The sequence below is a fragment of the Lolium perenne genome, chromosome 6 (genome assembly GCF_019359855.2).
Source record: "Lolium perenne isolate Kyuss_39 chromosome 6, Kyuss_2.0, whole genome shotgun sequence".
NCBI classification, from domain to species: domain Eukaryota; kingdom Viridiplantae; phylum Streptophyta; class Magnoliopsida; order Poales; family Poaceae; genus Lolium; species Lolium perenne.
The window spans coordinates 269,133,034-269,205,122 of record NC_067249.2 but is presented as its reverse complement, the minus strand read 5'-3'; the positions used below and the strand labels follow the sequence as shown (position 1 = coordinate 269,205,122).

Genomic DNA, 72,089 nt, shown 5'->3' with positions numbered 1-72,089 from the left:
TCTTCACCTCTGCGCTCCTCCCTCTGGAAATGATGTTCACCAAGAATCGTAACATAAGCTTGTGGAGACAAGAGTAAGATGCAAAAGGAAATTCTGTAAGAGTGTTCTTACGATTGCATACGAGATGAGCAGACATAGCTACGAGAGCCGATCTTTTGGCCAAATTTGACCGCAAAGACGATCGTCCTTGTTCTTGGTACATGTGTTCTGCAGAAGGGCACAATCATGATATTCAGCAATGTGCACACTATAACGATGAGCATCATGTCAACCATGCAAGCACTAATGATCGCAATCTGAAGCAAAGAACATACCTGTGTCTTGGGGTTACCCACAGAGCGCTTAGAGCTTCCCATTCTTCATCTGAGACATCCTTAACAGGGGACTTGATGCTGACTTCATTCTTTGGTACTTTGTCGAACTAGTCCCTTTTCGGGATGTAGCGCCTGTTCTTCGACACTTTCCATGATACGTCATAGCAAGCCTTACGGATGTCTTCCGACTCTGTGTCCATGTTGAAATTTGCCTACAAAGCAAACAAGGGCAAGGACGAGGTTAGTTATCATGAACTATGAACAATCAAGCAAGCACTCCTATCATCTAACAAATGAACTGGTGATGAAGAAGATTACCCCCATCTTTCCAACGAAGTCGGCCAACAAATTCTCATCCCTCTTGTACAACTTGAAATGCGGAAGGAGCGGCATCTGGCCTCTTGCAAGCATTCCACCCTCCGATGCAAACTTGGCAGCAGGCAAAGGCTTCTCAGGACGTTTCAGCCCTGGAGGAATCTCAATGGTAAGCTTGACTCCCATCCCCTTGCAAATCTGCTCCAGCCCGGTGCCCTTCCTTTTACGGCCACCTGCAGCAGTGGTTCCACCTGAATAGCATACATACAAAGACCATGTCAGAAAGCAGCACCCACAACCAAAAGAGTTTATAAAGATAAACAAAAAAGGCAGTAGATAGTGTGGACAGCTGTCCAACAAAAACTTGCCTTCATCATCCTCGGGATCAAGAAAACCATCGAGAATCAAAGTGTCGATGGACCATGACATCAGATGCGATAGGACTGTGTCCCTGCGAATGTTGCTTGCTTCATCGATCCTTTCATCAATCTGCGGTGAGCTCTGCGATTGTTGCGGGGCGGAGTATCTTCATTGTTGGTTGCAGACGCTTCACTTGATGTCCTCCTGGTGACTCTTTTGGAAGGAACTTCAGCAACAGGTTCCAGATGCCTCTTTCTCCCTCCTGGAGCATCAGCAAACACTCTAACAGGAGGCATTGAACTTTGTTCCTTTTGCAACCTCTTACTCCTCCTCCCTGGGCTTGTCTTTCTAACAGAAGCCTTTTTCTTTCTACTCTTGGGATCCTTCAATGCCTCACAAAAATAGCAAAACAAAATGGCATTACATCACAGGTTATAGCAAAACAGAAAAAAGAAAACAGATACAAATAATGCCAGCGCTCCAAAGATGATAAGCAGAATGCACCTTCTCAATGTGTTCCCCTATACTCCCTTCAACCTCCCCATCCTCCTGGTCAACCAATTGGTCATTGCTCGGATGATAATCTGAGCTCTCGCCTTGTGTTATGGCAGATGACTCATCATTTGAAAGTGTGGAACGACCTCCACCTCGACCACCATGTGACTTCCTAAAAATTGACACTACAGCGGGGATACCCAGGGATTGTAAGACACGGTTGTTCCGCATCATTGTCCTAGCCCTGTCCTTCTCTATCTCGGTGAGGGGCGCTTCTTTACATGTATGAGAAAAATATGTAACCATTAGATTGATGGTTGAAATGCATAGAAGCAAGCCAACTCGAACAACTAAGGTAAATTGTTTAATCATAGCAATTTTCAACTTTTAGTTTCATTTAATCCTAGGGTACAGAAATATTCAGACAGAGCCAAAAAACCCCAGCACCCGATTAAAAGCATCAATTAGACACAATGATGTTAGGATGAAGCCGCATACCAGCCAGCTGCTTCTTCCCAGTCTTTGCCATGCCTGATGTTGATGGGTTGGATATGTGCTGGCACGAAAAGAATAACAATTAGTGACAGCAGATACAACATATGGATGCAATTAAAGAACCAAGCAACATAGGTTCATGTGGATCAACAATCACCTGGTTCACCTTGCTCCTTGAAGTAGGTCAGACCTTGATAGTATTACCTAAGAAGATAACAGGTTATAATCATTACACATATCCCTTCATACAACAATAGACATGTACACAGAAAAAGCTGTAGGCATGTACAGATAAACAGGGCTCCCAAACTTTGTTTGGGAGAAGTTTCATCAACACAGGATAAAAGGGCAATATAAATGTTCATCGACGAAATATAAAAGGGCATGCCTTGGTAAAGATCTGTACCAAGCAAGATCCGCAGCAGGTAATCATATTATGTACTAGTTGCAGCAAGAAAGATCTGTAGCAGCTAATCATATATGGACTGCAGTAAACTAGATGTACAATCTCTGAGCCCAAGCCAAGTAAAATCCCCAACAATCATGGACTGGTTGCAGCGAGACCCACGCGAGGCAAGATCCGCATCACTAATTGATTGGTTGGATACAGCAAGCAAGATCGGCAAATTTGGTAATCATATAGGGACCGCATAAACCAGATCTAAATTCTCTGAGCACGAGCCAAGCAAGATCCGCAGCAATCATCGTTGGTTGCAGCAAGACACATGCCAATCAAGATCCGAAGCAAACATGGACTGCTTGCATATAGCAAGCAAGATCGGCACGAGGTAATCATATAGGTACTGCAGAAAACCAAATCTAAAATCTCTGAGCAGAGCCGAGGCAAGATCCGCAGCAATCATCGGCGGTTGCCGCAAGAACATGCCAAGCAAGATCCGAAGCAACCATGGACTGGTTGCAGCAAGAACCATGACAAAGCCGAGCAACCCTAACCCTGGACAAGCCAAGGAAAGAAGCCATGCCACGAAATCCCTAACCCTAACCATGCCATGCCAAGCAAACCGTAACCCTAGCCATGGCCGACGAAACCCTAAGCAGGCCAAGAAAAGGCCATAGAAGTGGGGGCGAGGGGTCGGGTTGAGGAGGGAACTCGCCTGAAGATCTTGTGGCGAGCGTCTACGCACGCGCGGCCGTCGTCGGCGGGTAGCTCTCCACTCGTCCGCTCGTCCGCTCGTCGGAGCGCCGCTCGTCGGTGGCCGTCGGCGGGTGGGGATGAGCGGAGTGGGAGGGGAATTGGGGTTCGTATCGCACCGGAGTGGGAGGGGAATTGGGGAATTGAGGGAGCTCGTACGGGGTTTGACTGAAATGTCCCTCCTTTCCAGCTTAGGTTAGTGGCGTTTCGGACATTTGCCCTCCTTTCCAGCTTAGGTTAGTGGCGGGCGGATTCAAAACATTTATTTGGAGTCATGGCGGGAGAAGCTGGGCGGGAGAGTTTTGGGGTTTTGGAGGGTTTTGGGGTTTTGGGGTTTTGGAGGGAATTTTTGGGGCTTTTTTGTGCAAAACAATAATAATTAAATGCGCAATAATGCATATAATTTGGTGTAGGTTAAAATATTTTTAAAAACAGAATATCATGTAATTAAACGTGTGTCACCTTCATTCCTTTAATGATAATAATATAGGGATATATGAAACTCCTAGAATCCTTAATAATTAAATTATATAAAAAAAATCAGAAAATGTTTGGTTAATTAGGTCAAATAATATATGTCTCTTGCACACACTAATTATATGCTTATCATAAGGCATATGCAAGCTTTATCCCATTCTATATACATCAAGATTCCGAACGTGGCAGTTCGATCGTGAAGGATTCTCCTAGCTAGAATGTCGTCTCCGCTCAATTTTTTGGCTCCGTTTAATTTGCCAACTGCGCAAAACGGGGCCGCCGGGACATGCGGTATGGCCGTACCGGGCGCGCGCATGCACCCGTCCGCCAACGCGCGAAACGGAAAACATTTAGCACATAAAATGACGCGTCCTAGACCTAAAAACATGTTTCCCTCCATTTATTGAGCCAAGGAAAGTGTGGCCCCAGTTCAAATCCTCCCGGTCGGTTTCCGGCGGATTCGGCGGGACACCGCAGAAGCGGGAGGGATTCCCAGAGATGGCTACCGCGCGCATACGGCATGTGATAGGTGGTGCGTAGGAGGTATCCTACCGCTGCGCGGAGGTCTCGCGCAATACTAAAATGTGCACCATGTAGCTCCTTCACAAAAAAAAGCCCTTAGGCACCCGAAAATGGAAAAACCGTCGCCCGTGGTTCGGATTGGAAATCCGCGACACGGGCCTTGCTTCCCATCCTAAGGTCCACGCACGTGCCAAATATGGCCTCGTTCCGACAAACTATGTGGTGAAACGGGCCGTTTCCTACTCATTTCCCCTAAAAGCCATAGAACTCCGGACGTGATAGCCCTATTCGTGAAGGGTTTTTCAAGATAATTGCCGTATCCCAATTCCGTCTTTTGAAGTGGTTACCAGGACACATAAAATGACGCCACGCGGCTCCGCTCGATTTTTTGGCTCCGTTTAATTTGCCATAGCTGCAAAACGGGGCCGTCGGGACATGCGGTATGGCCGTACCGGGAGCGCACGTGCACCCGTCCGCCAACGCGCGAAACGGAAAACATTTAGCACATAAAATGACGCGTCCTAGACCTAAAAACATTTTTCCCTCCATTTATTGAGCAAAGGAAAGTGTGGCCCCAGTTCAGATCCGGTCAGTTTCCAGCGGATTCGGTGGGACACCGCAGGAAGCGGGAGGGATTCCCAGATGGCTACCGCGCGCATACGGCATGTGATAGGTGGTGCGTAGGAGGTATCCTACCGCTGCGCGGAGGTCTCGCGCAATACTAAAATGCGCACCATGTAGCCCCTTCACAAAAAAAAGCCCTTCAGGCACCGAAAATGGAAAAACCGTCGCCGTGGTTCGGATTGGAAATCCGCGACACGGGCCTTGCTTCCCATCCTAAGGTCCACGCACGTGCCAAATATGGCCTCGTTCCGACAAACTATGTGGTGAAACGGGCCGTTTCCTACTCATTTCCCTAAAAGCCATAGAACTCCGGACGTGATAGCCCTATTCGTGAAGGGTTTTTCAAGATAATTGCCGTATCCCAATTCCGTCTTTTGAAGTGGTTACCAGGACACATAAAATGACGCCACGCGGCTCCGCTCGATTTTTTGGCTCCGTTTAATTTGCCAACCGCGCATAAAGCAGGCCGTCGGGACATGGTATGGCCGCATAGGAGCTGCGCGTGCACCCACGTCCGCCAACGCGCAAACGGAAAACAATTAGCACATAAAATGACGCGTCCTAGACCTAAAAACATTTTTCCCTCCATTTATTGAGCAAAGGAAAGTGTGGCCCCGATTCAGATCCGGTCGGTTTCAGTGATTCGGCGGGACACCGCAGGAAGCGGGAGGGATTCCCAGATGGCTACCGCACGCATACGGCATGTGATAGGTGGTGCGTAGGAGGTATCCTACTGCTGCGCGGAGGTCTCGCGCAATACTAAAATGCGCACCATGTAGCCCCTTCACAAAAAAAAGCCCTTCCGGCACCCCGAAAATGGAAAAACCGTCGCCCGTGGTTCGGATTGGAAATCCGCGACACGGGCCTTGCTTCCCATCCTAAGGTCCACGCACGTGCCAAATATGGCCTCGTTCCGACAAACTATGTGGTGAAACGGGCCATTTCCTACTCATTTCCCCTAAAAGCCATAGAACTCCGGACGTGATAGCCCTATTCGTGAAGGGTTTTTCAAGATAATTGCCGTATCCCAATTCCGTCTTTTGAAGTGGTTACCAGGACACATAAAATGACGCCGCGCGGCTCCGCTCGATTTTTTGGCTCCGTTTAATTTGCCAACTGCGCAAAACGGGGCCGTCGGGACATGCGGTATGGCCGTACCGGGAGCGCGCGTGCACCCGTCCGCCAACGCGCGAAACGGAAAACATTTAGCACATAAAATGACGCGTCCTAGACCTAAAAACATTTTTCCCTCCATTTATTGAGCAAAGGAAAGTGTGGCCCCAGTTCAGATCCGGTCAGTTTCCAGCGGATTCGGCGGGACACCGCAGGAAGCGGGAGGGATTCCCAGATGGCTACCGCACGCATACGGCATGTGATAGGTGGTGCGTAGGAGGTATCCTACCGCTGCGCGGAGGTCTCGCACAATACTAAAATGCGCACCATGTAGCCCCTTCACAAAAAAAAGCCCTTCCGGCACCCCGAAAATGGAAAAACCGTCGCCCGTGGTTCGGATTGGAAATCCGCGACACGGGCCTTGCTTCCCATCCTAAGGTCCACGCACGTGCCAAATATGGCCTCGTTCCGACAAACTATGTGGTGAAACGGGCCGTTTCCTACTCATTTCCCCTAAAAGCCATAGAACTCCGGACGTGATAGCCCTATTCGTGAAGGGTTTTTCAAGATAATTGCCGTATCCCAATTCTGTCTTTTGAAGTGGTTACCAGGACACATAAAATGACGCCACGCGGCTCCGCTCGATTTTTTGGCTCCGTTTAATTTGCCAACTGCGTAAAACGGGGCCGTCGGGACATGCGGTATGGCCGTACCGGGAGCGCGCGTGCACCCGTCCGCCAACGCGCGAAACGGAAAACATTTAGCACATAAAATGACGCGTCCTAGACCTAAAAACATTTTTCCCTCCATTTATTGAACAAAGGAAAGTGACGCCCCAGATCAGATCCGGTCAGTTTCCAGCGGATTCGGCGGCACACCGCAGGAAGCGGGAGGGATTCCCAGATGGCTACCGCGCGCATACGGCATGTGATAGGTGGTGCGTAGGAGGTATCCTACCGCTGCGCGGAGGTCTCGCACAATACTAAAATGCGCACCATGTAGCCCCTTCACAAAAAAAAGCCCTTCCGGCACCCCGAAAATGGAAAAACCGTCGCCCGTGGTTCGGATTGGAAATCCGCGACACGGGCCTTGCTTCCCATCCTAAGGTCCACGCACGTGCCAAATATGGCCTCGTTCCGACAAACTATGTGGTGAAACGGGCCGTTTCCTACTCATTTCCCCTAAAAGCCATAGAACTCCGGACGTGATAGCCCTATTCGTGAAGGGTTTTTCAAGATAATTGCCGTATCCCAATTCCGTCTTTTGAAGTGGTTACCAGGACACATAAAATGACGCCACGCGGCTCCGCTCGATTTTTTGGCTCCGTTTAATATGCCAACTGCGCAAAACGGGGCCGTCGGGACATGCGGTATGGCCGTACCGGGAGCGCGCGTGCACCCGTCCGCCAACGCGCGAAACGGAAAACATTTAGCACATAAAATGACGCGTCCTAGACCTAAAAAAAAATTTCCCTCCATTTATTGAGCAAAGGAAAGTGTGGCCCCAGTTCAGATCCGGTCAGTTTCCAGCGGATTCGGCGGGACACCGCAGGAAGCGGGAGGGATTCCCAGATGGCTACCGCGCGCATACGGCATGTGATAGGTGGTGCGTAGGAGGTATCCTACCGCTGCGCGGAGGTCTCGCGCAATACTAAAATGCGCACCATGTAGCCCCTTCACAAAAAAAAGCCCTTCCGGCACCCCGAAAATGGAAAAACCATCGCCCGTGGTTCGGATTGGAAATCCGCGACACGGGCCTTGCTTCCAATCCTAAGGTCCACGCACGTGCCAAATATGGCCTCGTTCCGACAAACTATGTGGTGAAACGGGCCGTTTCCTACTCATTTCCCCTAAAAGCCATAGAACTCCGGACGTGATAGCCCTATTTCGTGAAGGGTTTTTCAAGATAATTGCCGTATCCCAATTCCGTCTTTTGAAGTGGTTACCAGGACACATAAAATGACGCCACGCGGCTCCGCTCGATTTTTTGGCTCCGTTTAATATGCCAACTGCGCAAAACGGGGCCGTCGGGACATGCGGTATGGCCGTCACCGGGAGCGCGCGTGCACCCGTCCGATCGCGCGAAACGGAAAACATTTAGCACATAAAATGACGCGTCCTAGACCTAAAAACATTTTTCCCTCCATTTATTGAGCAAAGGAAAGTGTGGCCCCAGTTCAGATCCGGTCAGTTTCCAGCGGATTCGGCGGGACACCGCAGGAAGCGGGAGGGATTCCCAGATGGCTACCGCGCGCATACGGCATGTGATAGGTGGTGCGTAGGAGGTATCCTACCGCTGCGCGGAGGTCTCGCACAATACTAAAATGCGCACCATGTAGCCCCTTCACAAAAAAAAGCCCTTCCGACACCCCGAAAATGGAAAAACCGTCGCCCGTGGTTCGGATTGGAAATCTACGACACGGGCCTTGCTTCCCATCCTAGGGTCCACGCACGTGCCAAATATGGCCTCGTTCCGACAAACTATGTGGTGAAACGGGCCGTTTCCTACTCATTTCCCCTAAAAGCCATAGAACTCCGGACGTGACAGCCCTATTCGTGAAGGGTTTTTCAAGATAATTGCCGTATCCCAATTCCGTCTATTGAAGTGGTTACCAGGACACACAAAATGACGCCACGCGGCTCCGCTCGATTTTTTGGCTCCGTTTAATATGCCAACTGCGCAAAACGAGGCCGTCGGGACATGCGGTATGGCCGTACCGGGAGCGCGCGTGCACCCGTCCGCCAACGCGCGAAACGGAAAACATTTAGCACATAAAATGACGCGTCCTAGACCTAAAAACATTTTCCCTCCATTTATTGAGCAAAGGAAAGTGTGGCCCCAGTTCGAGATCCGGTCGGTTTCCGGCGGATTCGGCGGGACACCGCAGGAAGCGGGAGGGATTCCCAGATGGCTACCGCGCGCATACGGCATGTGATAGGTGGTGCGTAGGAGGTATCCTACCGCTGCGCGGAGGTCTCGCGCAATACTAAAATGCGCACCATGTAGCCCCTTCACACAAAAAAGCCCTTCCGGCACCCCGAAAATGGAAAAACCGTCGCCCGTGGTTCGGATTGGAAATCCGCGACACGGGCCTTGCTTCCCATCCTAAGGTCCACGCACGTGCCAAATATGGCCTCGTTCCGACAAACTATGTGGTGAAACGGGCCGTTTCCTACTCATTTCCCCTAAAAGCCATAGAACTCCGGACGTGATAGCCCTATTCGTGAAGGGTTTTTCAAGATAATTGCCGTATCCCAATTCCGTCTTTTGAAGTGGTTACCAGGACACATAAAATGACGCCACGCGGCTCCGCTCGATTTTTTGGCTCCGTTTAATATGCCAAGCTGCGCAAAACGGGGCCGTCGGGACATGCTTGGTATGGCCGCACGGGAGCGCGCGTGCACCCGTCCGCCAACGCGCGAAACGGAAAACATTTAGCACATAAAATGACGCGTCCTAGACCTAAAAAAAAATTTCCCTCCATTTATTGAGCAAAGGAAAGTGTGGCCCCAGTTCAGATCCGGTCAGTTTCCAGCGGATTCGGCGGGACACCGCAGGAAGCGGGAGGGATTCCCAGATGGCTACCGCGCGCATACGGCATGTGATAGGTGGTGCGTAGGAGGTATCCTACCGCTGCGCGGAGGTCTCGCGCAATACTAAAATGCGCACCATGTAGCCCTTCACAAAAAAAGCCCTTCGGCACCCGAAAATGGAAAAACCATCGCCGTGGTTCGGATTGGAAATCCGCGACACGGGCCTTGCTTCCAATCCTAAGGTCCACGCACGTGCCAAATATGGCCTCGTTCCGACAAACTATGTGGTGAAACGGGCCGTTTCCTACTCATTTCCCCTAAAAGCCATAGAACTCCGGACGTGATAGCCCTATTTCGTGAAGGGTTTTTCAAGATAATTGCCGTATCCCAATTCCGTCTTTTGAAGTGGTTACCAGGACACATAAAATGACGCCACGCGGCTCCGCTCGATTTTTTGGCTCCGTTTAATATGCCAACTGCGCAAAACGGGGCCGTCGGGACATGCGGTATGGCCGTACCGGGAGCGCGCGTGCACCCGTCCGCAAACGCGCGAAACGGAAAACATTTAGCACATAAAATGACGCGTCCTAGACCTAAAAACATTTTTCCCTCCATTTATTGAGCAAAGGAAAGTGTGGCCCCAGTTCAGATCCGGTCAGTTTCCAGCGGATTCGGCGGGACACCGCAGGAAGCGGGAGGGATTCCCAGATGGCTACCGCGCGCATACGGCATGTGATAGGTGGTGCGTAGGAGGTATCCTACCGCTGCGCGGAGGTCTCGCACAATACTAAAATGCGCACCATGTAGCCCCTTCACAAAAAAAAGCCCTTCCGACACCCCGAAAATGGAAAAACCGTCGCCCGTGGTTCGGATTGGAAATCTACGACACGGGCCTTGCTTCCCATCCTAGGGTCCACGCACGTGCCAAATATGGCCTCGTTCCGACAAACTATGTGGTGAAACGGGCCGTTTCCTACTCATTTCCCCTAAAAGCCATAGAACTCCGGACGTGACAGCCCTATTCGTGAAGGGTTTTTCAAGATAATTGCCGTATCCCAATTCCGTCTATTGAAGTGGTTACCAGGACACACAAAATGACGCCACGCGGCTCCGCTCGATTTTTTGGCTCCGTTTAATATGCCAACTGCGCAAAACGAGGCCGTCGGGACATGCGGTATGGCCGTACCGGGAGCGCGCGTGCACCCGTCCGCCAACGCGCGAAACGGAAAACATTTAGCACATAAAATGACGCGTCCTAGACCTAAAAACATTTTTCCCTCCATTTATTGAGCAAAGGAAAGTGTGGCCCCAGTTCAGATCCGGTCAGTTTCCAGCGGATTCGGCGGGACACCGCAGGAAGCGGGAGGGATTCCCAGATGGCTACCGCGCGCATACGGCATGTGATAGGTGGTGCGTAGGAGGTATCCTACCGCTGCGCGGAGGTCTCGCGCAATACTAAAATGCGCACCATGTAGCCCCTTCACACAAAAAGCCCTTCCTAAGGCACCCGAAAATGGAAAAACCGTCGCCCGTGGTTCGGATTGGAAATCCGCGACACGGGCCTTGCTTCCCATCCTAAGGTCCACGCACGTGCCAAATATGGCCTCGTTCCGACAAACTATGTGGTGAAACGGGCCGTTTCCTACTCATTTCCCCTAAAAGCCATAGAACTCCGGACGTGATAGCCCTATTCGTGAAGGGTTTTTCAAGATAATTGCCGTATCCCAATTCCGTCTTTTGAAGTGGTTACCAGGACACATAAAATGACGCCACGCGGCTCCGCTCGATTTTTTGGCTCCGTTTAATATGCCAACTGCGCAAAACGGGGCCGTCGGGACATGCGGTATGGCCGTACCGGGAGCGCGCGTGCACCCGTCCGCCAACGCGCGAAACGGAAAACATTTAGCACATAAAATGACGCGTCCTAGACCTAAAAACATTTTTCCCTCCATTTATTGAGCAAAGGAAAGTGTGGCCCCAGTTCAGATCCGGTCAGTTTCCAGCGGATTCGGCGGGACACCGCAGAAGCGGGAGGGATTCCCAGAGATGGCTACCGCGCGCATACGGCATGTGATAGGTGGTGCGTAGGAGGTATCCTACCGCTGCGCGGAGGTCTCGCACAATACTAAAATGCGCACCATGTAGCCCCTTCACAAAAAAAAGCCCTTCCGGCACCCCGAAAATGGAAAAACCGTCGCCCGTGGTTCGGATTGGAAATCTGCGACACGGGCCTTGCTTCCCATCCTAGGGTCCACGCACGTGCCAAATATGGCCTCGTTCCGACAAACTATGTGGTGAAACGGGCCGTTTCCTACTCATTTCCCCTAAAAGCCATAGAACTCCGGACGTGATAGCCCTATTCGTGAAGGGTTTTTCAAGATAATTGCCGTATCCCAATTCCGTCTATTGAAGTGGTTACCAGGACACACAAAATGACGCCACGCGGCTCCGCTCGATTTTTTGGCTCCGTTTAATATGCCAACTGCGCAAAACGAGGCCGTCGGGACATGCGGTATGGCCGTACCGGGAGCGCGCGTGCACCCGTCCGCCAACGCGCGAAACGGAAAACATTTAGCACATAAAATGACGCGTCCTAGACCTAAAAACATTTTTCCCTCCATTTATTGAGCAAAGGAAAGTGTGGCCCCGATTCAGATCCGGTCAGTTTCCAGCGGATTCGGCGGGACACCGCAGGAAGCGGGAGGGATTCCCAGATGGCTACCGCGCGCATACGGCATGTGATAGGTGGTGCGTAGGAGGTATCCTACCGCTGCGCGGAGGTCTCGCGCAATACTAAAATGCGCACCATGTAGCCCCTTCACACAAAAAAGCCCTTCCGGCACCCCGAAAATGGAAAAACCATCGCCCGTGGTTCGGATTGGAAATCCGCGACACGGGCCTTGCTTCCCATCCTAAGGTCCACGCACGTGCCAAATATGGCCTCGTTCCGACAAACTATGTGGTGAAACGGGCCGTTTCCTACTCATTTCCCCTAAAAGCCATAGAACTCCGGACGTGATAGCCCTATTCGTGAAGGGTTTTTCAAGATAATTGCCGTATCCCAATTCCGTCTTTTGAAGTGGTTACCAGGACACATAAAATGACGCCACGCGGCTCCGCTCGATTTTTTGGCTCCGTTTAATTTGCCAACTGCGCAAAACGGGGCCGTCGGGACATGCGGTATGGCCGTACCGGGAGCGCGCGTGCACCCGTCCACCAACGCGCGAAACGGAAAACATTTAGCACATAAAATGACGCGTCCTAGACCTAAAAACATTTTTCCCTCCATTTATTGAGCAAAGGAAAGTGTGGCCCCAGTTCAGATCCGGTCAGTTTCCAGCGGATTCGGCGGGACACCGCAGGAAGCGGGAGGGATTCCCAGATGGCTACCGCGCGCATACGGCATGTGATAGGTGGTGCGTAGGAGGTATCCTACCGCTGCGCGGAGGTCTCGCGCAATACTAAAATGCGCACCATGTAGCCCCTTCACAAAAAAAGCCCTTCCGGCACCCGAAAATGGAAAAACCGTCGCCGTGGTTCGGATTGGAAATCCGCGACACGGGCCTTGCTTCCCATCCTAAGGTCCACGCACGTGCCAAATATGGCCTCGTTCCGACAAACTATGTGGTGAAATGGGCCGTTTCCTACTCATTTCCCCTAAAAGCCATAGAACTCCGGACGTGATAGCCCTATTCGTGAAGGGTTTTTCAAGATAATTGCCGTATCCCAATTCCGTCTTTTGAAGTGGTTACCAGGACACATAAAATGACGCCACGCGGCTCCGCTCGATTTTTGGCTCCGTTTAATTTGCCAAGCTGCGCAAAACGGGGCCGTCGGGACATGCGGTATGGCCGCACGGGAGCGCGCGTGCACCCGTCCGCCAACGCGCGAAACGGAAAACATTTAGCACATAAAATGACGCGTCCTAGACCTAAAAACATTTTTCCCTCCATTTATTGAACAAAGGAAAGTGTGGCCCCGATTCAGATCCGGTCGGTTTCCGCCGGATTCGGCGGGACACCGCAGGAAGCGGGAGGGATTCCCAGGATGGCTACCGCGCGCATACGGCATGTGATAGGTGGTGCGTAGGAGGTATCCTACCGCTGCGCGGAGGTCTCGCGCAATACTAAAATGCGCACCATGTAGCCCCTTCACAAAAAAAGCCCTTCGGCACCCGAAAATGGAAAAACCGTCGCACGTGGTTCGGATTGGAAATCCGCGACACGGGCCTTGCTTCCCATCCTAAGGTCCACGCACGTGCCAAATATGGCCTCGTTCCGACAAACTATGTGGTGAAACGGGCCGTTTCCTACTCATTTCCCCTAAAAGCCATAGAACTCCGGACGTGATAGCCCTATTCGTGAAGGGTTTTTCAAGATAATTGCCGTATCCCAATTACGTCTTTTGAAGTGGTTACCAGGACACATAAAATGACACCACGCGGCTCCGCTCGATTTTTTGGCTCCGTTTAATTTGCCAACTGCGCAAAACGGGGCCATCGGGACATGCGGTATGGCCGTACCGGGAGCGCGCGTGCACCCGTCCGCCAACGCGCGAAACGGAAAACATTTAGCACATAAAATGATGCGTCCTAGACCTAAAAACATTTTTCCCTCCATTTATTGAGCAAAGGAAAGTGTGGCCCCAGTTCAGATCCGGTCAGTTTCCAGCGGATTCGACGGGACACCGCAGGAAGCGGGAGGGATTCCCAGATGGCTACCGCGCGCATACGGCATGTGATAGGTGGTGCGTAGGAGGTATCCTACCGCTGCGCGGAGGTCTCGCGCAATACTAAAATGCGCACCATGTAGCCCCTTCACAAAAAAAAGCCCTTCCGGCACCCCGAAAATGGAAAAACCGTCGCACGTGGTTCGGATTGGAAATCCGCGACACGGGCCTTGCTTCCCATCCTAAGGTCCACGCACGTGCCAAATATGGCCTCGTTCCGACAAACTATGTGGTGAAACGGGCCGTTTCCTACTCATTTCCCCTAAAAGCCATAGAACTCCGGACGTGATAGCCCTATTCGTGAAGGGTTTTTCAAGATAATTGCCGTATCCCAATTCCGTCTTTTGAAGTGGTTACCAGGACACATAAAATGACGCCACGCGGCTCCGCTCGATGTTTTGGCTCCGTTTAATTTGCCAACTGCGCAAAACGGGGCCGTCGGGACATGCGGTATGGCCGTACCGGGAGCGCGCGTGCACCCGTCCGCCAACGCGCGAAACGGAAAACATTTAGCACATAAAATGATGCGTCCTAGACCTAAAAACATTTTTCCCTCCATTTATTGAGCAAAGGAAAGTGTGGCCCCAGTTCAGATCCGGTCAGTTTCCAGCGGATTCGGCGGGACACCGCAGGAAGCGGGAGGGATTCCCAGATAGCTACCGCGCGCATACGGCATGTGATAGGTGGTGCGTAGGAGGTATCCTACCGCTGCGCGGAGGTCTCGCGCAATACTAAAATGCGCACCATGTAGCCCCTTCACAAAATAAGCCCTTAGGCACCCGAAAATGGAAAAACCGTCGCCCGTGGTTCGGATTGGAAATCCACGACACGGGCCTTGCTTCCCATCCTAAGGTCCACGCACGTGCCAAATATGGCCTCGTTCCGACAAACTATGTGGTGAAACGGGCCGTTTCCTACTCATTTCCCCTAAAAGCCATAGAACTCCGGACGTGATAGCCCTATTCGTGAAGGGTTTTTCAAGATAATTGCCGTATCCCAATTCCGTCTTTTGAAGTGGTTACCAGGACACATAAAATGACGCCACGCGGCTCCGCTCGATTTTTTGGCTACGTTTAATTTGCCAACTGCGCAAAACGGGGCCGTCGGGACATGCGGTATGGCCGTACCGGGAGCGCGCGTGCACCCGTCCGCCAACGCGCGAAACGGAAAACATTTAGCACATAAAATGATGCGTCCTAGACCTAAAAACATTTTTCCCTCCATTTATTGAGCAAAGGAAAGTGTGGCCCCAGTTCAGATCCGGTCAGTTTCCAGCGGATTCGGCGGGACACCGCAGGAAGCGGGAGGGATTCCCAGATGGCTACCGCGCGCATACGGCATGTGATAGGTGGTGCGTAGGAGGTATCCTACCGCTGCGCGGAGGTCTCGCACAATACTAAAATGCGCACCATGTAGCCCCTTCACAAAAAAAAGCCCTTCCGGCACCCCGAAAATGGAAAAACCGTCGCCCGTGGTTCGGATTGGAAATCCGCGACACGGGCCTTGCTTCCCATCCTAGGGTCCACGCACGTGCCAAATATGGCCTCGTTCCGACAAACTATGTGGTGAAACGGGCCGTTTCCTACTCATTTCCCCTAAAAGCCATAGAACTCCGGTTGTGATAGCCCTATTCGTGAAGGGTTTTTCAAGATAATTGCCGTATCCCAATTCCGTCTATTGAAGTGGTTACCAGGACACATAAAATGATGCCACGCGGCTCCGCTCGATTTTTTGGCTCCGTTTAATATGCCAACTGCGCAAAACGGGGCCGTCGGGACATGCGGTATGGCCGTACCGGGAGCGCGCGTGCACCCGTCCGCCAACGCGTGAAACAGAAAACATTTAGCACATAAAATGACGCGTCCTAGACCTAAAAACATTTTTCCCTCCATTTATTGAGCAAAGGAAAGTGTGGCCCCAGTTCAGATCCGGTCAGTTTCCAGCGGATTCGGCGGGACACCGCAGGAAGCGGGAGGGATTCCCAGATGGCTACTGCGCGCATACGGCATGTGATAGGTGGTGCGTAGGAGGTATCCTACCGCTGCGCGGAGGTCTCGCGCAATACTAAAATGCGCACCATGTAGCCCCTTCACAAAAAAAAGCCCTTAGGCACCGAAAATGGAAAAACCGTCGCCCGTGGTTGGATTGGAAATCCGCGACATGGGCCTTGCTTCCATCCTAAGGTCCACGCACGTGCCAAATATGGCCTCGTTCCGACAAACTATGTGGTGAAACGGGCCGTTTCCTACTCATTTCCCCTAAAAGCCATAGAACTCCGGACGTGATAGCCCTATTCGTGAAGGGTTTTTCAAGATAATTGCCGTATCCCAATTCCGTCTTTTGAAGTGGTTACCAGGACACATAAAATGACGCCACGCGGCTCCGCTCGATTTTTTGGCTCCGTTTAATTTGCCAACTGCGCAAAACGGGGCCGTCGGGACATGCGGTATGGCCGTACCGGGAGCGCGCGTGCACCCGTCCGCCAACGCGCGAAACGGAAAACATTTAGCACACAAAATGACGCGTCCTAGACCTAAAAACATTTTTCCCTCCATTTATTGAGCAAAGGAAAGTGTGGCCCCAGTTCAGATCCGGTCAGTTTCCAGCGGATTCGGCGGGACACCGCAGGAAGCGGGAGGGATTCCCAGATGGCTACCGCGCGCATACGGCATGTGATAGGTGGTGCGTAGGAGGTATCCCTCGCTGCGCGGAGGTCTCGCGCAATACTAAAATGCGCACCATGTAGCCCCTTCACAAAAAAAGCCCTTGCACCCCGAAAATGGAAAAACCGTCGCCCGTGGTTCGGATTGGAAATCCGCGACACGGGCCTTGCTTCCCATCCTAAGGTCCACGCACGTGCCAAATATGGCCTCGTTCCGACAAACTATGTGGTGAAACGGGCCGTTTCCTACTCATTTCCCCTAAAAGCCATAGAACTCCGGACGTGATAGCCCTATTCGTGAAGGGTTTTTCAAGATAATTGCCGTATCCCAATTCCGTCTTTTGAAGTGGTTACCAGGACACATAAAATGACGCCACGCGGCTCCGCTCGATTTTTGGCTCCGTTTAATTTGCCAAGCTGCGCAAAACGGGGCCGTCGGGACATGCGGTATGGCCGTACCGGGAGCGCGCGTGCACCCGTCCGCCAACGCGCGAAACGGAAAACATTTAGCACATAAAATGACGCGTCCTAGACCTAAAAACATTTTTCCCTCCATTTATTGAGCAAAGGAAAGTGTGGCCCCAGTTCAGATCCGGTCAGTTTCCAGCGGATTCGGCGGGACACCGCAGGAAGCGGGAGGGATTCCCAGAGATGGCTACCGCGCGCATACGGCATGTGATAGGTGGTGCGTAGGAGGTATCCTACCGCTGCGCGGAGGTCTCGCGCAATACTAAAATGCGCACCATGTAGCCCCTTCACAAAAAAAAGCCCTTCCGGCACCCCGAAAATGGAAAAACCGTCGCACGTGGTTCGGATTGGAAATCCGCGACACGGGCCTTGCTTCCCATCCTAAGGTCCACGCACGTGCCAAATATGGCCTCGTTCCGACAAACTATGTGGTGAAACGGGCCGTTTCCTACTCATTTCCCCTAAAAGCCATAGAACTCCGGACGTGATAGCCCTATTCGTGAAGGGTTTTTCAAGATAATTGCCGTATCCCAATTCCGTCTTTTGAAGTGGTTACCAGGACACATAAAATGACGCCACGCGGCTCCGCTCGATTTTTTGGCTCTGTTTAATTTGCCAACTGCGCAAAACGGGGCCGTCGGGACATGCGGTATGGCCGTACCGGGAGCGCGCGTGCACCCGTCCGCCAACGCGCGAAACGGAAAACATTTAGCACATAAAATGATGCGTCCTAGACCTAAAAACATTTTTCCCTCCATTTATTGAGCAAAGGAAAGTGTGGCCCCAGTTCAGATCCGGTCAGTTTCCAGCGGATTCGGCGGGACACCGCAGGAAGCGGGAGGGATTCCCAGATGGCTACCGCGCGCATACGGCATGTGATAGGTGGTGCGTAGGAGGTATCCTACCGCTGCGCGGAGGTCTCGCGCAATACTAAAATGCGCACCATGTAGCCCCTTCACAAAATAAGCCCTTCCGGCACCCCGAAAATGGAAAAACCGTCGCCCGTGGTTCGGATTGGAAATCCGCGACACGGGCCTTGCTTCCCATCCTAGGGTCCACGCACGTGCCAAATATGGCCTCGTTCCGACAAACTATGTGGTGAAACGGGCCGTTTCCTACTCATTTCCCCTAAAAGCCATAGAACTCCGGTTGTGATAGCCCTATTCGTGAAGGGTTTTTCAAGATAATTGCCGTATCCCAATTCCGTCTTTTGAAGTGGTTACCAGGACACATAAAACGATGCCACGCGGCTCCGCTCGATTTTTTGGCTCCGTTTAATTTGCCAACTGCGCAAAACGGGGCCGTCGGGACATGCGGTATGGCCGTACCGGGAGCGCGCGTGCACCCGTCCGCCAACGCGCGAAACGGAAAACATTTAGCACATAAAATGACGCGTCCTAGACCTAAAAACATTTTTCCCTCCATTTATTGAGCAAAGGAAAGTGTGGCCCCAGTTCAGATCTGGTCAGTTTCCAGCGGATTCGGCGGGACACCGCAGGAAGCGGGAGGATTCCCAGGATGGCTACCGAGCGCACACGGCATGTGATAGGTGGTGCGTAGGAGGTATCCTACCGCTGCGCGGAGGTCTCGCGCAATACTAAAATGCGCACCATGTAGCCCCTTCACAAAAAAAAGCCCTTCCGGCACCCCGAAAATGGAAAAACCGTCGCCCGTGGTTCGGATTGGAAATCCGCGACACGGACCTTGCTTCCCATCCTAAGGTCCACGCACGTGCCAAATATGGCCTCGTTCTGACAAACTATGTGGTGAAACGGGCCGTTTCCTACTCCTTCCCCCAAAACAGCGGAACGTGTGCCCCGGCGGGTCTGCCCCCCTAGATTTCTCCGCGCGAGGGTGCACCAATGTAACTTTTCATTCTTTTAGGTTTGTTTAGGACATATACACATGGAGAACCAAGATTGGGACCCTTTGGCACATATACCCGCAGCTAGAGCCATTATCACACGATCGAGGGTGTGCACGATCTTTTGGTTAGGGTTTGGTGTAGGGTTAGGGCTAGGGTTTAGGGGGTAGGGCTAGGGTTTAGGTTAAAGGTAAGTATTTATGGTTAGGTATATGTTTAGGGTATAGGGTTAGGGTTAGGGTTTATGATGCATGGTTCTGCAGCTCCGGTGTCGTGGTTTAGGGTTTTAGAGGGGTTTTAGTGCTCGAAGCCTCCCCAGTTTAGGGTTTAGGGTTTAGGGGAGCTACTTTTGCACCATTAGACCTTGCACCACACTTTAACACATATCATAGGTCCACATGCAAGATTTGGTGGGGTTCCGGTGCTCCGGCGGTCGTTCTCCCCCTCCTTCCCCCAAAACAATGAACGTGTGCCCCCGGCGGGTCTACCCCCCTAGATTTCTCGTGAAACTTGAGGCATACACATATATTATGGAGATGTACATGTAACTTCAAATTCAAATTCGACATACACTTAGAGAAACAAAAAAGATAAATCTGGGTGTGAATATTCAACCAGATCTGACAGTACTATTCACATCAGGAAAAGTATGATTTCTCTAAGTTGATCCTATGATCCTACCTAATGGGGAGATCCTATACAAGTCTACCCCGAGCTGTGCCTCATAAACAAAGAGACGATAGAAGCAAAGTTTCTTGACAAGCAAATACAAATAATTAACTAGGCATGGATCTTGGAGAAGTCGTCAGTAATTGCCTGGCTTCGTCAGCCACGGATTATCACTCTTCGGGCTCTGCTGATCACTCATCTCCGTCGTCCACGGATCATCACTCTTCTGATCAGCACCAGTCCACGACTTCTTCCTCAGGTTCTGCCAATAATCACTACTCTTCGGCGCATCACTACGCTCCAGCCACTGCTCATCATTCATCTTCGTCCGTTTGCCATGAGGGGGACTTGTCTGCTGGGTGTTGTCGCTGCAGGAAGCTGGTGCCTTCAAGATTGCTAGTTCAGCCAGCGCGCTTGCAAGTTCAGCATTTAACCTTGCTATTTCAGCTGCAGCATTTCTCTGTGCATGTTCAGCTTCGATCTCTGCTGCCTTGCATTTGCGACACAGACGTCCCCTCAGCTCGTCTTCCTTCTTGCAACCGGGGCAAAACACAAGGTAACGCAGGAAGAACCATATCTTAACGTAGAGTTGGTAGCTCACGTAAGCATCTTTAGCTGCATACTCCAGGTTTAAATCAGACAACGGCTGCTCTTCCCAGTAATTGTGCCTCTCTGGAGGGAATTTGCTCTTCATCTGGCTGTACGACTCGTCGATGATGCTAGTTGCAAGACTAGCCATTCCATCCCTCATTAATTTTCCTCTCTCGTTGAGACCTTTGACGTTGACAATTTCCTGGATATCGATCCAGTTCTCCCTAGGAATTATAATCTTCTCGTAATATAACTTTATAAAATCTGCTCTCTTGTCAACGCTGCAGAACACAATTCCTTGATCTTGAAGGAATGAGCGCAGCGCCGGACATTCCCCGTTGGTCCTGAAAGCAAAAATTTAGTACTTGCGAGATCAACACTTGAATAAAATTTGGGACTACGAAGCTAGTCTATATGCAATCTCATAGCTTGAATATAAAATTTGAAACTACATAAGTTTAGTAAGTTCATGATCAACAGTCTGAAAATTATCTAGTCATAATTCATTTGGTACTAATAGAATGCATGAACAACACTTTTATGAAATGTGTAAGTGCAATTGTTTAGTCATTGAAATTTCATTTTGCATCATATAATTTTGAAACTAACAAAATTCTATTAAATGCAAGATCAAGACTCCGGAAATTTGCTTGTCATAATTAATTTGGTATAATGAAATCCAGTACATGCTAGATGAGCATATGGATAGATTCAATTTGATGCAAAAATTTAGTACTTGCGAGATCAACACTTGAATAAAATTTGGGAATACGAATGTTTAGTCTATGCAATCTCATAACTTGAATAAAATTTTCATAAGTTTAGTAAGTGCATGATCAAGAGTCTGAAAATTATCTAGTCATAATCCATTTGGTACTAAAAGAATGCATGACCAACACTTTTATGAAATGTGCAAGTGCAAATTTTTTAGTCATTGAAATATCATTTTGCATCATATAATTTTGAAACTAACAAAAGTCTATTAAATGCAAGATCAGGACTCCGGAAATTTGCTTTGTGATAATTAATTTGGTATAATGAAATCCAGTACATGCTAGATGAGCATATGGATAGATTCAATCTGCAAGATCAGCACACCATGCTTTGTGGCTTTTGTTACACAAAACACAGAAACAAAACTAGTTTTGCAGCTAGCACGGTTTGTAGTTTAATTTGTTGCACTCGAGATTAACTAAAACAGATCAAGATTAACTAAAACAGAGCACTCGAGGGTGACTTGGTTCATCATGCACTAGCGATTAACTAAAATCTGAGCAAGATTAACAAAATCAGAGCAAGATTAAGTAAATCAGAGCAAGATTAAGGTCTACAAACCAGGAAAAGTGGCAGACGAGGACGTGGTTCCTCATGCACAGTTGAGCGACGGCGAGGTAGTTGTCTTCTTCGTGGTTGGGGTCCTCCCGAGTGTACTCGAGATCCAATCCTACAAACTTGTTCTCTTCTTCTTCCGCATACCACTGCGCGTACATCTTCAGGTACTTGCTCATTGTCTCCTCCTCGTTTGTGTAGACAACATCAATCTCCTTGCCGCCATGGACGGTGAAGGTCCTGATCTGAGTAATGGCCTGCATTGCTGACGGCGGAGGAGGCAGAAGCGGTTGCGGAACAGAGGAAGAGGAAGAAGAAGCAGCGTCCATGGCGCGGAGGAGGCAGAAGCGGCGGAGGAGGAAGCGGCGGAGGTGGCAGAAGCGGCGAGGCAGAAGCGTCTTGGCGCGGAGGAGGGTTTTCCGTCTAGTGGGAGTGGAACCGGCAAGAAGCGGAGTGGAACCGTCAAGAAGCGGAGAGGCGGAGGAGGGAATTTCTGATTTATTATAATTAGTAAAAACAGAGAATGAGGGTTCCATTTTACCTGCTGGCCCCTAATCCACATAAAATTACCGGAAATGGCCCAACCCAGTGGTATCTACTGCTAGATGGCCCCACACGTCAGTGGGTGCCATTTTGCCCCACCCACCCCAAAATGTCCTATACCAAAAGCAACTTTCTCCCCTGTCTCACTCTCTCTCACCCAGCCGCCACTGCCGCCTCTTCCTCTCCCAACTCCGTCGGCCGAAGCTCCGTCAAGCAGCCCCGTCAAGCTCCGTCGGCCGAAGCTCCACTGCCTCCGTCGGCCGAAGCTCAGGTTAATTTGGGGGATGAGCGGGGGATTTTCTAGGGTTTGCCGTACTTAATCTCGGGGGATTTTAATTGGGGTTTTTTTGTCCGAGCGGCGATTTTCCTAGGGTTTGATCGATTCAAAGTAGATTCTAGTGCTAGAGTAGATTTTCCTGGTTTAGATTGATTCAAAACATGTGCTAGTGCTGCTAGTGCGAATGTCAATCTGAACCTAAACATCCCAACTTAGTTTTAATTAATGTGTAATTAATAGTTTCATAGTTCTCAAATTGTTCACTGCTTGTTATTTGGTCGACACCATGGACCCCTATGACTATGAAGTTGCCATTTTGGTCCCATCCAAGAAGGCCGTTGAGACCATCGACATCAGCTCATCCTCCGAAGGTGAGGATGGTGCTCTAGATAGGGTTCACATCAAGCAAGAGAAAGCTGATGATGCTGCAGCAATGGATTGTGCAGCTCAGCATGAGGAAGTTGCTCCTCCTCCTCCTGCTGATGTCCATCTGACTCGTCGAGGTAAAATATATATATAGTAGTTATAGATGCAGGATATAGGTCAAATGCTTAATTAGTCTCGGTTTGGCATAATAGCTAGTCAATTTGTAGCATTCAAGGAATACTTCAGTTTCTATAAATACTGTTGGTTTGATATACTTCAGTTTTAGGAAAACTTTAAACTAGGCCTTATTCCCTGGTTTCCTTATATATGTAGGTCCCAGGATAGAGGCAGGTGAGGAATGGGATGACTTTTGCATGTATCCCAATCTAGTGGAAATGAATCCTACACAAGTTGATACCCTGAGATATCTTGTTGACCAAAAGCGCCCAGCAATTCCTTTTTATGTGTGCACTATAAAGAGTGCAAGTACCGTGGAAGGCTGTTCCAGAATGGTAAATATAATTACTCCATCTCGATCAAGGATGTTTTTGCATCTTTATATGTTGACAATTACTTCATCTGAACGAAGTTTTGCATCTTATAATCTGCAGTACTTCAATCGGAAGTTTACCAAGAAGTACATCTCGACGAATATGCAGCTTCCAGATAATGACTTTCTTGTCTCTTACAGTGAGAGACATGGTGTGAAAGTGAGGATTTTCCAGGGCAAAGGGAAGTTTGACGGTGCAGTGATCACAACAAACTGGAGTGCTGTGGTGCGGAAGAGCAAGATGAAGGCAAATGATATCTTTGTGTTTTGGTTCCGCATTCGCGCCCGGGGCGGTCTCAAGTTGTATGTCAGGAAGCTCGAGAAATGAGCTAGCAGGCTGAACCTCTCTAATTAAGCTAGTAGTACTATATATATGTGTGTATGAGCTCAAGTAATATGAGCGTTGAACCTCTTATCGATCGATCTGGTACTATCTAATGGCCTGTTGGTCTATGTAATGTGCTCAAGTAAATGAGCGTTGAACCTCCTCGGTAGTATCTATAATTAACGTGTCCTTTTGGTACTATGTTATTGAGCTCAAGGCTGGCACTATATATGTGTAATATAATGTGCTTTTGGTGGTCTATATATGCTGGAGTATATATAGATATATATAGTTTGCTAGCCGTAATTAATTATTAGTCATATATTAGCCTTGTTGCTTAGCTAATGCTCACTGTACAAATTAACTGTTGTCCTAAATCAGTATCCTCCGATAGATTATGTAACAAGATCATATCCATAACTATAAAAAAAAAGTTGCCTTAGTTCCACTATGTAAAGGATAAAGGATGGTAAGGTGACAAGATCTCTCCAATAGCTCCTTTGGTTAAGCGGCACGTTGACACATCTAGAGGTGCTGGGTTCGAGTCCCAGCCCTCACTCTTTTTGATTTTTTTTGGCGCCCAGGAGAAGCCCAAATATCCCTTCCGAATCCAACTCCCTCCGATAACCTAGCAGAAATTCGAATCTCCGACGACGAGCGGCGGCGGCGGCGGTGGCGGCGGTGGCGGCCCCGTCCCTCTCCGACGACGAGCCCCGTCCCTCTCCGACGACGAGCCCCGGCCCTCTCCGACGACGAGCCCCTCCGCATCTCCCGGTCTGCACCCCTCTCACCTCTCCCCTCTCGATCTGTTCTTCTTCGTCAGTTCACAATATCGAATCTCTGTGATCCAATATGTGCTGTTACTAGGACTAAAGTACCGAGTCCGAGGTGACGGCGGTGGTGGTTGTGCCGGCGCTGCGTCCGAGCAAGGGATCTGCTGTCCATCTGCCTCGCCGACGACGAGCCCCTCGCCCTCTCCAGGACGAGCCCCTCGCCCTCTCCAGGACGAGCCCCTCCGCATCTCCCGGTCTGCACCCCTCTCATCTCTCCCCTCTCGATCTGTTCTTCTTCATCAGTTCACAAAATCGAATTGAACTGCTGTGCATTGCTTGAAATTGGAACTGCTGTGCAGTTAGGTGTGTGCTAATTGCATCATTTTGTTCTTCCGCAGATGGACAGACGCTGGATTACAACAAGAATTAGAAGGCTTTCCCCTGAACACACAAAGGGAGTGGCAGAGTTTATGCAGTTTGTTCGCTTGAATGCTGCCAATGTTGATCAGGTGTTGTGCCCATGTCGTAGCTGTCTCAACCGGTGCACAAAACCTCTAGATGTAGTAGAGTCTCATTTGCTTCTTTTTGGGATGGCAAGCACTTATGAGCGATGGGTCTTCCATGGAGAACCATTACATCCTGTACCTGAAGCTGGACATGGAGGACAAGGAGGTGCACCTGAAGCCGGACATGGACATGGAGGTGAACCTGAGGCTGGACATGGAGGTGAACCTGAGGCTGGACATGGAGGTGATGCAGGGGCACACCATGTTGGTGGAGGTGATGCAGAGGCACACTATTATGGTTTGCAAGAGGAAGATGGTTACGAAGATGATAGAATTCCTGATCTGCTTGCTGATTTGTACAACTCAGAACCGCAAGGTGCTGGAAAGGACACTATATTTGCTGAGTTGATAGAGGAAGCCAAGCGCGCAGCCAGCGATGGGGGTACAATGTCAAGGTTTTCACTCACAGTCAAGTTACTTCAGGCCAAGTCGTACTACCGGATTAGCAACGTTGCATTCAACGCGATACTCCTGATTTTGGCCTTGCAATACCCTAATAGCTCAATACCAAAGTCATACGAGGAGGCACTTAGCATAGTCGGCAGGTTGGGACTTGGTTATGAGAGTATCCATGTGTGCCCGAATAACTGTGTATTGTTCCGGAAGGATTATGCCAAGGAGAATAATTGCCCCAAGTGCAAAGCCTCCAGATGGAAAGATGATGATGATAGGAGAAAGATCCCAGAGAAGGTGCTAAGGCACTTCCCATTGATTCCAAGGCTGCAAAGAATGTTTCTTTCAAAGGAGCAATCAAAGGAAGTACAGTGGCACAAACTGAAGCGGCAAGACGTGGAGAATGATCTCAGTCATCCAGCAGACGGGGATGCATGGAAGGATTTTGACAATATTCATAAAGACTTTGCCGCTGATGCCAGGAACATAAGGCTTGGATTTGCCACGGATGGTTTTAATCCCTACGGGAATATGAGCAACTCCTACAGCATGTGGCCTGTATTCGTGGTGCCATACAACCTTCCGCCGTGGGCATGTATGGATCAGTCCAACTTCATGCTTGCATTGCTAATCCCTGGTCCATCCTCTCCGGGAAAAGATTTTGATGTCTTCATGGAGCCTTTGATGGAAGAGCTGCAGGAGCTCTGGAAAGGTGTAAAATCGTATGATGCCAATAGTCCAGACAAGTTTGATCTCCGTGCTGCAATCTTATGGTGTATTCATGATTATCCGGCACTGCACACATTGTCAGGGAGGGCCACAGCTGGTTACCAGGCATGTGTGCGTTGTGACAAAGAGAATTGCTCCAAGAAATTAAGGAACAAAATCTGCTTTATTGGGCACCGCCGTTGGCTACCTCGGCACCATCCTTGGAGAAATAGCAAAAGAATTCGATGGTGCTTAAAGCCGTGAGAAGCCGGCGGAATTCACTCCCGAGAAGAGCTGAAGCAACAGCTTGATAGGGTTAGAGATGTGATACCGAGGCAAGCTTCGAAGAAAAGGAAATGTGAGGACGGTCGGTGTTGGAGCCGTAGATCATGTTTGTGGGACTTGCCATCTTGGGAAGATCTAAAGCTGAGGCATAATCTCGATGTAATGCACATCGAGAAAAACATCTGTGACAATTTGATTGGTACTTTCATGAACATACAAGGCAAGACCAAAGACACTGTGAATTCAAGGCTTGATTTGGAAGACATGGGCATAAGACGTGACTTGCATTTGCAGCCTGTTTCAGCTGACTCTTTTGAGATGCCACAGGCGTGGTATACAATGAGTAAACAAGAAAAAATTGCTTTTTGTGAATTCATAAAAGCTGTGAGGTTTCCAGATGGGTACGCGTCTAACATATCCAAGTGTGTTGCTGCTTGATAAGTGCAAGCTTCAAGGGCTGAAGACCCATATTTGTCATATATTGCTTCAAAGGATCTTACCGGCTGGCCTTCGAGGAACAATCCATGAAGACATATATGAAGCGGTTGCTGAACTTGGAAATTTCTTGAAGGAAAGTTTGTCTTTGCAAAACACTGAAGAGAGACGTTCTGGACAGACTTGAAAAGGAAATCGTAGTTATTCTTTGCAAACTTGAGAAGATCTTCCCCCCATCTTTCTTCGATGTGATGGTGCATTTGGCCATCCATTTACCAAAAGAGGCAAGGCTTAGAGGCCCAGTGCATTACGGTTGGATGTACCCAGTCGAAAGAAGGTTGCTAACATTGAAGCGTTATGTCCGGAACAATGCCAGGCCGGAGGGATCGATTGCCGAAGCATATATTGTTGATGAGTGCCTGACATTTTGCTCGAGATACTTCGACGATGTTGAAACAAGATTCAACCGTCCAAGCAGAAATCCGGAGCGGGATGATTCACATATTGGTGATGTGTCTGTTTTCAAACACGGTGTGAAATTTATTGGAGCCTCTCAATATGTGTTTGCTGGTGAGGACTATGACAACATGGTGTGGTATGTGCTCCGAAGTTGCCACGAGGTTGATCCATACATCGAGTACGTTTCTCTTCATCCCCTTATATAGATAGGTTATTGCAGCCTCTCCAAATAATAATTAGGATCTATTTTACATTTGCCATTCCAGCCTGTGCAAACAAGAGTTGAACCAACAAGGTGGTCAGATCAATGTTGATAGATGGCTTGCCAAGAACTTTGCTAGATGGTTTCAGACTCATGTGAGATCTTTAGCTGGTTTATTTCTGAAGATTGGAAAAGTTCATGATATAATTTTGCTGTGTGTGTTACTCACCCCCGGTTAATATTTTGCAGATTGGAAAAATGCGAAATGATGTCTGTCCTGATCTCTATGCTTTGGCGTGCAAACCAGATTTTAGAGTGAGACTATATTCGGCATGTGTTGTTGACAGTGTTCGGTACCATCTTTGTTGACCGCGAGAAGAACAGGAAGACACAAAATAGTGGAATCGTTTCTGAGGGAGATCATGATGGCAACATCATTGACTTCTTTGGTCAGCTCAAATCCATCATCAGATTGCAATACAACTCCAGCGGTGGCGTCCATCGGTCAGTTGTCCTCTTCCGGTGTGACTGGTTTGACCTTGGTGGTAGGAAACCCGGGCTCGACGATGATGGACACTTCAAGAGTGTTAACACAGAAAAGTTTTGGTACAAGACTGATCCTTTCCTTCTGACATCACAAGCAACCAAGGTCTTTTATGTGCCAGACACCAAGTTGAAAGGAAAATGGCAAGTTGTGCAGAAATTTCACCATAGACATCTATGGAGTGTAAAAGAAAATGAACAGGGACCCGGTGTTGCTGTACTATCATATCAAGATGAAGATTCCAGTCAAGTTCCTGTGCAAGAAAAAGAAGGCACTGCACGGAGTAGGACGAGAAGTGACCAGGAACGTGTGCTACTTGAAAAAGTCATTGTGGACAAACTGAAGAAATATAGCAAAGAGGTTGTGCCCGAAGAAATCGAGGAGGTTGATCAGACAATGTACCAATATTGCAGCGATGAGGATGATGATGATGATGATGGAGGAAATAGGACTAGGAAGCGTCAAGTTTTCGAAGAAGATGAGTAGCAGTTTGTGTTGAATATGTCAGCTATTTGTTCCCAGAATTTGTCAGCTATTTGTTCCCAGAATTTGTGTTGAATATGTCAGCTATTTGTTCCCAGAATTTATGTTGAATATGTCAGCTATTTGTTCCCAGAATATGTCAGCTATTTGTTCCCAGAATTTGTGCCCAATTTTTATGTTCAATATTCCCAGAATTTATGTTGAATATGTCAGCTATTTGTTCCCAGAATTTGTGCCCAATTTTTTGGGGACTCCATGCCCAATTTTTAGGGGAATCCATGCCCAATTTTTTCAATACATGGCTGACGCCGGCGACCATATATGGGCGGCGCCGCCGTGCATGGCTGACGCCGGCGACCATATATGGGCGGCGCCGCCGTGCAAAAGTAGCTGCTACACATTTTCAACAGAACACATTTTCAACTGAACAGAATTGCACACATACATAGACATGGTTCAAATTCAGGAACTAAACATTGTGGCACGAACAGACAAATGGTTGGAATTACAACACAATAACTCTAGCATATACTCTAGCTTCTTCTCCTCCCGACCAACAGATCACTGAATTCACCCTAATTTCAGTTCCTACACATCACCTGGTACAACGAGATGACAAAAGCTACGAGATAGCACCCAAACCATGAAGCCTCCCATTTTCTTTGGTTCAGGGTTGCTCTGTTTCCTTGCGACAAGCAGAAACTTTTCTTCCTGGAGCCTCTCAATTTCTACACGGAGCCTCTCAATTTCTTCATCTCGATCCCAAACAGCATCACGCAGATCACGAACTAACTCTTTGTGACGTGCATCCAGCGGATCATCAATCCACTTAAACACTTTACACCCTATTCCACCAGCAATCTGACAGATGAAGAACAAAAGAGGATAAGTAAGCCATAGTAGAAAAGAAACTTCAGAAGACGGCGGGCGAAATTCAGAATGGGGGCGGGGGGGCGTGCTCGAAGACTAACCGAGCGAATTTTGCAGTTCCGGTATCTTCTCCCAGGATTCGGATCACTCCAAGAAATCCATTGCGGCATCTTCTCGCCACAGTCACATACGTCGGCGGGCTCATAATCGAATGGCCGCTGCCGATACGGGATGGGCGTGCCCGGCCGCCGGCGGCGACGCGACGACGCTCCTGACCTAGAAGAACTGCCCGAGCAGGCTGGGAACTGCGCCGCCATGCAACAGATGCACCTGGTCGGAGGGATTTTGGTCGGAGGAGGAACCCTAGCTAGATGCACCTGGTCGGAGGGATTTTGGTCGAGGTGGAGGGATTTTTAAGACAACTGATTAGTCTATCATGTCTATATACATGGACAACCATACTTGTGTCAACAACACTATTGTAGCAAAGCGGTAGGGAGTGGTAGTGCGGCAGCGCCAGGTCGAGGGTTCGAGTCCCCGCAAGCGCAATTTTTGCCAGTTATTTCCATCGGGAGCCACTCCAACCCCGGATGGGCCGTCGGGCCAGCAATTCAACCCCCGGATGGGCCGTCGGGCCAGCAATTCAACCCCCGGATGGGCCGCCGTGGGGTAGGCCAGCAGCCAGCAGCCTAGTAGAGGACAGCCCAAAAGAGGAGGATATCACCAGCAGCCCATTAAAATGGTGGACGACACAGAGAAAAAAAATAACAAGACGCCTTTGTCCCACAAGTATCAGTTGGTCCTACATGTCAGTTAGTTCAAGCCAGTTGCTTCCAGTGACACGTGTGAGGCGCGTGGGACCCGAAAAGGGACACATAGGCAAAATGGATGACATGGCAGCCAAACACATACCATTGTATTGAGCCAAATGCCAATGACGCTATTGATTTGTCGCAATCGGCATTGGAAAAACGTCGTAGGCCACTTAATTTTGCTAATGACGTTTTGACCTAAATTGCCAATGACGTTTTTGCCCAATAACGTCACGATTTTCTAGGGTTTTGCCCCCCCGGAGTGGCCAAGGACGGTCAAAGCTAGGAACGTCATAAAGCTATGACATTTTGATTTCCAGTCATAAAAAAAACGTCATATTATGGCACATTTCTTGTAGTGCCCCTGAGCCGAGTAGAAAGTCTTGATGCTAGCCTAGTTATGTAGTTCTGAACTATCAACAAGCTTGTGTTGTAATAAACTTTATCCAGTACTTTACTTGCATGTCTCTTTAATTAGTTTCGACGGTCGTTGAACTTATATGTAATCGATGCTATTAATTACTAGTTCGGCTATGTTTGTGAAATTATATATATGGCTCTCTAGTTTCGACAGTCGTTCTGCGCATTTGATTTGGTCTTTAATTTTATTTGCACTTGCCGATGATTAGAATGTTTGGTCACTACACTTGGGGGTGGGGCCAGTGAACCTGGTGCGATGGCACAAATATCAATCTCTTGTGCATCCTACTTGGTTTCACTGACCCCTTCCCTAAATGTTAAATATTTGTTTCGACAAACAATGTATGAGGCATGCCATTTAGTTCATACTTTTTGGCTCTTATTTGAGTTGGCCTTCTTCGTTTATTTTGGTCTTTCTTCGAGAGAGTGCCGATGATTAGAATGTTCGGTCACTACACTCCGGGGTGGTGCCAGTGAGCCTGGTGTGATGTCACAAATATCAATCTCTTGTGCATCCTACTTGGCCTCACTTACACCATCCCGGAATGTTAATATTTGTTTCGACCAACAATGTATGAGACATGCCATTTAGTTCATACTACTTGGCTCTTATTTGAGTTCACCTTGTCATTCCGTTTGCTTTGGTATTTCAGAATGCTGATGATTAGAATGTTTGGTCACTACACTCGGGGGCGGTGCGAGCGAGCCTGGTGTGATTGCACAAATATCAATCTCTTGTGCATCCTACCTGGCCTCGCTTACACTGTCCCTGAATGTTAATATTTGTTTTGACCAACAAAGTATGAGGCATATATAATATTTAGTTGATACTACTTGGATCATATTTGACTTTGCTCTTATTCGTTGCAAAGACCTATGAGTGCACTAATGTTTCATTGGCTTGTGCATATATGCAGAGATGTCATCATATGTCATGTACAAGGGCAAGGTTCCCGGAGTCTACGACGACTGGGAGGAGTGTCAGAGATAGGTTCACCGTTTTAGCGGTAATAGCTACAAAGGGTACACCACTAGGGCGGAGGCCGAAGACAGATACGCGCGCTATCTGGTGGGAGAGAGGAGGGAGTGGAGGAGGTACCGGATGAAGACCACTTTCATCGGGATGATGCTAGTAGTGACTGTAGCTCTCTTCTATGTGATGGTAGTTTAGATGATCGACCTTGTAACCTAGCTCATGACCTTGTAACCTCGTAACTTGTCTAATATTTGGAATCCATACTTTGAATTTGGAGGCTAATGTGAAGAATTATGTATTGATATACTATGATGTTGTCTATATGCATTATATATCCTGTATTGTGCTGTATTACAACCTGTACAAATAGCAGGAATACAAATAAATTTAAAAAAATCGAATTACCAGCCAGCAGTGGCGCACCTAGTAACCATCAGTGGCGCACCACTCCAAACAAGCCAGTGGCGCACCCCTGGAGATAGCAGTGGCGCACTGCTGTGATACACTTCTAAACCCTCGCAGTGGCGCACCCCTGTAGGCACCAATGGCGCACGTCTCCGACCCAGCAGTGGCGCACCGTTACAGGCAGCAATGGCGCACCTCTATGGGTCATTAGTGGCGCACCACAATAGTCAGTAGTGGCGCACCAACCCTAGACAGCAATGGCGCACCTCTTTGGTCCAACAGTGGCGCACTACAATAGTTAGCAATGGCGCACCACGAGGTGCGCCATTGGTACTTGGGCTACCAATGGCGCACCACTAGTGCGCCACTGCTAACTGTTAGCAGTGGCGTGACTGACAGCCCATAGTGGTGCGCCACTAATGACCTGTTTCCTAGTAGTGCCTTCTATCACAGATCAGAAGGCAAAGTTTTCGTTTCCAAGAATGGATCCTTTTTGGAGAATGAGTTACTCTCAAAAGGTGTGAGTGGAAGAAAGGTAGAACACGAATAGGTTATTGAACCTTCTCTTCATGACATGTCGAGTGGTGCAGTGCTGGAAACTGTTCCAGTGGTGACTTCGGCAAATGAAGAAGGAACTAATGATGGAGATCATGAAACTCCTAAAGAGGATACTACCGTACTTTGCATGTCAATAAGGACACGCACAGCTCCTGATATGTATGTTCCCGTCATGAATGTCATGGTCGTTGAGAACGATGACCCTGCGACGTATGATGAAGCGATGATGAGCCCAGATTCTGACAAATGACTTGAAGCCATGAAATCCGAGATGGGATCCATGTACGAAAACTAAGTATGGACTTTGGTGGACCTTCCCAATGACCGTAAGGCCGTTGAGAACAAATGGATCTTCAAGAAGAAAACAGACGCTGATGGTAATGTGATCATCTATAAAGCTTGACTTGTCGCAAAGGGTTTTCGACAAATTCAAGGAGTTGACTACGATGAGACTTTCTCACCCGTAGCGATGCTAAAATCTGTTAGGATTGTGTTAGCAATTGCTGCATTTTTCGATTATGAAATCTGGCAGATGGATGTCAAAACTGCATTCCTTAATAGAAACATTGAGGAAGAGTTGTACATGGTGCAACCCAAAGGTTTTGTCGATCCTAAGGATACTGACAAGGTATGCAAACTTCAGCAATCCATTTATGGACTGAAGCAAGCATCCCAAAGTTGGAATCTCCGCTTTGATGAGGTGATCAAAGGGTTTGGATTTGTCCAAACTTATGGAGAAGTTTGTATTTACAAGAAAGTGAGTGGGAGCTCAGTAGCATTTCTGATATTATATGTGGATGACATATTATTGATTGGAAATGATATAGAACTTCTGAAAAGCGTGAAAGATTACTTAAACAGTAAGTTTTCAATGAAGGACCTTGGTGAAGTGGCGTATATTTTAGGCATCAAAATCTATGGAGATAGATCGAGACGCTTTATTGGGCTATCACAAAGTACATACCTTGACAAAATTCTGAAGAAGTTTAGAATGGACGGAAGTAAGAAAGGGCTCTTACCTATGTTGCAAGGCAAGGCATTGAGCAAGACTCAAAGTCCAGTTATAGCAGAAGATAGAGAAGTAATGAATAAGATTCCCTATGCTTCAGCCATAGGCTCTATCATGTATGCTATGCTATGTACAAGACCGGATGTGGCACATGCTATTAGTTTGACTAGCAGATACCAATCAGATCTAGGTTTGGAACACTGGACGGCGGTCAAGAATATCCTTAAGTACTTAAGAAGGACTAAATATATGTTTCTCATATATGGCGGTGAAGAAGAGCTCGTCGCAAAATGTTACGTCGACTCTAGCTTCGACACTGATCCGGATGACTCTAAGCCACAATCCGGGTACGTATTTTTAATGAATGGAGGAGCAGTGAGGTGGAGGAGTTCCAATCAACTCGTGGTGGCAAGATCATCAACAGAGGCGGAATATGTTGCTGCTTCAGAAGCAGCGGCGTAAGCGATTTGGATGAAGGAGTTCATATCTGAACTAGGTGTGGTTCCAAGTGCATTGGACCCAATGGTTATCTATTGTGACAACAATGGTGCCATAGCCAATTCTAAAGAACCAAGGTTTCACAAGAATTCCAAGCATATCAAACGCCGGTTTCACTCCATCCGTGAGCATGTCAAGGATGGCGATATAGAGATTTGCAAAGTACACATGGATCTAAATGTGGCAGACCCATTGACTAAAGCTCTCCCAAGTGCAAAACATGATCAGCACCAGAACTCCATGGGTGTTAGATTCATCACAATGTAATCTAGATTATTGACTCTAGTGCAAGTGGGAGACTGAAGGGAATATGCCCGAGAGACAATAATAAAGTGGTTATTATCTTATTCCATGTTTATAATAGATGTTTATTTCTCATGCTAGAATTGTATTAACCGAAAATGTTAATACTTGTGTGTTTAATAAACAAGCAAGAGTTCCTAGTAAAGCCTCTCTTTTAACTAGCTCATTGATTAATTGATGATCAAAGGTTTCCTGATCATGAATATTGGATGTTGTTAATAACGGGGTCACGTCTTTAGAAGAATGATGTGATGAACACACACCCAAGTAGGTATAGCAATACGATCAAGTCATTGAGTTTACATTGCTATATCAAACCCATACGAAGTAGCTCTATTCCATAGACCATGAGATCATGTCAATCACTAAACATCGGAAGAGTACTTTGATGAAATCAAACGTCACACCGTAACAGGGTGGCTATAAAGGTGGATTTAGGTACTATGAAAGTATTAGTTGTGGCTCATGGATCAAGAGCGGTATTTTTCCATCCTAATGACGGAGAGATATACTCTGGGCCCTCTCGGTGATATCACATTGACACCGCTTGCAAGCATGTGACTAGGTCACAGGAATGTCATATCACGGAACGAGTAAAGAGTACTTGTCGGTAACGGGATCGAACTAGGTATAAGTTGATACCAATGATCGGATCCCGGACAAGTAAAGTATCGCGAGATAAAAGATATTGGTTACGACGTTTATGGTTCATGCGATCACAAGTTACATCGTTGAATGAGTGGGAGTCATTACGGATCTCTAGATCCCGCTGATGATTATTGATCGGAGAGGTGTCTCAATCATGTCCACATTATTCACGAACTGTATGGTGACACACTTAAGGTTCGTCGATATTTTAGAGTGGATACGGAACACCGGAGAAAAGTTTGGACAGCATAGGGACTGTTTCGAGAATCGCCGGAATTGTTTTGGGATATCGGAATAGTTAAAGGGGCTGAATATTATTTTTTGTTAATTAAATGAATTAACAAATATTAAGTAAAAGAATTAAAAATGTTTTATTCATTTATGGGAGAAAACCCCTTCATTTTTTAGTGGAGATTTAAATCAATTATGGGACTTTTGAGTGGGTGTGAGTGGAGTGTCCACCACATAATGATGGAAGAGGTGGGGGCACCTCTCATGGCCGGCCACCCCCCCTTCGGCTGTTGCTCTCTCCTCCTCCTATATAAGATGGGTGGAGCTTCTCTTCCATAGTTGCTCATCTCTTGACCCTTTGGTTGGTCCCTTCTTCCTCTTCCCGCTGATCCACCATACGAGCTATGGCTTAGGCGAAGCCCTGCTGAAATTGTTTCTCCACCAACACCAACACGCCGGAGTGCTGTTGGATTGTCCCGGTGGATCCTCTACTTCCGCTGCCCCGCTGGAATGAGGGATTGGAGGTCGTCGTCAAGCCGTACATGTGACCGAGTACGGAAGCACTGCCCATTTGTAGCGCTTGTCTTCTTCACGATCTTGAGAATGGCAAGTGATCATCTACATCAACCACGAGAACCGTTCTCGTTAACTCTTTGTGTCTTCGAGGGTGAGTTAATCTCAACCACGGTTAATCCGTTACTAGCATCTCCTAGATATGATCTTGGTACATTTTTTGTTGCAACCGTAGGAATTTTTTGTTTTCTATGCAACGAACCCATCAGTTTTGGGTTTTCGATGAATAGTACCTGGTATGTTACTATACACCATGAGGCTGGTGATGAACAGTTTTTTCTACCTAGTGAGGCCGGTCAGAAATGGGGAAAGAGATGGTAGGACAGAGTCCAGGAGAAAGGTTTTCCAGCAGCACTTTCGTGTTTTCATGGTTTGAACTAAAAATGAACTAAGGGATATGTATATATTGACTTTTCAGAATGCTACAGTACCTCCATGAATAGTAAGTCAGCGTGACAAGTATGCAGTTTGCTAGTTTGAATGATGTCATCAGATAGGGCCCCGCACAATACCTGCGGGGGAAGCATTGGCAACCGGTAAGATTCCGACCTCAAATCTAAATAGCTTGAGTACTTGGTGAATTTTGTTTTGACCTAGAGGTACAGTTCACATATTTCAGATTACGATTCTAAAAAAGAATCGTGGGTACCGCCTTAAGTACATCGTGCTATCAAATACAAAATTTTAGGAACAAGATGATCATAGACCCAAAAAGGAACTTGAATTTCCTGCTACAACGCTGCTCTTCTTCGAGCCTGCTCTGGAGAGTGTTGCGCACGTGCTCGGAGGAACAAAGAGACTCCGAAGTGGAAATCAGCTCCTGCCGAAACAGCAATAGTTGCTGTTTCTTCTCTTCGTGCAGCTTGGTTACAACATCCAAAGACTCCTGCAGACTATGCAGGGTCTCCCTCTGCGCCATGGTGAATTTCCTGCTGCGACGCTGCTCTTCTTCGAGTCTGCTCTTGAGAGTGATGCGTGCATCCACGCAAGAACGAAGAGACTCCGATATAGAAATCAGCTGTTGCTGCGACAGCAATAGTTGTTGTTCCTTCTCTTGGTGCATCTTGGTTACATCATCCAATGACTCCTGCAGCCTGTGCAGGCTCTCCCTCTGCGATGTGGTGAATTTCCTACTAGGAGGCTCTTCAGGTTCTCCACGTTCGACACGGAACTTGAAAGTGTAGCCATTACGCAGAGAGAATTCCTCGTCGCACCATTCACCGTCTCCCCTCTTTTGGTTATAACCTGGGTAGTCTTCTTTCCAAAAGTTGACCTTCTCAGAAATAACAAGTGAAAACTCAGATGCTAATTCTTCAATTTGCCATCTGTCGTAAGGCTGCCCTGTCTTGTGGCTAACGTGGATTTCACCGTCAGGACGAATCAGGTGGCTTGCGTTGCCGAAGAACCTCCTCACTAGCAACTGATGAGCCCTACACGTCACAAGAAATAATAATGTTAATATGAAAGTTTTTCTTAATGGAAAGTGTGAGTTGACACACAAATAATGGAAATAAAATAGATAAATAAAGATAACCATATCAATGGAGTGCACATACTTGATCATATGGTCATGTTGCTCATGTCCTATGAACCCAGCATGTGGAAAATTAAAGACAATCCGATCGAACCGTCTCATCTTCAGACAAGGGTGACGCTTCATCATTTTTGCATCTACGCCATGAAAAACTGTGGCCCCCAACCTTTCTAGCTGTGTTACATTTGATTTAGCTTTACCGTACTTGCTCGTCAGAGCGTCTGTTCATCACGTAGATTGCGAACAAGAAATACAGAGTAAATAGATAAGTTAACTTAAAAAATATCACGAAATTACAGTAATAAACATTATCCCTCAGATTTATAAGGTAAGCAGTGGCAGCCAAATAGGGCTTAATGCAGAATGACGAGTGAAGCAAATAAGAAACCTGGAAAGTAAAAAACAATTTAAATAGGAAAAAGCTGCAAGTGAATCCAAGAAAGAGTAGTTGTTACATGGAATGAAATCAAGATACCCTCGTATAGGTTTAAATTGGGCTGCAAATTGCAAAACAATATCGTCAAAACAATAGGTTGATCTAAACAGCTCATAGATAGAGGATAAAGCAGAGTAGCCTACCACGCTCATATATAACAAAACTGAACTTTTAAAATATTCGGTTTTCAACAACTAAATTGAAGGATGAAACCACAGATGGATAGGCGTGTATAATAAATGAACTTGTATAATAGTGATTCTCAATGCACACGTTCCATGCATGCCACAATTTCTAGCTGTAAGAAATTGGAATATTTTCTTCATGAGTAGTTTCAGTGAGAATCCTTAACGAAATCAATAAAGTTCCAATGCATAGGCGTGTTAAAATAAATTACTAACTCCTTGTCTCAGTACAGTTCTGATAAAATCACTAGCTACCAGCTCAATAAATTACTAAATCCTTGTTTAACCAGCAGATGAACAGATGATCGATTGCCAGCGAGAAGATAAATAAGTAGAGAGCAGGGAGAGTATATCAAACCGTAGGAGTCTAGGGAAGTGGCGACAAGGTTCTCGCCGGAGCCAAATACGGCGGCGAGCGCCAGTGAGAAGGAGAAGTCCCCGTCTCCGACGACCAGGATGCTCTGCGCCGAGGAGTAGTGATTCAGCCATTGAACTCCCCTAGCGCTCCTACGCTGCCTCCCCATTTCCGTTTCTTTCACGTCGATGGCATTAAGCTTTCTCGGTGTGTGCTTATAAGTCATCGACACAGCAGGGTCTGCTGTCATCTTTCTCCTTTAATTGCTGATCGCTTTATCTATCCACCCACCTCCTCCCCTTATTCCTTCCTTTCTCGACAAGCCAAACATTGTGGTACCACGTCAATGAGTGTGCAATTCCTTCATTGTTTTCTCATTCGTGCTCACTATTTTCACACCGGAATTTAATCCTTGTCCGGAATTAATTTTATTTTCATCAATCTGAAAAGGAGGGAGTCACAGCCACAGACCGGCGGCAACTTGTGTTCGGAGTCTCCAAAACAAACCGTCCAAGAGGAGCGTGACACATGCCGGTTAGCCGCCCGAGATAAGCCACCCGCGCTGGCGAATCTTGGCAGGCGAGCGGAAGAGAGACGAGGTTTCGTTGGGTGAAGCAGTGTGGAAGGAGCTAGTGCTTTCTTAAACACTTCTTGACAAGTTAATGGATGCCCAATAACTCACGGTCCCTCTGAAAAGGAAAAAATAATTCACGATGGACCCATTGATACCTTTGTGCAGAAAAATGATTTCACTTCAGTGGTGAAGGTACTATTGCCGATGCCTATTAAAGCATCTATCTTTTTTGTGTGGGGAAAAGCATTCCCACCACTTGCGGCTACGAAGTCACACAATTGATGAGGACCATTATCTAGTCTTTGTAGATGTCTAAAAAATGATTTATTGTAGTATATGTTGCCTGGTTAGCAAATGATATGTTGAAAATGTGTCGAAAATATATGCACGTGATGGTAATATTGTAGTATTGTAATAGGATACTACAATACTAGCTCATAGGGTACGTTGTACGGCAGTAGTATTCAAGTCAAAGCTCATGTATCCTAGACCTCCTTATATAATGAGACGTCAGCCAACACAATGTAATCGGGACTAATGGGGGGGCATTGGTCCCGGTTCAACCTAGAAAGCCTTTAGTCTCGGTTCGTTTGGAACCTTTAGTCCCGGTTGGCATTACGAACCGGGACTAAAGGGGTGCCGGCGGTCTGCACTAGTAGAAAATAGGATTTTTATTCGGAGCTACTCGGAGCATTAGTCCCGGCGGCGTTTGAAACCGGGACTAATGTGAGCATTAGTCCCGGTTCCAACGGCTCGAACGCCGCACGGAGCACGGCCAGCATTAGTCCCGGTCCAAATGGGACCTTGGGTAGGCAGCAGGTGGCGGCAGGCGCGAGCACCTTTAGTTCCGGTTTGTGTGTCCAACCGGGACTAAAGATGGATCTTTAGTTCTGGTTGGAGATACAAACCGGGACTAAAGTTTTCTTATATATATATCACCATGCCTGCCCGAGCTTGTGTGTGAGCCACACTTTGCTTTGAGAGGTGTATGTTGGTTTGGTTTTCCCTTCTTATGCACAAGAGGTGCTCGATGAAATGCCTCAGAGCATGATGCCACTTGGGTTCACACAAAACAAACATGATATGAAGTGCCCGAGCCACACTTAAGCTTTCTCCTCTTTTTTTCCTCCTCGATCGAGGTTACCAACTTTATCCTTTCATCTGTCATTGATAAAATGCATGTGTCAATGTACATCGCGTCTCTATATATTCATGATGATCTGTAATGGTTTTTGATATACTTAATTATATAATGCACATGAGCCGGCAATGGATGTACGGTGACCGACGCACTGCCGAGTTCATTACGGGCCTGCATTATTTTATTGGTGTGGCTGAGGCAAACAATCGGGATGGTTTTATGTGTTGTCCATGTGGTGTCTGTCAGAATAAGAAGGATTACTCTTCCTCGAAAATCCTTCACACCCACCTACTTCGGTCCGGTTTCATGCCCAGCTATAATTGTTGGACCAAGTACGGAGAAAAATGAGTTATGATGGAAGACAATAAAGAAGAAGAGGATGATGGCAACTATCCCATGTTCCCTGAATACGGTGATACTGCAACGGGGGAAGCTGGAGATCAAGAGGCATCAGATGAGCCCGTTGATGATCTTGGTCGAGCCATTGCTGATGCAAAGAGAGACTGCGAAACTAAAAAGGAGAGGTTGAAGTTCGAGCAGATATTAGAGGATCACAAAAAATTGTTTTACCCAAATTGCGAAGAAGACCATAAAACACTGGGTAGCACACTGGAATTGTTGCAATAGAAGGCAGAGAATGGTTTATCTGACAAGTGATTTGAGAAGTTACTGAAAATAATGAAGAATATGCTTCCAAAGGATAACAAATTGTCTGCCAGTACGTACGAAGCAAAGAAGGTTATCTGCCCTCTAGGATTAGACGTGCAGAAGATACATGCATGCCCTAATGACTGCATCCTCTACCGCGGTGAGGAGGACGAAAATTTGGATGCGGTATAAGATCAGACGAGATGGCCCTGGTGATGTTGAGGGCAAGCGCCCTAGGAAGAGGGTTCCTACCAAGATTATGTGGTATGCTCCTATAATACCATGGTTAAAACGTTTGTTCAGAAACAAAGAACATGCCAAGTTGTTGCGACGGCACAAAGAAGACCGTAAGAAAGACGCGATATTGAGACACCCCGCTGATGGGTCGCAGTGGAGAAAAATCGAGAGAGTGTTCCCGGACTTTGCAGATGACGCAAGGAACTTAAGGTTTGGTCTAAATACAGATGGCATGAATCCTTTTGAGGAGCAGAGTGATACGTCTCCAACGTATCTATAATTTCTGATGTTCCATGCTAGTTTTATGACAATACCTACATGTTTTGCTCACACTTTATAATGATTTTATGCATTTTTCGGAACTAACCTATTAACAAGATGCCACAGTGCCAGTTCCTGTTTTCTGTTGTTTTTGGTTCCAGAAAGGCTGTTCGGGCAATATTCTCGGAATTCGACGAAACAAAAGCCCAAGGCCTTATTTTCCCCGGAATGTTCCAGAACACCGAAGGAGAGCCGGAGGGGGGCCAAGGGGGACCCACACCATAGGGGGGCGCGGGTCCCACCCTGGCCGCGCCGCCACGTGGTGAGGGAGCCCTGTTGCCCCTCCGACTCCGCCTCTTCGCCTATAAAGTCCCTCGTGACCTAAAAACGCGATACCAATCGACGAAACTCCAGAAAGACTCCAGGGGCGCCGCCGCCATCGCGAAACTCCGTTTCGGAGGATAGAAGTCTCTGTTCCGGCACGTCGCCGGGACGGGGAATTGCCCCCGGAGTCATCTCCATCGACACCACCGCCATCTTCATCGCCATTGCTGTCTCCCATGATGAGGAGGGAGTAGTTCTCCCCCGAGGCTGAGGGCTCTACCGGTAGCTATGTGGTTCATCTCTCTCTCCCATGGTGTGATCTTTATGTGATCATGAGCTTTGTATCACTATTAATCTATGTGCTACTCTAGTGATGTTATTAAAGTAGTCTATTCCTCCTCCATGATGTAAAGTTGACAGTGTGTGCATCATGTAGTACTTGGTGTAGGTTATGATTGTAATCTCTTGTAGATTATGAAGTTAACTATTACCATGATAGTATTGATGCGATCTATTCCCCTTTCATAGCTATTGTTGACAGTGTGTATGCTATGTTAGTACTCGGTCTAAATTGCAACGGTCTATTATGCACTCTAGAGGTTACTTTAATATGAACTCCGGATGTTGTGGAGCTTGTTTACTCCGGCTTGAGGTGTGCTTTTATAGCCCTACACAATGAATGGTGTTTGTTATCCAACAAGAGAGTGTGAGGAAGTAGCACAAGTGAAGAGCTTTATTTAATTATGTGATCATTGTTGAGAGTGTCCACTAGTGAAAGTAGGATCCCTAGGCCTTGTTTCTAAGCATTGAAACACCGTTTCCAACAAGTTCTGTTACATGTTTGCTTGCTGCCATCTTTATTTCAGATTGCAATTACTACTTACAATCATCCATATTACTTGTATTTCACTATCTCTTCGCCGAACTAGTGCACCTATACATCTGACAAGTGTATTAGGTGTGTTGGGGACACAAGAGACTTCTTGTATCGTAATTCCAGGGTTGCTTGAGAGGGATATCTTTGACCTCTACCTCCCTGAGTTCGATAAACCTTGGGTGATTCACTTAAGGGAAACTTGCTGCTGTTCTACAAACCTCTGCTCTTGGAGGCCCAACACTGTCTACAGGAATAGAAGCGTGCGTAGACATCAAGCTATTTTCTGGCGCCGTTGCCGGGGAGGTAAGGTAAAAGGTATTCACATCCTCCGACTACTAAGCTATTTCCTAGCACTGTTGCCGGTGTGTGAGTGCTCGAAGCTATTTCCTTTAGATTCTGCAATTATATCTTTTTGTTTCTTGTTTTTATTTCACTAGTTAGGCTTAATGGAAAACAACAACAAAATTAGAGATCCTTATGAACTTTATATTGAATTAGGACATGATGTGTTTGAAGAGAGAATTAAAAAACCCATGGAACTTTGTTTGCAAAATAGTTGTAGCAATGTTATTAGCATGAACTCTTTGAACACTATTATTGCTAATGCTATGGAAGAATTTAAGCTTGGGGAAGCTGGTTTTGATGAGCATGATATTTTTAGTCCCCCAAGCATGGAGGAGAAAATTTACTTTGATGATATTTTGCCTCCCATTTATGATGATTATAATGATAGTGGTATTTTGGTGCCACCTACTATGGAGGATAAAGTTTATTATGATTACAATATGCCTCCTACATTTGATGATTATGGTAATGAGAATAATAATGATAGCTACTTTGTTGAATTTGCTCCCACTACAATTAATAAGAATGACTATGCTTATGTTGGGAGTAGTAATTATTTTATGCATGAGACTCATGATAAGAATGCTTTATGTGATAGTTATATTGTTGAGTTTGTTCATGATGCTACTGGAAATTATTATGAGAGAGGAAAATATGGTTGTAGAAATTTTCATGTTACTAAAACACCTCTCTATATGCTGAAAATTTTGAAGTTACTCGTGTTTTATCTTCCTATGCTTGTCACTTTGTTCTTCATGAATCTATTTGTGTACAAGATTCCTTTTCATAGGAAGTGGGTTAGGCTTAAATTTGTTTCATACTTGCTTTTTGATGCTCTCTTTTGCTTCAACTCTTATTTCTTGCGAGAGCATCATTAAAATTACTGAGCCCATCTTAATGGCTATAAAGAAAGCACTTCTTGGGAGATAACCCATGTTTTATTTTGCTACTATTTTGTTGTGTCTTGGAAGTTGTTACTACTGTAGCAACCTCTCCTTATCTTTATTTTATTGCATTGTTGTGCCAAGTAAAGTCTTTGATAGCAAGGTTGATACTAGATTTGGATTACTGCGCAGAAATAGATTTCTTGCTGTCACGAATTTGAGTAGCCCCTTATGTAGGTAACTCAGAAAAATCTGCCAGTTTACGTGAATGATCCTCAGATATGTACGCAACTTTCATTAAATTTGAGCGTTTTCATCTGAGCAAGTTAAGTGCCGCTAAAAAATTTATCTTTACGTACTGTTCTGTTTTGACAGATTCTGCCTTTTATTTCACATTGCCTGTTTTGCTATGTTGGATGGATTTCTTTGTTCCATTAACTTTCAGTAGCTTTGTGCAATGTCCAGAAGTGTTAAGATGATTATGTCACCTCTGAACATGTGAATTTTTGATTATGCACTAACCCTCTAATGAGTTTGTTTTGAGTTTGGTGTGGAGGAAGTTTTCAAGGGTCAAGAGAGGAGGATGATACAATATGATCAAGAAGAGTGAAAAGTCTAAGCTTGGGGATGCCCCCGTGGTTCATCCCTGCATATTTCAAGAAGACTCAAGCATCTAAGCTTGGGGATGCCCAAGGCATCCCCTTCTTCATCGACAACTTATCAGGTCACCTCTAGTGAAACTATATTTTTATTCCGTCACATCTTATGTGCTTTACTTGGAGCATCTGTATGTTTTTATTTTTTGTTTTTGTTTGAATAAAATCGGATCCTAGCATTCCTTGTGTGGGAGAGAGACACGCTCCGCTTTTTCATTTGAACACTTGTGTTCTTCGTTTTACTTTTAATGTTCATGGCGAAGGTTGAAAACTGCTTCGTTCATTGTTATTTGGTTGGAAACAGAAAATGCTTCATGTGGTAATTGGTATATTGTCTTGAATAATTTGATACTTGGCAATTGTTGTGCTCAAATAGATCATGTTTAAGCTCTTGCATCATGTACTTTGCACCTATTAATGAAGAACTACCATAGAGCTTGTTGAAATTTGGTTTGCATGATTGGTCTCTCTAAAGTCTAGATATTTTCTGGTAAAAGTGTTTGAGCAACAAGGAAGACAGTGTAGAGTCTTATAATGCTTGCAATATGTTCTTATGTAAGTTTTGCTGTACCGGTTCATACTTGTGTTTGCTTCAAACAACCTTGCTAGCCAAAGCCTTGTACTGAGAGGGAATACTTCTCGTGCATCCAAAACCTTGAGCCAAAACCTATGCCATTTGTGTCCACCATACCTACCTACTATGTGGTATTTCTTTGCCATTCCAAAGTAAATTGCTTGCGTGCTACCTTTAAAATTTCATTCCTTGTCTTTGCAATATATAGCTCATGGGAAAATAGCCTTAAAAACTATTGTGGTGAAGAATATGTCGCTTATGTATCTTATTTCTTATAAGTTGCTTGTTGAGCGGTAACCATGTTTCTGGGGACGCCATCAACTATTACACCTTTGTTGAATATCATGTGAGTTGCTATGCATGTTCGTCTTGTCTGAAGTAAGGGTGATTTATCATGATTAAATGGTTTGAGTATGCATATTGTTAGAGAAGAACTTTGGGCCGCCAACCAAAGCCATGTATCATGGTGGAAGTTTCAGTTTGGACATTAATCCTCAATCTCTTATGAGAATATTATCTGTTGTTGAATGCTTATGCATTAAAGAGGAGTCCATTATCTGTTTTCTGTGTTGTCCCGGTATGGATGTCCTCAAGTTGAGATCTATCAAAAACGAGAAATCAAATGCGATCTATCTCCTTGGACCTTTGTACAGGCGGCATAGAGGTACCCCTTTATGACACTTGGTTGAAACATATGTAATGCAATGATAATCCATGGAAATCCAAGCTAATTAGGACAAGGTGTGAGCACTATTGGTATTCGATGCATGAGGCTTGCAACTTATAGGATGTTTTATGCATAACACATATGAATTATTACTACCGTTGACAAAATTGTTTCTATGTTTTCAAAATAAAAGCTCTAGCACAAAAATAGTAATCCATGCTTCCTTCTGCGAAGGGCCTTTCTTTTACTTTATGTTGAGTCAGTTCACCTACTTCTTTCTATCTTAGAAGCAAACACTTGTGTCAACTGTGTGCATTGATTCCTACATACTTGCTTATTTGCATTCATCATATTACTTTGTGTTGACAATTATCCATGAGATATACATGTTGAAGTTGAAAGCAACTGCTGAAACTTATATCTTCCTTTGTATTACTTCAAAACCTTCTACTAAGAATTTATTGCTTTATGAGTTAACTCTTATGCAAGACTTATTGATACTTGTCTTGAAAGTACTATTCATGAAAAGTCTTTGCTATATGATTCAGTTGTTTAGTCATTATCTTTACCATTGCTTTGAATCACTTCATTCATCTCATATGATTTACAATAGTATTGATCAAGATTATGATAGTAGCATATCACTTCAGAAATTATCCTTGTTACCGTTTACCTACTCGAGGGCGAGTAGGAACTAAGCTTGGGGATGCTTGATACGTCTCCAACGTATCTATAATTTCTGATGTTCCATGCTAGTTTTATGACAATACCTACATGTTTTGCTCACACTTTATAATGATTTTATGCATTTTCCGGAACTAACCTATTAACAAGATGCCACAGTGCCAGTTCCTGTTTTCTGTTGTTTTTGGTTCCAGAAAGGCTGTTCGGGCAATATTCTCGGAATTCGACGAAACAAAAGCCCAAGGCCTTATTTTCCCCGGAATGTTCCAGAACACCGAAGGAGAGCCGGAGGGGGGCCAAGGGGGACCCACACCATAGGGGGGCGCGGGTCCCACCCTGGCCGCGCCGCCACGTGGTGAGGGAGCCCTGTTGCCCCTCCGACTCCGCCTCTTCGCCTATAAAGTCCCTCGTGACCTAAAAACGCGATACCAATCGACGAAACTCCAGAAAGACTCCAGGGGCGCCGCCGCCATCGCGAAACTCTGTTTCGGGGGACAGAAGTCTCTGTTCCGGCACGCCGCCGGGACGGGGAATTTGTTGGAGATATGCCCAAGAGGCAATAATAAAGTGGTTATTATATATCTTTATGTTTATGATAAATGTTTGCATACCATGCTATAATTGTATTAACCGAAACATTGATACATGTGTGTTATGGAAACAACAAGGAGTCCCTAGTAAGCCTCTTGTATAACTAGCTTGTTGATTAATAGATGATCATAGTTTCATGATCATGAACATTGGATGTTATTAATAACAAGGTGATGTCATTAGATGAATGATATAATGGACACACCCAAATTAAGCGTAGCATAAGATCACGTCATTAAGTTCCTTTGCTATAAGCTTTCGATACATAGTTACCTAGTCCTTCGACCATGAGATCATATAAATCACTTATGCTGGAAGGGTACTTTGATTACATCAAACGCCACTGCGTAAATGGGTGGTTATAAAGGTGGGATTAGGTATTCGGAAAGTATGAGTTGAGGCATATGGATCAACAGTGGGATTTGTCCATCCCGATGACGGATAGATATACTCTGGGCCCTCTCGGTGGAATGTCGTCTAATTAGCTTGCAAGCATATGAATGGTTCATAAGAGATGACATATCACGGTACGAGTAATGAGTACTTGTCAGGAGACGAGGTTGAACGAGGTATAGAGATACCGATGATCAAACCTCGAACAAGTAAAATATCGCGTGACAAAGGGAATCGGTATCGTATGTGAATGGTTCAATCGATCACTAAGTCATCGTTGAATATGTGGGAGCCATTATGGATCTCCAGATCCCGCTATTGGTTATTGGCCAGAGAGAGGTGTCAACCATGTCTGCATAGTTCGCGAACCGTAGGGTGACACACTTAAGGTTTGATGTCGTTTAAGTAGATATGGAATATGGAATGGAGTTCGAAGTTTTGTTCGGTGTCTCGGATGGGATCCAGGACATCACGAGGAGTTCCGGAATGGTCCGAAGAATAAGATTCATATATAGGAAGTCACTTTCCAAGTTTGGAAATGATCCGGTGCATTTATGGAAGGTTCTAGAAGGTTCTAGAAAAGTCCGGAAGAAATCACCATGGAAAGTGGAGTCCCGGAGGGACTCCACCTTGCTTGGCCGGCCAAACCCTAAGGGGAGGAGTCCCAGGTGGGCTCCACCTAAGCTGGCCGGCCACCCCACCTCAAGGAAAGGTGGGAGTCCCACCTTGAGTAGGACTCCCCCCTTGAGTAGGTTTCCCACCTATGGGAGGTTTTGTTGTTGGGGTCTTATTCGAAGACTTGGACTACAACTCTTGGGGATTTCCACCTATATAATGAGGAGGAGAGGGAGGGGGCAAACTACTCTTGGCCGCACCACCTAGGGCACCCCTGGCCGGCGCCCTAGCTACCCCCCTCTCTCCCCAAACCCTAGCCCCTCTCCTCCTCCACCTCTCCCGCATACGCTTGGCGAAGCCCTGCCGGAGATCTCCACCACCACCGCCACCGCGCCGTCGTGCTGCCAGGATTCCGGGGAGGATCTACTACTTCCGCTGCCCGCTGGAACAGGGAGGAGGACGTCGTCATCAACACCGAACGTGTGACCGAGTACGGAGGTGCTGCCCGTTCGTGGCACCGAAGATCTTCTACGCGCTTTTCCAAGCGGCAAGTGATCGTCTACATCCACCACGAGATCTGATCTCGTTAACGCTTTGTGATCTTCAAGGGTATGTTGATCTTCACCTCGTTGCTACCATCTTCTTGATTGGATCTTGGCTTGTTCTTCGTTCTTGCAATAGGAAATTTTTTGTTTTCTATGCTACGAATCCCAACAGTGGTATCAGAGCCGTGTCTATGCATAGATTGGTTGCACGAGTAGAACACAATGGTTTTGTGGGCGTTGATGCTTTTGTTGTCTTTAGTTCGTGTACTTTGCATCTTGCGGGATGGTGGGATGAAGCGGCTCGGGCTAACTTTACATGACCGCGTTCATGAGATTTGCTCCACGCTTGACATGCAACTTGGATTGCATAAGTGGCTTTGCGGGTGTCTGTCTCTCCCACCATAGTGAAGATTCAATCTACTCTTTCTATTGACAACATTAGTATCACCGTTGTGGTTCATGTTCGTAGGTAGATTGGATCTTACTCGAAAACCCTAAACCACGTAAAATATGCAAACCAAATTAGAGGCGTCTAACTTGTTTTTGCAGGGTTTGGTGATGTGATATGGCCATGATGTGATGATGAATATGTATGAGATGATCATTATTGTATTGTGGCAATCGGCAGGAGCCTTATGGTTGTCTTTAAATTTCATGTTGAGGTATTATTTCAAAGTAGTTGTAATAGTTACTACATGGGAGCACAACCATGAAGACGGCGCCATGGACCTTGACGCTACGCCGACGATGATGGAGATCATGTCCGTTGATGATGGAGATCATGTCCGTGCTTTGGAGATGAAGATCAAAGGCGAAAAGACTAAAGGGCCATATCATATCACATATGAATTGCATGTGATGTTAATCCTTTATGCATCTTATCTTGCTTAGATCGCGACGGTAGCATTATAAGATGATCCCTCACATTAATATCAAGATAATAAAGTGTTCTCCCCTCGTATGCACCGTTGCTACAGTTCGTCGTTTTGAAGCATCTCGTGATGATCGGATGTGATAGATTCTACGTTCACATACAACGGGTGTAAGCCATGTTGCACACGCGGAATACTTGGGTTTGCTTGACGAGCCTAGCATGTACAGACATGGCCTCGGAACACAGGAAACCGAAAGGTTGAACACGAGTCATATGGATGATATGATCAACATGTTGATGTTCACCATTGAAGCTACATCATCTCACGTGATGATCGGTTTTTGTGTAGTGGATATGGATCGTGTACCACTAAACAACTATGAGGGATGTTGTATTAAGTGGGAGTTCATTAGTAATTAGATTAAAAAATGAACTAATTATCATGAACATAGTCTGAATAGTATTTTGAATTGAATTTGTAGAATTGGCATCCGTTATCTACCATGCGCTAGTCTTGTAATTGAGATAGAAACACTGTTAAGTCTGAAAAGCAACTTTACGGACTGGTACCATATTGTTAAAGAATCAAGAAATGATTAAGTCCTATTGCAAACTTTTAGTAAACCTCACATTGTTGATTCAAAAAGCAATGGTTTCAATTAGTACCTAAAGTTATCTTGTCTCCGTGAAACTTGAAGTTCAAATCCGTTTGAAAAGTAAGGAGCTGGAAATTTTGTTTTCAAAAATAAGCAAGGTATGAGATATATATGATATCTAAGACCTTATTGCAAGATGATAGAATATAATCTAGTGAGACTACATAAACTCATAAGTTTTATGGGAATGTACGAAGGTTGAAGACGCCAGGCGTCCCAATCCTCCAACTAAGTTGGGCACTAACGATATTCGCATATCCATGAAGTGGTCGTCCTTAGTATGCACCGTTGCTAAGACTCATCGTTTCGAAGCATCACGTGATGATCGGGTGTTATAGATTCTATGTGTGCATACAACGGGTGCAAGCCAGGTTTGCACATGCGAATACTGAGGTTAAACTTTACGAGCCTAGCATGTACAGACATGGTCTCGGAAAGTCGTCATGATTTGATGGATAAAATTATGAGTGAAATTGTTCATCACATTACAAAGTTACTAATAGTGAAATTTAGAACACTTGTCACATGATGATCAACTTCAAAGTCAGAACCTCAAGGTTATTGGTATTTGACCAATGGACCTAGAAGTTATTGAAGGTGAAGTGTTTTCTGAGAATGAGGAAAACTAAAAGAGAAACTACAAAAGATTATGGCAGAAAGAAAGAAAAGACTAGAAAGTCTAGCTCAGGTGTATATAGATGATATACATGTTATGAATGTATTCCTTGATTGGTCACACAATGAAGTTCTTGGGTATTTGTACCAGATTGGTTGGTATGAGATGTCATACAACGCAATACAAGAATACGATGGCCTAAGTGACTGATAAGGAAAATGGTAATAATGCACGTCTGGAACATAATAAAGTGTTATTAAGTTTGTAGTTGGCATTCTACCTAGCCCTTAGGATTTATAATAAAGAACTTAATAATTGTTATTTTGCTCTGGTCAAATGAAAACAATGAGTTGTTCAAATTATGACCTTACTCCATGTACGATGGATAAGTTATTATAAATCTTAATGGTGAAACACACATTCATAACACTGGCGCTAAAATGCCGTAAGGCAAATGATTTGAATTCCACTTATTTGTGGAACCGCCATTTAGGTCATGTTAGAAAGGATCGCATGCAGGAAGTCCATGCAAATGGATTTTTGGAGTCATTTGATTTTTGAATCATTTAGCGTTTGCAAATCTCTTCTAAAGAGAATGACTGAAATACCGTTCATAGGCCAAGAGTTGAACGGGCAACTAACTTAGTGGAAACATACATGATGATGTATATGTTTCACTGGGCATAGTTGTGTGCGGGAGATTCTTCTACTTCATGAAAACTTCCAACAATGAGTTGAGTGTATATATAAGGATATATTTATTCAATAAGGAAGAAGTTTGAAACATTTGAATAGATTCAAATAAATTTCAGCATGAAGTGGAAATCATCGTAATAGAAAAGTCAAATATCTATGATTGGATCAGGATGGAAATATTTGAATTACGAGTTTTAGCGAACATCTAAGAGAGTTATGAAATTGTTCTATAACTCACGTTTCTTGGAGTATCATAGTGATGATGGAGTATCCGAGAGATGTATCCAAACCTTGTTGGATTAATGATGAGATAAAATAAGATGACGCCATTATATTTTTGTGGATTATGCTTTAGAGACTACCGCTTTTACACTAAATAGAGCGTCATCATAAATCCGTTGAAATGACACCATACGAGTTATGGCATGGGTTTAAACCCTAATAGTCCTTTCTTAAATTTTTGGTATGCATAGCATAAGTAAATAAGTTTACAACCAAAATCGGATGAATGTCTTTGTTGGTTATCCTAGAGAATAAATTGGGAATTCCTTCCACTATGGAGACAAAGACAAAAGTGTTTGTCGATGTTTCTTACTTATTTCCAAGAAATTGTTTCTAGCGAAGTTTTTGAGTGGGAGGACAATAGAACTTGATAAGGTTGATGAACCTGAGCATGATGATCAGAGTAGCGCAGCATCGGAAATGGTTCTGGAAGCGGCCACGATGATCATGACTCCCATGTCTACAAAGTGTTATAGTCATGGAGATCGAAGTACCTATTGAACCTTGTAGGTATGGTTTACTTTGTGATCAAATAAATGATTTGTGGACAAAGGATTGATTTTGAACAATGATAAACCATCTACATACAAAGAAGCTATGATGGGCCCTGACTCTGTTAAAATGGCTAAGCACCATTAAATCCAAGATAGGTGAATACTTTTTGAAAGTAAATGTATCTATAAATTTGATGGACTTGGATGGAATATCCTTGAAGAAGCTCGACTTGTCAAAAATTTGTTTACGACAAAGTTCAAAGAGTTGACTACGATAAGATTAGATCTTCCGTAGCGATGCTTATAGTCTATACGGATTGTTCTAGTAATCGCTACATATTTCTTTTATGAGATATGATAGTAGGATGGCAAAACACATTACTTAACAGAAGTGTGTATTAAAGGTGTATACAAGATACAACCAAGAGTTTTGCTGGTCCGTGGAATACTAGATAGGTATACAAACTTCAATTGGATGAAGTGAGTATCACGGAGTTGGAATCTTCACCGGATGAAATGATCAAAGAGTTATGATTTCATCAGAGACGATGAAGATACTTGCATTTGCAAGAAATTAAGTGGGAGCGCTGAGACATATTTGTAATACTTTATGTAGATGACATATCATTGATTATAAATAATGTAATTATGTAATTGATTAAAAAGGTTTCATTGAGAATTAACTTCAATGAAAGGATATGAACTGAAACATATTTAGTGTCAAGATCTATGAAGATAGATTGAAACACATAATAAGTTTAAGTTAAAAGTACATAAAATGAATATTGAAGTAGTTCAATATAATAAATTAAGAAGGTGTTCTTTTCATATGAAGGTTTAACAAGACTTGAGTGTATCTGACACTCAATGAGTAAAAACACATGAGTGATTTTAGATCACGAATAAAATGTACACAATCAGATGTCCTGTGCTCTAAAGAGTTAGGAGCATATACCAGAATGATTCATGTGATGATCATTGCACAACAGTAAGAATATCCCTGAGTGCTTTAGAAGAACCAAGGATATATATATAGTTTTTGTATGGGTAATGACAAACAAATCGCTGTAAGGTGTTGCACCGATATTAGTTTGGTCACATATAAAAATAAAATCTCAATCTAAATTAGGCTAAGTGTTGTTTTAAAGGTAGCACAATGAGCTGGAAGAAGTCTATGCTAGAATTAGATGAATTCTAAATATTGTGACGGATTTTACAAATGAAGGCAGAGTATGTCATTGTTTTGACAATAACTGAGGATGTTAAGTCAAGAGGTTCTTTGAGAACTTGGTGTAGTTCCAATAGTGTCAGAACTTTGAAGCTATATTATGTTTGACAATATTAGTTACATATTTCAGACCGCGGAATTAAGGTTCCACCAGAAGACTCTGATACCAACTTGTCAACACCCGGATTTTTAAGTCCAGATGCCTATTATGCCATACATCGCAATCCCAGGAAGATTGTTGTTGCGAGACATAACAGTTGATATCATAAGTCATCATTCATTACAAACCATAATCGTCTTACAAAAGGGGATCACATGATCCAATATTACACGAATAGTTGATCTACTGATCAACGAACACATTACATAGCGGAAGCATAGTAGTAGTGGACTATATAATTCCACAGGCCAACGCTTGACGTCAGAAGAACTCCTAGTTGTTGTAGCCATCCTGCTGGCCATCGTCTTCATATTGCTGCTCCTCTTCATATTCTGGCCATTTGAATAGCCAGGGACACAGCCGTGAGTACTTCAAAGTACTCGCAAACTAATACTAGTATGAGTACTACCCATTTTGTAAGGGGGTGCTAAGCTCTAGGTTTCTTTGCATAAAGCCAGTTTTATTTCATAAGCATTTGTCAAAGGACTCTCCATATGCTAACTAACTCACATGGGAACATTAGTGTCATTCCCACAACTTAGTTGTGCTTCAATTCAATTCACCATTCAAATCATCAACCCTTTTTCCAGAAAACCTCTGACAATGGAACAGTATGGCCTTTCCAACCGTCCGTAACCGTGGACACAGCTATTCGAATAGGTTTACACTCTGCAGAGGTTGCACACTTGTGCCACAACATTTGATTACATCCGTCAGGGATAACCCTGAATCCTAATAACTCAGTACGCGGATCATCAACCATAACCTTTCACTTACATACACCTCTCCCCATGAGCTTGGCCTCCCAGTGAAGACCAACTGTCATCCTGGGAACTGCACAGGGCTTGGCCGTACAATTCACCTCAATTCACATCATTTCTCAACAACGGAGGCAGCCTCGGCATAACCCCTATGATGCTTGTTCAGAGGGAACCCATACTAAGATGCATAAACTTCTAGTTACGCCCTACCCATAATCAGGTATTGCGGGGGTACTCAAAAATTGGAAAGGTATCGCATTCAAACCAACATCAGTTTTATTAAAATCACCATCTTCTCTTGGTCATATTCACCTTCAAAATTCATTCAATGGAATGAATCATCATGCCAAGGTTTCAAATTCACACCAAGTCACATGTTCCCATCTAGGGTAGCCCCTTTTATTTGTTTGCACTAGCAACTAGTCTTGATGAGTGCTACTTTACTCATAAGCTTCTTAGGCTAAGTTTGATACTCTTGTTCTACTCTATACTTAGACCAAAGTTAACTATAAAAGTAAGCTTTAATAAATAAAGTAAAAACTTTGCAAGAATAAAACTTGGGATGGGATCATGAAGCATAAAGTATTAGGTGAGTGTGCCTTGCCCTGATAGAGCTTTGCACTTTGCAAGAATATCAGCTTGCCTTGGTTGGTGCACTGATCAAAGTGGTCTTCTTCTCCTTGGAAGTAGGCCTCCTCCTCTTCTTGGTACTCCTCGGTACTAGCGTCTAAAATACGAATACGAGGTACAGTCACCACACCAATCTTAAGTACTATACTAAGCACACATAAGTCACACAAGCTAGGCTATCATCATACATTACTAATAAGTGGGTGGACTTGTTTTCTTAATTAAGAAAAATAATTTCCTCTCATACTAATTTAAGTGTTACTTTAAGGTTCTTAGAGAAATAATTTCCTCTCATTATCCTATTAAGTTTTAATTTCTTTAATGAATAAAATATGACCTAGGTTGACCAAGGTCAACCTCTTCATACTTATCATTTAAGAAAAGGATTTAAAAGAGGTGGAGCACCTCATGCATTTTAATCCTAATCATGGGAAAGATTTAATATCATCAACAATTCATATGAGACCTACATGACCAGAGTCCCTATCTCATTTTGAAATGTTCATGACAAGATTTAAATGGGAGAAAGCTCCCATGTGATTTTTAAATGGTTTTGGACAATATTTTTGACTAGAAATAGCCATATAGCCCTTTAATTCAACTCGGCCATGATCATTCAAAGTAAGCATGGCATGTTTTTGTAGAAACAATTAGTGCAAGTGAAATGTGATTTATAGGAGTTGGAATCAACTTAAAAGCAATTTTGGTTGATTTTTAATAATTATTTGAAGTTGTAAAAGTCTCTGACTTGTTATTTTTGTCACCTTTATTCTACAAGGAAATTCAAAGTGAGACTAGTGGGGTTGGATCAAGCATTTCACAAGCTTTCCAAATATATAAAATTTGTAAAATTTGGCCAGGTAGATTTGTCCCTATTAAATTTTGAAAAAGGAACCAGTAATGAATTTTGGAAATAACTGTAAATTCGAAATTTGAATTAAACGGGCTGGCGGGAAAAGAGATGGGCCGGCCCAGCTTCGCGGCTGGCGCGAGTGGGCCGCCTGACAAGCGGGCTCCACTGGTCAGTGGTTTTAAACGAGCGAAGCGGTACGCAGCGCGGTGACCGTCGGATTAAAACGAAGATCTACGGCTGTGGGTCGCCACCTTCCTCGACACGGCTCGCCGGAGAGCTAACCCTACCGGCGGCCAGACTAGGGGGTCGGGGAGCTACCTGAAGGCAGGCGAGCGTCGGCGAGGCGGGCAGAGGTCGTGGAAGAGGGTAGTGAAGCTCCTGGCACCAACAGCGGCTCCAATGGGGGCTCCAATCGCCGGCGAGGTAGCAGGGGTACCGGCGGAGCTCCGGCAAGCAATTCGCGGGCTATGGCTCAAATTGGTGGGCGGCGCTGCTCGAGGCGAGATTGTGGGATGAGGGAGGAAGATTGGCGTGCTCAGATTGATCGGAGGGCGCCTCCATTTATAGGGCGAGGGGGTGGCCGTGGCGGAGCGGGCAGGGCGTCGACGAGATCGCCGTTCCAGGGCAGCGAAGGGGCAAGGGATGGGCGCAGCATGTTCCTGGTGTCACGGTGAGCATGACGCGCATCCAGGAGAGGCCAGGGGTGGAGTGGTCGCGTCGTCATCGTCATCGGGTACCAGGGTACAGCGGCGGAGGGTCGCCGTCCGTGTCGTCGTCTACAGGGCTGGCGCGTCCAAGTGGGGTTGTCTGGGAGCTTGTTGAGGTCAAGGGGGTCGTGCAGGTGCAAGGAGAGAGGGAGGGGAGAGCTGAGTCGACGGGGCACGGCGGCGTCCGGTCGCGTCCAGGGACATGTCCCGGCGCGCTCTGGGTGTCGTGGGCGAGTCTGGGCGCGCGTGGCCTGGGCAGTGTCGACTCCGTCTCGGTCAAGGGCGTGCATCAGCAATGTGTGGGCAAGCTCAGAGACATGAGGTGGCTCAGCTGAGGTGAAGGGATGAGGTGATGGCATGGGGAGGACATGGTGAGCACGGCATGGCCATGTCTGGGTCAAGGTGAGCAAGCACCAGTGTTTGCAGGTGATGGAAATGGTGCAGGGGGTGAGGGGATGCTCAAGGGCAGCAGGGGTGGCCAGGGTTGGACCTGGTCCAAGCCCAACTCAGTATGGGCAGAAATTTCCTCTCTGCCCACCATGTGTTCGACAAAATGCCCGAAAGAAATTTATTTTCGAATTTTGAAATTCTTTTTGGTGGGTTGCAATCATATCTCATTTGAAGTAGAATGGTGGTGGTGGTGGGCAATTTGGTGAAGGTTGGCAAGATTTCAAAATGGGGAGAATCTTCTCTTTATTTCAATGTCTCCACTTGTCAATTCTATCCTGGTCAACCTGGTCAAAGTTAGCTCTGGTGGTCAACAGCAAAGTGGTTCACCTGGACATGGTCTTGGATGACATGGCAAGTGTTGACCAAGTTTGGTTTAAGAAACTTCCAAACCAGGGGTGCAAAGTGGGTAAGATTTTATAAAAGGGCAAAGTGACCATTATTTCATGTATGTGCCCCCAAATTTGATTCAAATTTGATTTGATTTGAGTTTCTTTGTTTCCAACAGTCCTAATAAGTGTTTATTAACCATTCACAATCAATGGTGCAAGCCAAAGTGAGCTAGGTTAAGAATTTCAAAAATGGCATAAGCCACATGTGTGTGTTGAGTTGATTTTTTTATATTTTCTTTTCTCATTTCTTTTCTTTTAGATTTGGATGATCATGAGATCATGGTTAGGGTTTTAGAGTAGGTGTAGACACATAAACAAGCCTCATGGTCACATGCACACTCAAAATAATTAATATGGTGAGCTATAGGCATAGTCCTATATGATGAGAAAAAGTTTTTGTTGGTTCTAAAATTTGGGTTTTTGGAACTCTCTCTTTCTTCTTTATTGAAAAGTTGGGATGTTACAGATCACCTCCGGCACCCTGCCGGAGAGGGGAATCATCACCGGAGGACTCTACATCATCATCCCCGCCTCCGGACTGATGCGTGAGTAGTTCATCCTTGGACTATGGGTCCATAGCAGTAGCTAGATGGTTGTCTTCTCCTCTTGTGCTATCATGTTTAGATCTTGTGAGCTGCCTATCATGATCAAGATCATCTATTTGTAATGCTACATGTTGTGTTTGGTGGGATCCGATGAATATGGAATACTATGTCAAGTTGATTATCAATCTATCATATATGTGTTGTTTATGATCTTGCATGCTCTCTGTTGCTAGTAGAGGCTCTGGCCAAGTTGATACTTGTAACTCCAAGAGGGAGTATTTATGCTCGATAGTGGGTTCATGCCTCCATTGAATCTGGGACAGTGACAGAAAGTTCTAAGGTTGTGGATGTGCTGTTGCCACTAGGGATAAAACATTGATGCTTTGTCTAAGGATATTTGTGTTGATTACATTACGCACCATACTTAATGCAATTGTCTGTTGTTTGCAACTTAATACTGGAAGGGGTGCGGATGCTAACCCGAAGGTGGACTTTTTAGGCATAGATGCATGCTGGATAGCGGTCTATGTACTTTGTCGTAATGCCCTAAGTAAATCTCATAGTAGTCATCGTGATATGTTTGTGCATTGTTATGCCCTCTCTATTTGTCAATTGCCCACCTGTAATTTGTTCACCCAACATGCTATTTATCTTATTGGAGAGACACCACTAGTGAACTGTGGACCCCGGTCCATTCTTTTACATCTGAAATACAACCTACTGCAATCATTGTTCTCTGCTGTTCTTTGCAAACAAACATCATTCTCCACACCATACGTTTAATCCTTTGTTTTCAACAAGCCGGTGAGATTGACAACCTCACTGTTAAGTTGGGGCAAAGTATTTTGATTGTGTTGTGCAGGTTCCACGTTGGCGCCGGAATCCCTGGTGTTGCGCCGCACTACACTCCTTCACCAACAACCTTCACGTGTTCCTTGACTCCTACTGGTTCGATAAACCTTGGTTTCTTACTGAGGGAAAACTTGCTGCTGTACGCATCACACCTTCCTCTTGGGGTTCCCAACGGACGAGTACTTTACCGTCACAAGGAAGCTACTTTCTGGCGCCGTTGCAATAACTCCCACGTCAATTGTACGCCACCAGCTACTTTTCTGGCGCCGTTGCCGAGGAGATCAAGACACGCTGCAAGGGGAGTCTCTCACATCCAATCTCTTTACTTTGTTTATTGTCTTGCTTTACTTTACTTTATTTTCTACTTTGTTTGTTTTCTTTATATCAAAAACACAAAAAAATTAGTTACTTGCTTTACTTTATTTACTGTCTTGTTTGCGTTCTTTATATCAAAAACACAAAAAAATTAGTTACTTGCATTTACTTTACTTAATTCAGTTTGCTTTACTTATTTACTACTGTTAAAATGAATACTCATGAGAACACCAAGTTGTGTGATTTCACTAACACCAATAATAATGATTTTATATGCACTCCTATTGCTCCACCTGCTACTACAGCAGAATTTTATGAAATTAAACCTGCTTTACTAAATCTTGTTATGAGAGAGCAATTTTCTGGTGTTAGTACTGATGATGCTGCTGCCCATCTTAATAATTTTGTTGAACTTTGTGAAATGCAAAAGTATAAGGATGTAGATGGGGATATTATAAAACTGAAATTGTTTCCTTTCTCCTTAAGAGGAAGAGCTAAAGATTGGTTGCTATCTTTGCCTAAGAATAGTATTGATTCATGGACTAAATGTAAAGATGCTTTCATTGGTAGATATTATCCTCCTGCTAAAATTATATCTTTGAGAAGTAGCATAATGAATTTTAAGCAATTGGATAATGAACATGTTGCCCAAGCATGGGAAAGAATGAAATCTTTGGTAAAGAATTGCCCTACCCATGGACTGACTACTTGGATGATCATCCAAACCTTTTATGCAGGATTGAATTTTTCTTCAAGGAACCTATTGGATTCAGCTGCTGGAGGTACTTTTATGTCCATCACTTTGGGTGCTGCAACAAAGCTTCTTGATGATATGATGATCAACTACTCTGAATGGCACACTGAAAGGACTCCTCAAGGTAAGAAGGTAAATTCTGTTGAAGAAACCTCCTCCTTGAGTGATAAGATTGATGTTATTATGTCTATGCTTGTTAATGGTAGATCTAATGTTGATCCTAATAATGTTCCTTTAGCTTCATTGGTTGCTCAAGAAGAGCATGTTGATGTGAACTTCATTAAAAATAATAATTTCAACAACAATGCTTATAGGAATAATTTTGGTAACAACTATAGGCCATATCCTTCTAATATTGGTAATGGTTATGGTAATTCTTATGGGAATTCTTACAACAATAATAGGAGTGTACCCCCTGGTCTTGAAGCCATGCTTAAAGAATTTATTAGTACACAAACTGCTTTTAACAAATCTGTTGAAGAAAAGCTTGGTAAAATTGATGTTCTTGCTTCTAAGGTTGATAGTCTTGCTGCTGATGTTGATCTTTTAAAATTGAAAGTTATGCATAATGAAGATAAAGATATTAAGTCATTTCCTACAGCAAACGCTATCCAAGTTCGAATTAATGAAAATATTAGATTGATGGCTGAATTGCATGCTAGGTGGGAAAGAGAAGAACAACTAGCTAAAGAGAATAATGTAGCTAAAGTTTGGACTATCACCACCACTAGTAATGTTGATGCTTCACATGTTGCTAAACCTCCTACTATCAATGGTAAAATAATTGGTGTTAGCAATATTTCTACTCCTAATGCAAAGTGTGAAAAACTGCCTGAAACTGCTAAAACTGCTGAAACTGTTTGTGATAGAACTGCTGAAATTTTTCAGAGTATTGGGGACAATGATCCCATTGCTTTAGATCATAATGGTTTAGATTTTGATGATTGTCACATCTCTAAAGTTATAAAGTTCTTGCAAAAACTTGCTAGAAGTCCTAATGCTAGTGACATAGGCATCCCCAATGGGCCTGCCGAAGATGGTACCCGGGGTTTACTGAAGGCCCACGACTCGGTGAATATGAAGATTCGGAAGCCCAAGTTAGTATTAAGGAAAGCTAGAAAAACATACTTGTAATCTTACGGGATGAGTTAGAAACCTTCCCGGACTCTGTAATATGTGTACTACGAATCCCTCGACTCCACCTCCTATATAAGGGGGAGTCGAGGGACAAAGAAAGGATCGATTCATTGTCTCACGCAACCCTAGTTTTTACATCGTCGACTACTTTTCGGCTGAAACCTTCGAGATCTACTTGCCCTCTACTTCCGCTAAAACCCTAGTCTACAATCCGTAGGCATTGATAAGTTAATCCCTTGTCAATTGGTGCCGTCTGTGGGAATTGGAGGTGTCAAGGATCTGATCTCGATGGCACGTTCAAGATCGTCGACTTCGTCAACTGCAAGCAACGCGATGGACAGAGGTAAACAGATCGAAACTGGTCCAATTGATTTTGTTCCTCACCCGCCCTCCCGTTTGGATGCATATGCGTATCTGGAGGAGCCCATGAAGATGACGTTCGGAAAGTTCCACTTCCGCGTCGAGAAAGAAGGAGCGTATCGTCTCGAAATTCCGATCTCGTCGGAATTATCAGCGGCCGATCCCGATCTTTTGAGTTCTGCATCGTCAATCGAGTCAGGCGACGAGGAAACTTCGTCGCCATGCTTCATCAGTATTGTGGCGAGCGAAAAACTCGTCAAGATCTTCAGCGACATGTCTTTCGAGTCATCTGCGGACTCTGATATAAGCGATGACACGAGCAACATAGACAACTTCAACTTCATCGACAGATCCAATGTTATGGGGAAGGTCTTAACCACTCTCTATGATGGTGTCACCAAACCTGACAAAGTTCAGAATCCAAAATATCATCAGATCTATGCCATTGGAGAAACAAGTCGCCCACAGGAGGAGACGTCAGAGAACTTCGACGATGCGGGAAATCCGTATGTCGACCCTGCAGACCTCACTCGAGGTTTAGGAACAAAATATGTTGGGCCTGGAGTGCGGCAGATGATACAATTTCCGCAAGCAGTATGGGATAGAGTTGCGAGATCCATTGATGGCACAGAACCAATGACTGTAACGGCGACACCTGAGGAGTTACAAGCATATCAATATAGACTCGCACGTATCAGGCGGGAGCTCGAGAAACAAAAAACGAGTTGGATAGGAGGCAGGAAGCGGCTTCCGCGTCAAGCAGGAGAAGGACGGAGTTGAGTCGACAATCTGGCACTTCGGGAGATAGTCACAGAGCAGCTCGAAATAGAGCAAGATCGCGGCTGCAAAATATACCTGAGGCAGATAGGGAGAATTTGGTTCAAAACCTCGACATGTCCTTTATGTCGATAGACACGAGGGGGAACATTATCCCTAAGACACCAGAAGCTGGGTACATGGCGACGCAGGCTTTCATCCTCGCATCCAAACCACCTCCCGGAGATCCAAGAGAGGCATTGTACAATATGGCCATGGCAGGAGTTGGTGCCATGGGAACGGCGTTTATAAATTCGCCTCCCGAAGGATCAGCAAGGCAAAATAGTCCACGACCTACTGCAGCAGCGCCAGTTCCCGAGAGAACAAGTGGGGCAAGAGATACAGCAGCCCAAGCACGGGTAGACAGAGCACAACAAAATAGAAGGGAACATCGGCATTCCCCAGAGATACATGACGAGGACATGTGTGGGCTACCGTGCTTTACAAGGAGGGTCCGGAAAACTCGGGTTCCTTCAGGGTTTAAGTTACCCGATAATTTCAAAAAATTCGATGGCCTGCAAGATCCCGAGGATTGGCTAGTCGATTACCTTGAGACGGTGAAGCTGATAGGTGGAACCAGAGCAACAGCCATGCAGAGTATTCAAGTACACCTGAGTGGAGCCGCAAGATCTTGGATAAAGAAGCTTCCTCCAGGTTCCATCGACAGCTGGGATAGTTTTGAGGATGTATTCGTCAAGAATTTCCGATCTACCTGCAAAAAACCCGCATCACTAGAAGAGTTGAGATCGTGTCGACAGAAGCATGATGAATCAATGAGAAAGTACATCCAGAGGTGGAACATCATTAAAAACTCGGCAGAGAACATATCTGACGAGAGAGCAATAGATGCGTTCGTAGCAGGAATTCGACGAGGAGATTTTGTCGAAGACTTGGGGAGAACTAACCCAAGGACAGTGTCAGCATTGATGGAGATAGCAAACAGGTGGGCAGATGGAGAAGACGCTGTCCACAATAAGCGACACAAGTCACCGGAGGAGGACCGTGGTCGAAACTTTCAAAACAGGCGACGATTCCCTCGACAATTCTCGAGTTATGATGCTCCTGATCAAATATCGGCTGGCTTTCGGGGAAGCACTGGAGGAAATAATAGAGATGAATATCAAAGGAGTAACGAGCAGCGAGGCGACAATAGAGATGACTCTCGGAATAACAGACAAAATAGTGGACCAAGGTTTCAGAGACCTTTTGTATCCCCTGAGGATATGATGAACGGGCCATGTCAGATGCACTTCTATGTCGACAATAATGGGAAGAGGCAGTCAGGACATCTACAGAAGGATTGTCGAAATTTTCAAGCAATGTTGAGGTTTGCAGGGCAAGCCAATGCTCAGGCAACAAATAGAAACCCCCAGGGGCCCAGGAGTGAGATCCGCCTACCATCTCCTCCCGCAATTATGGACGAAAATAGACACCAGCTCAGAATAGCGGCAGCACCACACCCACCTCCATATATCGACCCCAATTCCAACGGCGCGGTTTCGATGATTCAGAAAGCTAGGCCGTCTAACAGGGCCCAGAAAGTAATCTCGCGACAAGTGTTCATGGCAGAAAAGATGCCTCCACCAATGATTGAGTACCTAAATTGGTCGGGACAGGACATTGGCTTCACAATAGCAGATCACCCGCAGCAAGTTCCTCGACCAGGGCAGTCAGCACTTATCTTACCAGCAGAGATCGCAGGTTTCGACGTATCTCGAGTATTCATAGATGGAGACGGCAGTCTAAACCTCATGTACGCAGATACACTAAGGAAGATGAACATATCCCTAGCAAATCTGAAACCAACTGATACACGTTTTCATGGTATCACGCCAGAGAAGCCAAATTATCCGTTGGGGAAGATCAATCTCGATGTTCAGTTTGGGACCCGAGAAAACTACAGGATAGAAAGGCTGGAGTTTGAAGTCGTGGACTTCCCGTCGCAATATCACGCCTTGTTGGGATGACCAGCATATGCCAGGTTTATGGCGGTACCACACTACACGTACCTGTTGTGGAGGCTACCTGGGCCTAATGGACCAATTACAATCAAAGGAAGTTTCGCGTTAGCTGATAAATGTGACAAGGATTTTCATCGACTATCAGAAACCTTCGGGATGCAAGCAGAATACATGGCGTCAAAGCTCACAACTGATTATGATGTGTTGCCAGATGTAGGAAGGCCTCTCAGGGAGCCAACCTTTAATACCACGAAAGACTCGAAGGAGGTGCAGATTCACCCGACAGATCCAAAGAAAACGACGTCCATTGCAACAAACATGGACCTCGCATAGGAAAGCGCGCTCGTCAAGTTCCTCCGTGAGCACTGGAAAATCTTCGCATAGTGTCCAGCTGACATGCCAGGAGTACCCAGGGAACTTGCCGAGCACCATTTAATCTTGGATCCAATAGCGAGACCAATTAAACAACCTTTGCGGCGTTTTTCGGAACCAAACCGTAAAGCTATGCTGTCAGAAATTAATCGACTCAGAGAAGCTGCTTTTATCAAGGAACTACATACAGAGGCCACGTGGGTAGCTAACCCAGTGCTGGTCCTGAAGAAAAACACGAAAGTCCTTCGCATGTGCGTCGACTTTACGTGTCTCAATAAACATTGTCCAAAGGATCACTTTCCCCTACCAAGGATCGATCAAATCATCGATTCCACGGCAGGATGTGAACGTCTTTCCTTCTTGGACGCATATTCTGGTTATAACCAGATTAGATTAAAAGAAGAAGATGAGGTCAAGACAGCGTTCATTACACCTTATGGCGTGTTTTGCTACAAAACAATGCCTTTTGGTCTGAAAAACGCGGGAGCAACATATCAGCGAATGATGCAAAAATGCTTAGCAACACAGATTGGAAAAAACGTACAAGTATACATTGACGATGTCGTTATAACATCAAGAAAGGGGTCAACATTGATCGAGGATTTAAAGGAAACCTTCGACAATCTTGATAAGTTTTGCCTCAAGCTAAACCCGACGAAGTGTTCATTCGGCGTCCCTGCGGGAGAACTTCTCGGGTTCCTAGTCTCAGCAAGAGAGATTGAAGCCAATCCAGAGAAAATTCAAGCTATCGTAACAATGAGGAAGCCAACAAAGTTAAAAGAAGTACAACAGCCTGATCGAAGCAGTCGCAGCTTTAAGCAGATTCGTCGCCAGACTAGGAGAAAAAGCGTTACCATTCTATGCTCTAATCAAGCAAGGAGAGAAATTCCAGTGGAACGAAGAGGCCGACAGAGCTTTCGAGGATCTCAAACGCACAATTTCGACACCACCAATCTTGGTGGCGCCCAAGGAGAAGGAACCCCTCTTGCTATACATTGCAGCCACGCCTCAGGTGGTCAGCACAGTACTTGTAGTTGAAAGAGAGGAAGAAGGAAAACTCCATGGAGTACAGAGGCCAGTATACTTCATCAGTGAAGTTTTATCTCCCTCAAAACAGCGGTATCCGCAGTACCAAAAGCTAGCATATGGAGTGTTTGCAACCGCAAGAAAATTGCGGCACTATTTTTCGGCACACCCGATAATAGTGGTCAATGAGGCGCCTTTATCCAATATACTAAATAATCCAGAAGCTACGGGTCGTGTCTCCCTTTGGGGAATAGAGCTTTCCCCTCGGGACATCACGTATGAAAAAAGAAAAGCAATAAAGTCGCAAATTCTACCAGACTTCATCGCAGAGTGGATGGAGTTACAAAATACGGGACCCCCGGATTTATCGAGAACCTGGACTATGAATTTCGACGGGTCCAAGAGATTAGAGGGAGCTGGAGCAGGCGTGATACTAATATAACCTGAAGGCGACAAATTAAAATATGTCTTACGAATGACGTTTCCAAACGCATCTAATAATGAGGCAGAGTACGAAGCCCTCATACACGGGATGAAGATGGCGAAGGCTTGTGGTGCAACTCGATTAAAAATCTTTGGCGACTCACAGTTGGTGGCTCAGCAAGTCATGAATCAATGTGATGCAGTCAACGATAGCATGATAGCATACAAGGAAGCTTACAATGAGCTGGAGAAGTTGTTTGATGGGTGCGAGGTAAATCACATCAGCAGGCTAAGCAATGATGAAGCCGACGTTCTTGCAAATATTGGGTCGCAATGTCTCGCGATTCCACCAGGCGTATTCTGGGAAGAGATAGCCGAGAGATCTACAAAGTCGAAGAAACCAAAAAAGAAGGAGAAGGATGAGAAACCCTCGGGGGCTGTAAAAGCGACACTGGAAGAAGAGGAGGAACAGGACCTAGTTATGATGGTACAAATTCCATGGATTCAAGCATATATATCATACATCCTAAGGAAACAAATACCCGACGATCCAGTTGAAGCAAGGCAAGTTATTAGGCGGTCCAAGACCTTTACTGTGGTAAAAGGGGAGTTATACAAGCGAAGTATTTCGGGAGTGTTACAAAGGTGCGTCACACCCGAAGAAGGAAGGATAATTTTGAAGGATGTACACGAAGGAATATGCGGTCATCATGCAAGCAGTCGAGCTATAGCAGCCAAGGTTTTCAGAGCAGGATTTTATTGGTTGACAGCAATAGAGGACGCGAAAGAAATAGTTCGTACTTGCGACGCGTGTCAGAGATTTGCCGCAAAACCTCATTCTCCAGCAGCAGAGCTGATGCCAATACCGCTGTCTTGGCCCTTTGCTCAGTGGGGTCTCGATATGGTGGGAAAGTTACACAAAGCTTCACCAGGAGGATACGAGTATATGCTCATCGCTGTCGACAAATTCACTAAGTGGATAGAAGCAAAGCCGATAAATTCACCAGACGGAGCGTCGGCAATCAAGTTCGTAAAAAGTATCGTTTTTCGGTTTGGAGTACCTCATAGCATCGTCACAGACAATGGTAGTAACTTCACATCAAAGGAATTCAAGGCATATTGTGCATAGGTAGGTATCAAACTACACTTTGCATCAGTTGCGCACCCGCAAACCAATGGTCAAGTCGAAAAAGCCAATGGAATTATCTGCAATGGTATAAAGAAGCGTTTACTAGCACCATTGGAAAAAGCTCGACATACCTGGCCTCAAGAGTTGCCCAGTGTGTTATGGAGTATCCGAACAACACCAAATACAGCGACACAGGAAACTCCGTTTTTCCTGGTCCATGGAGCTGAGGCAGTATTGCCGATAGAAATAGAGCACGATTCTCCAAGAGTAACGGAATATGATGAAGAAGCTTCAAGACAAGCACTGGAGGATGATGTCGATGCACTTGATGAAGCTCGAGATGAAGTGCTATCACGGGTCACCAAGTATCAGCAAGACCTGAAAAACTACCACAGTCAACGTTTGCGACCAAGATCCTTTCAGGTGGGCGACTTAGTTCTTCGGCTCACACAAAAAAGCCATGAAAAACTCGAGTCACCATGGCTTGACCCTTACATCATCACAGAAGTAATCGAAGGAGGAGCATACAGGATAAAAGACAAGAAGACAGGGGTTGCAGAGCCAAATCCCTAGAACGTGGCGCAACTCAGGCGGTTCTACACTTAGAGTCAAAATATAGTCCTCCTTTGTAAAAAATACAATGTACTGAAACGCCCGCGAGCTTTCAGACGCACTCTTTTCCTTTTCAGGGCACCGAGTGGGGCTGAAAAGGTTTTTAATGATGCGGGCTCGCGGTGCTGCAATATAGAAAAAATGTTGGTGATATACATCTTCTTTATCGACACGCTCGGGGGCTTGCACCCAGCAGTTACAGCATACATATGAACTGCCGACAAAATAGAACTTGCAAAACCATAAATTTTGCTTTGGTGCAACACACCTCGCAAAACAATACAGACATACAGGAAGAACCAATAACAAGCTCGGGGGCTTGTTAAAACAAAAATAGTTCGAGATATTTGACAACATATATATTATTTACAATATACAGGCGTTCTTTGACAGAGAAAAACAACAAAGAAATTCTTCAATCAGCATTCAATATAGCGTCTATATTGATTCCCTCGTTATTTGCAGCACCAGTGCTATGTTCAGCATAACTACCCCTCACAAAGAATTCTGCATCCATCCGAAGCAGTTCGTCCATCATCTTTTCTGCTACAGGGCGCACAGTGTCGTCAATTTTGTCAATGTTCCTCCTCCGCTTCGCTTGTTTGGCCAGACACTTGGTGACAATTTGAGTAAGATCTAACTTCGGGTAGCAGATCTGTATCATAATCATGGCGAATCTTGCCCCAGCTTCTAGTTGAGCCCGCATAAATTGATGAATACGAGGAGCGTCTCGAAATTTCTCCATCAAAGCAGGAAGGGTGTCTGGGATTTTGTTGCGAGGAAACATGGTACTATAGACTAAAGATAAAGTTCTCGTGCAGAAGTCGAGAAAATCGCGGACCTGACTCGCTCGATCTTGAAATCTGACTATTTGGCGAGTACGCTCAGGAGTGACCCAGAAATTGGCACCGTGCTCACGAGCAAGCCTGACAAGCACATTGGTTCGGGCTTCAACACGCTGATCTTCAGCAGCAGTATCCAAGAAAGAACCTGTTTCACCGGAAACATCAGCAAGGAGTAAAAAATAGTAAGGTTAAACAAAGATATGACCAAGTTTTGCGGAGCATACCCTTCATATCCAAGCTAGCATCATTCATCAGCTCAAGCATATGATTCTCTCGGCGCGTAGCTTCGGCAGCCTCAGCAACTGCAGTTTCCTTCAACGCTATGGCTTCTTGAGCTTGTTGAATAGCTCGTTTCTCATTCTCAGATGATCTTCGAGACTGTTCCATGATCACGAGAATTTGTTTTTTCTTCGACTGCAGTTCTTGACGGAGTTCCAAGTCCTCATTTTGTGCAGTACTCGACAAACCTCCAATATACTCGACAGCGGAGGACCTTTTAGAGCAAGACGCAGCAGGCAAGGCAGTCGAAGAATGTGGCCCAGTGGTATAGTTGTCAAAAATCAACTGGAGAGAAAATAATTCGATATCAATACCTCGGCAACATAGCTTTTTCATTAATAAGATCAGATGTTTACATGGATATTACAAAAGGTTCCTATTGAACTATGGGGGAAGTTGTCGCCAAAGCTACTTTGGCGACAGCATCAAAAGAGATGCAAAACAAAATAAAGACAAGGTGGTCTACTTGACCTCCGGCTTCGATGAACTAGGAGCTGGAGTTGGATTGAATCCAAGGAAAGCAAGGATCTTCTTCGAGTTTGGCTTGGCAGCCTTAATCAAAGATTGCCATTTCTTCATCTCCATATCCTTTACATCGCCAACTTTGGCCCAGTCAGCATCCTATTGGCTGTTAGCAACCAAAGCTATGGTGCCTTCAACACCAATCTTTAGGCCTTCTTGTCGAAGACTAGGTCCAAGATCTTCTTTGGACTTGAAGCAATTGGCGAGAGCAGTAAAAGTCTCGGGTTCTTCTTTCTTCACGAAGTAGAAGGGAAAAAGCCGAGACAGAACTATTCTAGCGTCAGTAAGACCTTGGCGCGCTTCATCTCCATGAATCTCAAGAAGGGAGAGCGCGTCGAGGAGGCGATCACCTTCAGGATTCTCTAGATCATAATCTTGCTGCGTTCTCCCTAATAAGGCAAAAATATAGTTCATCAGATAACAAGCAAAGGAATCATATGGTTATCCGAGGAAATCATATTGATCCAGGTACTTACTGACAAAACGTCGACTCTGCGACTCCAAGCGAGTGACGATTTCCTCTTCACGAGCAGATTGCTGAGTAATGTGTTCGCTCAAGGAATTTTCCGCGTCATGAAGTCTTTTTCGAAGATCTTTGACAGCGGCAGCATCTGATTCAGCTTTTTCGCGAGCTTTTTCGCTTTGCTCCAATTTAAGAGCAAGAGCATCAGCACGTTTGTTAGCTTCCACAAGATTGGCTGGCAAAACAATCAACAATAAACAAGTGTCATGGCAAAAAATGAAGGAGAAGCAGGAGAATTTATTTAGTAGGAGAAACAGGAGAAGCAGTAAAACAAGTGTCAAGTACCTTCAAGCTCTTTAGCATGGTCACGATACCCGATGAACTGGGTACCGAGACGAATAAACTCCTTCATCAAAGGCTGCAAAAGAAAAGTAGAGAAAGAAAAATCAATATAGGAATTGAAAAGTTCGACAGTAACAAGCAAAAGAAGCAAAAAAAGAGGGGAGTCAACAGTATTGAAATCTTCGGAACACAAAAAAGAGGGGAGTCGACAGAAGTGAAGAACTTACATCATCCAGTGAAGGAGTCGTGGAACTGCCAATTAATTGGGAGGGTTCCTTGGCTGGCTCAACCCTAGCTCTCTTCGGTGAAGAGGCACGGGGGCTCACAATTGGAGCAGTGAGCTCAATGTCCTGCTGAGGAGGCGAAGTTTCCTCTCCATCAGGTTGAGCTTCGGAGACAACTAAAGTATGCGACGTACTCATTCGAGCAGTCTCGTCAATAGGTGGATTTTCATCCTCGTCACCACTACAATAAAAAGGCGACAAAGTAAGAAACAACATAGACAAAATATCGAGAGCAAGCAACAAAGGGCAGCAAGAACTTACGAGCTGACGAGGGCATCCTCGTAAGGATTGAAAGTTGTCCTTCCCTCAGTAGGAACAACTTCTTCGGTAGGAGGTGCGCCGGCTTTGGAGGTGCCAGAATCGGCAACTTCGTCCCTTTTTCTCTTGTTCCTTGGAGAAACAGCGGAGGGGAGGGAGTGTGTCGATGCGGTAGCCTCAGAATCTTCTCTTTCAGAAGAAGCCGCGGATTTCTGAGAACCCGCGATTTCACTCTCAGGGCGAGAAGTACCCTGGTTGTCGTCAGTGACAACAGCCTGTTCTTCGACTTCTCCATCTTCAGGAAGAGGAGGAAGAGAAGCTAGAACTGGATGATTCTACAAACACAAGGAATATCGACAAGAAGTTACGCAGGGGATGTCATCAAAATAGTAGTTGACAAATAGTAAAACATTCGAGAAGAAAATACCTTGGGAAGAGGGTTGGAGACACTATATGGCTCCACACGGCAAGAAGATGGAATATGATCTTTCTTGTTGAGTGATGAAATTCTTCGGATAAGTTTCTCCAAGTCCTTTACAGAAAGGTCCTTGAAGAGCCTATTAGCATCTTTTTCGCCAGCATACGTCCAAAGGGGATTTTTGCGAGCCTGCAGAGGCTGCACCCTAATCCTAAGGAAGTAAGCTGTGATTTGGATACCCGACAATTCCTTGCCGCGGGTATTCTGAAGCTCATGAATACGAGACATTAGCGCCTCTGTCGCTGTTTTTTCTTCTTCGGTAGCTTCAGCGTCCCAGGAATGGCGGCGAAGAATCTTGGCGCTCCCATCAAAAGGAGCTATGTTGTACTCCACCGAGTTAGCGCTTTCTTCGCGCACATAGAGCCATCTTTTGCGCCACCCTTGGACGGAGTCGGGGAATTTGACGTCAAAGTACTCGACGTCAGGGCGAACGCAAATAACAACACCACCTATGTTGTAGGTGAAGTTGTGGGAGCCGTTGCGGCGGAGGTAGAAGATGCGCTTCCACAGAGCCCAGTTAGGAGGGACTCCGAGGAAGCATTCACAAAGAGTAATAAAAATGGCGACATGGAGGATGGAGTTGGGAGTCAGCTGATGTAGCTGCACCCCATAAACAAAGAGAAGACCACGGAGGAAATCGTGAATGGGGGTAGACAGGCCGCGAATAAGGTGGTCGACGAAACTGACCCAATACTCGATTGGAGGCGAGGGATAGCTTTCGTCGCTGGGGAAGCGCAGCACGTCCGTCGTCTTCGTGAGCCCGAGCTTCTTCATCAAGTTCAGGTCTTGGTGGGAGATTTTGGATCTCTCCCACTCCATATCTTCCGCCGCCATCTTCGATTCGGGAGTGGTGTGGCGAGTGAGCCGCGCGCGTGGTGGTGGCATCAACAATGGCGAAAGCGCAGCGTGCGAGTGTGGTTGAGCTCTGGGCGCAATGGGGATTTTTTGCAGAGGAGAAGCAGAGGTCCGGCGCAGGCGAAAGTGTAAACGGAGGAAGAAGAAGACCTTATATAGGGAATTGGTGAAGCGACGCACCGTTGGATGGAGTAATTTTTGCGGTGGATGTTGCA

At 45.6% G+C, this 72,089-nt stretch overlaps 1 protein-coding gene across 2 annotated transcripts; it reads right to left on the bottom strand.

The window, feature by feature from the left end:
• Positions 1–36,466: 36,466 nt before the first annotated feature.
• Positions 36,467–38,638, bottom strand: LOC127326852 (heavy metal-associated isoprenylated plant protein 41). Of its 2 annotated transcripts, XM_051353633.2 has the most exons (4): positions 38,438–38,638; positions 37,914–37,955; positions 37,481–37,679; positions 36,467–37,354 (listed from the first exon to the last, which is right to left on the bottom strand). In XM_051353633.2, exons 1-4 carry the CDS (start codon positions 38,601–38,603, stop codon positions 36,595–36,597), a joined length of 1,167 nt encoding a protein of 388 aa, XP_051209593.1. In that variant the 5' UTR covers positions 38,604–38,638; the 3' UTR covers positions 36,467–36,594. The 2 variants fall into 2 exon arrangements, with proteins under 2 accessions (XP_051209593.1, XP_051209594.1); XM_051353634.2 differs by lacking the exon at positions 37,914–37,955 and having other exon boundaries at positions 38,438–38,637.
• Between the last annotated feature and the right edge of the window lie 33,451 nt (positions 38,639–72,089).

What these genes read in the sequence shown, in the direction of transcription:
- LOC127326852 (XM_051353633.2), bottom strand. Translation starts at nt 38,603, where the DNA reads ATGGGGAGGCAGCGTAGGAGCGCTAGGGGAGTTCAATGGCTGAATCAC. An exon ending in CACTTCCCTAGACTCCTACG is followed by an intron (nt 37,956 to 38,437) that starts GTTTGATATACT and finishes TGCAATTTGCAG; the next exon opens with CCCAATTTAAACCTATACGA. An exon ending in CAACATGACCATATGATCAA is followed by an intron (nt 37,355 to 37,480) that starts GTATGTGCACTC and finishes TGTGACGTGTAG; the next exon opens with GGCTCATCAGTTGCTAGTGA.